The sequence below is a fragment of the Microchirus variegatus genome (genome assembly GCF_963457635.1).
Source record: "Microchirus variegatus genome assembly, chromosome: 20".
NCBI classification, from domain to species: Eukaryota; Metazoa; Chordata; class Actinopteri; order Pleuronectiformes; family Soleidae; genus Microchirus; species Microchirus variegatus.
Window position 1 is genome coordinate 2,013,972 of NC_139821.1, and position 72,089 is coordinate 2,086,060.

Consider the following 72,089-nt stretch of genomic DNA (forward strand, 5'->3'; position numbering starts at 1 on the left):
ATATATATATTTATATATATACTGAAAACACTGAAGATATACTGAAAACACTGAAAATATACTGAAAAACACTGCAAATATAAGGAAAACAGAAAATATACTGAAATCACTGAAAATATACTGAAAACACTGAAGTTATACTGTAAATATACTGAAAATACACTCTAAACACTGAAAATAATACTGAAAATATACTGAAATCACTGAAAATATGTGTGTATATATTACATATATACATGTATTACCCATTCATCTATTATTCAGTCTTCGGTATAAACACACTCTGGTGAATGAATGAATGAATTAATGAGTGAATGAATGAATGAGTGAATGAATGAATGCGTGAATGAATGAGTGAATGAATGAATGCGTGAATGAATGAATGCGTGAATGAATGAGTGAATGAATGAATGAGTGAATGAATGAATGAGTGAATGAATGAGTGAATGAGTGAATGAATGAGTGAATGAATGAGTGAGTGAATGAGTGAGTCGCTCCACAGACATTTCCTTCATCTGTTCACTTTCAAACTCTGATTCACATCCTGAGCTGTTTTTTTTCTCTTTTCACCACAAGAACCTCGAAGCGTTCCGGAACATTCCTGAACATCTCTGAACATCTCCGATCATTCCTGAACGTTCCCACGCTGAGGTGAGGACACGGACGTGTCTGTGGACGTCTGTGACTCACTGACAAACCACCGCCATCATCTGTCTGAAGAAAACGCAGAAAGACACAGTTCAGGTATTTGTACTGTGGTTTGGTGAGGAAGTGACTCAGCACGAGTGAATTCACAATTCACCCTGTCACAATTCAGCCTGATGCAAAACATCAAGCGTTTGGTGCAATCGTCCTTTTTTTTTTTAAGATAAAAATGTAAAAACTAATCTCTTTTTAAATCTCACAGCAAATTCAGGCTTCATTTAAATGAATTCAATAACATAGAGATGTTTCTGCAGCAGCTCATTGAAAACTCAGCCAAGGTGAAATGATTGTTAGTCGAGCTGCTGATGAATGAATGATGAACGAATGATGAATGAATGATGAACGAATGATGAACACCTGACAAAAGCCTGATCCACTTTGAGTTCATTAACGACGTGATGTCAATCAAAGTATTCATTTATTTCCTCCACAGGTGAAAAGAGACGAGGAAACTGGAACTGAAACACACAACGATCAATGAGAAGGTCTGAAGAATGAAAATATACTGTGAAAATATACTGTGAAAATATACTGAAAATACATTTAAATACACTGAAAACATACTGAAAATATAATGAAAATATTGAAATACACAGAGAATATACCAAAATCACTGAAAATACACTGAAAATACACTGTAAACACTGAAAATATACTGAAAATACACTGTAAACACTGAAAATATACTGAAAATACACTATAAACAATGAAAATACACTGAAAATATTCTGAAAACACTGAAAATATACTAAACTTCACTCAAAACACTGAAAACACTGAAAATATACTGAAAATACACTATAAACAATGAAAATATACTGAAAATACACTATAAACACTGAAAATATACTGAAAACACTGAAAATATAATGTAAATATAATGAAAACACTGAAAATATACTGAAAATACACTATAAACACTGAAAATACACTGAAAACACTGAAAATATAGTGAAAACACTGAAAATATACTGAAAATATACTGAAAATACACTGATAATATACTGAAAATATACTAAAATTCACTGAAAATACACTGAAAACACTGAATATACACTGACAATATACTGAAAACTCTGAAAATATACTATAAACACTGAAAATACACTGAAAATATACTAAAATTTACTGAAAACACTAAAAATACACTGTAAATATACTGAAAATACACTGAAAACACTGAAATTATACTTAATATGTAGTGAAAACACTGAAAATGTACTGAAAATTTACTGAAAACACTGAAATACACTGAAATATACGGAAAACACTATTATAATACAGTGTATTTTATTTAAGCTTAAACAATAAAAACTTTTGTTTATGTTTGCTTTTGTTTCTTTTCACATGAATAATCTGTATCATTGTTATTCCCCTGCCTATCTGCTCTTTAAACTCTTTAACAGGTCGCTCCAGGTCAAATATAAAACTCCTGTGGAACAACAGCGCCCTCTTGTGGCCGCATGATACTAAAGACACAATTCAAGTTTACACAGTAAAGTTTGAAGTGTTGAAGAAACACTTAAAGATTCAGTTTAACCGAAATTTAAATTTAGACATATCACACTTGATAACTTAATTGACTAAAGGTGTTTATTAATATTTATAATTTATTTTTAACTTTATTCTTGAGTGTTTTTGTGTTAAAATATCAATTTACTGTTTTCACACGACTCTGCACTGACGTCCAGTTTATGACTGACTCTGACATTAGAGATTAGATTAGAACATCTGAGATTTGAAAACGTTATGTTCATTTTAGTCTCATTTTCCCCGTGTTTGGCATAAATTAATGTAACTAACCTGGTAATCCAGCAGGTGGCAGTGTTGTGTCATAAACGACCAGTGGAAGATACTTCAGATAATACAGAAAAATTAGTTTGTTATAATCAGGAATGTTTAAAAATGAATTAATTTAAATTGAAAAATAACTGTTAAATATGAATGAGACATTTAAATATACATATATACATAAATATATATGCATATATACATACACACATATATACTTGCATATATTATGTATATACATATATAAATACATACATATATATGTATATACATATAAACATACATACATATATACATATATACACATATATGTATATACTGTATATATGTATACATATATATGTAAATATACTGAAAACACTGAAAATATACTGAAAATATAATGAAAACTGAAAAAATATACTGAAAACACTGAAAATATAAAGAAAACACTGATAATATACTGAAAATACACTATAAACAGTGAAAATACACTGAAAACACTGAAAATACAATAACAATATACTGAAAACACTGAAAGTATACTGAAAATACATTATAAACACTGAAAATATACTGAAAACACTGACAATATACTGAAAATACACTACAAACATATATATATATACATATAAACATACAAACATGCATATATTATGTATATACAGTATGTATATACATATATACATACATAAATATTTATGTATATACATATATACATACATGCACATATATGTATATACATACATACATTTATACATATATATTATACATACACATATATATACATATATTATACACATAAATGTATACGTATGGTTGTGAAATAGAAAAAATAAATATATAATAGCAGTTTTTTGCTCCTAAGGTGACGAACGTCATTCTTGTCAAGAATTTTTAATTTTTTTTTAAAGGCATGACGGTTAACTTTATCTGGTGATGATGTCACATGATTTATGCGACACGATTGGACAACAAATGTCCAGATGTCGTCACCGCGGGAAACAAACGACAGCTGCCGCGAGACTGTGGTCGCTTCATATCTGCGGGACGTCGTCATAGCTAACGTCACTCTGTCCACGAAACACTGTGGAAACACTGAGAGGAAAGAGTGTGTGTGTGTGTGTGTGTGTGTGTGTGTGTGTGTGTGTGTGTGTGCGTCTCAGCTGTATAAACGGAATGTCGGAGTCAAAGGTCGATCTCCTGGGACGGAGGCTCAGGTAGCTAACGGACAGGAAGCAGGAAAGCTGTTCCTCGCATTAGCCTCAGTCAGACGCTCCTATGATCCTGTCATAATTCAGCTTACAACACAAAAACAAACATATATATATATATATATATATATATGATGTTTTCATAGGTTTTACTCGTATATATAGTCACGGATATATTTGGTCTGTAAACACCAGACTGACCTCAAACAGAACATGGAGTCAAACTAAAGATCTGTGACCTGGAGGTTTTTCCCTCCTCCTCCTCCTCCTTCAGAATCTCAGTTTCCTAATCTCAACAGTTCCCGTCTACGTTGTTCCTGAGAGACGTGGATGAAAGGCCAGGAAATGACTGGGACTGGGAATCACCCTCATGAAATCCACCCACAACCATCCTGAACTTTTACAGTCTCACAGTAAAAAAAAAAAACTGACCTGGAGTGGAAACTTGTCTGGACCGGATCCACTATCAATCACAACTTTGCTTCTCGAGGTCTTTCCTGAGTGTGAGATCATCCGTTTCAGTCCTTTTGTGTCAAACATTTGTCAACCGCCATGCTTTTATTGTTATTTTTAATAAAAGAATAACTTTCGTCACCTTAGGGGCAAAAATGTGCACTCCCTAAAAACTGCTAAAAAACTATATTATTATGTTTTCAATTACAGTAGATTGATTTTATATATGTATATATATACGTATAGGGAATATCAACATAAGTCTACGCCACAGTTTGACTTCTGTATCAGAGTCAAAAACTGAACAAACAAAGCAAAAAGTCTCAAAAATTGAAATTTTTTGTTATTTTTAATAAAAGAATAACGTTCGTCACCTTAGGGGCAAAAATGTGCACTCCCTAAAAACTGCAAAAAAAACGACATTATTATGTTTTCAATTACAGTAGATGGATTTTATATACGTATATATGTATATGGAATATCAACATAAGAGATCTACGCCACAGTTGGACTTTTGTATCAGAGTCAAAAACAGAACAAACAAAGCAAAAAGTCCCAAAAATGGACATAAGGGAAAAACTTTTGTAAGGACATTCAAACTAAGATGAGAGTCTGCTTACCTTCGATTCCACTCCATTCCAGCAGGTGGCAGCGGTGGCGGAAAGAGTCATGTCGTCTGTGACATTGAATCGTGTGAAGGTTCTGGGCTCGTTGGTTCGTCTTCCCTCAAAACAAACAAAACCAGGCACCCAAGATCGTCCAAATCGTCTTCAGTCATCCTTTCACAAGTCATGCGCCACCATCTGGACAGGAAAGGAACAAGCAGTGTGGGCTATATGGTCAAAATAAATGTGCTCCACATGTAACACAGAACAGTTATTTACGAGACATCTGGTGCTTTAAGACATGACTGCACGACACCAGAGACAAATCTTGTGGGACAGATTGGTGATACGAGCATGGACACACACTCTTCTTCTTTATACGACATCTATACATCTATACGACATCGTCGGTAGCTTGTTATTAAATCCATTCGGCAGCCGTCGGCGGCTCGCGTTGCCTCCGAGACTAAGATCACCTGTTTCGCGTTACGGATTATGTTTCCCACATGTCGTCCTGCGCTGATCAATCCCATCCCCGTGTTTCAGGCTCTGGACGGGGTTTTCCGTCCCTCAGGAGGCAACGGACATTCTTCTACCAACAAGTCTTCATGGCGTCATCGCGAGATCTTCAGGAGCTGCTGGTTGATGGCTCCAGATGTTCTGGATCAGTATCTAACCCTAACCCTAACCCTAACGATCTGTATCGTATCTAACAGATCCAAACGTGTTCGCCGTTTCGTTTGGATCCGTTTTACTGGCCCATTTTCAGTCCTTTCAATCCGAGGAGTGAAGACGCCAAAGGCGGGATTCTTCTCAGCCAGACCTGGTCCAGGTGGACCTCAGTCTTGCGAAGGAGGCAATCCCTGGATTGGAACAAAGGGGACGGTGAAGAAGACAACTCCAGTCCAGTGAGTACATCGCAACGCAACCGACAAAAAACCAGCGATCAAGAGGAAAGGAATTGGGCCGGTTCAAATCCCAGGTCGGGTCCAGGCCTTGGGGTGGGGCCCTGAGGTAAAAGAATGGGTTAAATGTCACTCGGGGAAGGTTCTTAGAGGGTGCGATACGTCTTCTCTGCAGAGAAGCTGCAAATGGATACTCCCTAATGCACTTTAGGCTCGGGCCCTATGTCACAAACCCCAACAAAGACATCGCTAACCTATGATTACGATATAATATCCCTGATTAGTGAATTTACAGGTCCTGGTCGACCCACAGCTCAGATGCACCGTAAACATTTAGGCACCAGGTGAAACAGGAGGCTTCAAACGTCCGGTAATTCAGTTTAAACAGCAGGCCGATGTTTTCCTGCGGGACTAGAACTACGTAACTATCCAGTTACTCGGTACACGACCGTCAGTGTTTAAGGCCATAAAGACAGCGACTGTGGATCGAGCTTCTCTGTGGTCTTTGGCTGCACACGAAGTCCTGACGGCTGACCTCGTGCATGAGTGTATTTTCACAGGTGCATCTGTGAGCGCTAGTCGGATCTTTTATAAGATCTTTAGCCCGGGGCATTAAGAGACGTCTGTTCAGCCTCCACCCGACGTTGCCCCCCCCCCCCCCGGTTTCATTGGAGTGGTTCTGCCCACAGAAGGGTGGCTGAGGACGGACTTGGCACCGAGGCAAGTGGACTTTCTCAAGGACTCGATCTGCGCTCGGGTACGAGAGCAAACATTCCCGTCCTTGATCCTTCTAAAGTAAACCGGACCACCAGGTTGGACCAGGCCTTGGGTCGATGTGCGGCAGACAGGATGTCAACACAGAGACTCCGCCTACTTCCTGAGATAAGTCAGGGAGCGCTGATATCAGAGCCCTGGAGAGGTGAGCGAGATAAAGGTCATTCAGGGACCCTCGTAGACACTACCCTGGCACTTTCAAGCCTCAGGAAAGGCGATGTTTAAAAACACTGCCGGCTCTGTTTTCATTCATTTGAAATCTCCGACACAGTTACCCTCATTCATTTCCTGATTAGTTCTTGCCCGTCAGCCAACAGATTTTTAGCCTTGGCTTGAAATCCTATAGAGCTCCAGACGTCACATGTTGGCAGCCCAAGAGTGGATCAAAATGACCCCAGAGAATCCCTGAATGTTTACGTCGTGTTTCCACCGAGTAGAACAGTTCAGTTTGGTTCTGTAACGTATGCATCTTTTCACGTTTTCATCGGGAATAGTACCAAAACTACTCCATTCTTTGGCACCCTTCCAGAGTGAAAGGGTAGGGTACGGTCAAGGTTGGAGCTGACATTCAACTCTTAAGATTGTCCATTTTTGTCCCCAGAAGGCTAAGTCTTAGCTTTAGCATAACAACAGCATTAGCAATGGTCAGTGTATATATAAATAACAGCTGTGTAAAACGTTGCTGTAAAGACTATAGCTCTTGGTAAATCATGGACTCAGATTGGATTTACCAAGAGCTATAGTCTGCACAGCTCAACGTTAACAGACTATAGCTCATTGGTAAATCCAATCTGGGTCCATGATTTGCCAAGACTTATCCAGTCTGGATCGATGGGGGAGCCGGTACAATGTTCTCCTGTTAGCCCGTTAGCCTGTCTGTCCACCATCTTTACTTCTATGATTAAAACAGCCGAAAAAGAGATGATTATGGACTGATTTATGTGTTATCTATAGAGGAGAACCTGCCAGAGGGGGGCGCTACATTGGTAGTGTGACGACTAGATATCTCTTTCATACTACTCTGATATGTTATCATGTTTTTTTGTGACGCTTACTCTGATAAAACTGACTGAGAATCACAGGATTACCTCACCGTACGCGATGCGACAGCGTCAAAAACGACCACAGACAGTCGTGCGAGTGCGTGTTACAGTAGGGACTCGCTTCGTAATGCCACTGTTACCATTGGACCTGGATCCCGAGCGACTCCCGGGGAACTTGGGGAGTTTTTTTTGGCGCAAGCGCTGCAGCGTTGAGGCGGGAATGTTTTTCTAAAGCCCGACTGTGGAATGCACTGTTCAAACACGACGGAGCTGCCCACACACTGTACTGTGTTCTCCCTCTCAACACGCTGACTGAAAACACCAGCGCTGCCTGCGCCGCTCGACCCCGGCGCATATAAAATGTTTCGTTTCGTCCACCGGCTCAAACGTGTTCAGTGTCTGTAAAAAAGAAAAGGAAACGCATGCATGAGCATAAATATTCATGCAGCACTGTAAAAGTGTCAGAAAGTGAGCTGCACGCTCTGCTGCATCATCACAGAGCAGCGTTTTCCCTCATGCACGCTGCTGCTGCTGCTGCTGGTTTACTTTTAGGACTTCTAACTTATCCAGATTAAATGATTATTTTACAGCGTGTTTGTAAAAGGTACCGACTTTGCAGAGTGCACCGTTACCCCAAGAGAATCAGCCTGAGACACAAGGAAAAACAGATTTTAGCCACTTCACAAAAGAGTCAGCGAATAAAATCTACGTCACTTTAAGTCTACGACGTCTTAAGAACGCGTTCACGTCCTTATCTTCACCGTTAGACGGACTTTTCAAACAGGAAACTGAAGTTTGTAAACCACTCACTCTCCCTGCACCAAACCCCATAGAGAAAATCAGTGATTTTTAACTCACGGTGGACACAGGAGCTGCTGGTCTACTGCTGCCTCGTGTGGTCGCTTTGTGTCACTGAGGTCAATCTGAACAAAGGTTTTTAAAAGCCGAATTCTCTAAAATAAGACATTGTAAGTTAGTGATGGAGGCAGCAGTGGATCAACAACTCCTGTGAACTCCTGTGTCTCTGTGATGTTAAAATCACTGGTTTTCTCTATGGACTTTGGTGTAGGGAGAGTGAGTGGTTTACAAACTTCAGTTTCCTGTTGTAAAAGTCTGTCTAACAGTGAAATAAAGACATGAACTTGTTCCTAAGACATCATAGACTTAAACTGACACAGTCTCAATCAGAAATTCTCACTTAAAACACCTTTAACAATCGTTTTAAGATGTTTTCTGATGTGTAACCTTTTACCTCCATCCTCCAGTCAGTGTGTGTGTGTGTGTGTGAAAGTAGGTCATTTGATACTGAATGTGTAACATTTAAAATATGCAGGGTTTTTTCCTCTACATTCTTCTGGGGTTTTATTTTCAGTCTCAGGCTGAATCTTTTCCAAAAAAAATTCCCTGGAAAGAATCCACAAACCTTTTTTTGTGACTTCGCTCAGGATTTCTCTCCCTGACCTTTGACCTGCAGAGTAAAAAAAACAAAACTTTTAAGATTAGGGAAAAGGACATTTCCTGCTGAATTACAGGAATCCCAAGAGTCAACAGACCTCACATGTTTATTAAAGATGTTTAAGAACAATAAATCCACCGCTGTCGTCTTCATCTGTGCTTAATTATCTGTCAACTTCTGCCAAGAATTATGGGATATGTATTTTGAAACGCTGTAAACTACGCGTGTACATGAACTTTCTCACCGTATAGACGGCTCATATGTTTACGTCGACGTCATCGCGGCCCGCAGAGAAGCGTGGATCGGGTTCGTGTTTCTATATTTCACCGTCTTTGTTCGGCTGGTGCAGCATCTGCAGCGATGACTCACGCTCCACATGTGAAGCATTAAAACAAAGGTTATAATCAGCGTGACATAAATCAGCGATGGCCGATCAGAGGAATGTCGATGATGCGTGGAAATAACGACAATTAAAACACATAACTGAGGTCTTCAGAGATGTTTTTTTGTTGTGGTTTCGCTGGACAAAAACCGTCAGGTGTTTTTCTCAGTAACTCTGTTGGCACCAGGATCAAAAACCTGGGAGTGGTTCATCGATCGAGCGGCGTTCTTTCTTCTCCTCGTCTCTGTTTTCTAAAACAATGTGACGCAGGAATGTGCTGTTGAGTCTGAGGATGCAGATCAGCGCGCTGTGATCGTCCTTCACCACAAACATAAACCTCTGCAATGTCCTGCACCATCTATCTATCGTAAGAGTGAGCCAAATGTTAGCTAAAACATGCTAACAGCATATTATATGTATTATACAGCAAAAAAAAAAAGCTAAAAGTTAGCTAGAAGTTTCCTAAACACTGATATTGGTAACAGCATCCATCTAAAACACAGCTAAAAGTTGGCCAAATTTAGCTAAAAGATACTAACAGCTATATCTATCCATCTACACGTTTAAAAACACAGCTATCTATCCATCTACTGTATCTTGTAAAAGTTAGCCAAATGTTAGCTAAAAGTTGCTAGCAGCATTTATCTTTCTATCAAAAAATACAGCAGAAAGTTAACTTGAAGTAAGCTAAAAACATGCTAACATCATATATATGTATTATACAGCAAACAAGTTAGCTACAAAGATGACTATCTAAGCTAAAAGTTAGCTAGAAGTTTCCTAAACACCGACATTGGTAACAGCATCCATCTATCCATGTAAATTACAGCTAACAGTCTGCTTAAAGTTAAAGCTAATAGCATATATCTACCATCTACATATTAAAAAATACAACTATCTATCTATCTACTGTATCTTGTAAAAGTTAGCCAGATGTTAGCTAAAAGTTGCTAGCAGAAAGTTAGCTTAAAGTTAGCTAAAAACATGCTAACAGCATATGTCCATCCATCTATCTTTCTTTCTGTCTGTCAGTTTAAAGTTGTCTTAAAGTGAACCCTAAATTAGATTAGATTGGATATATAGATAGCATAGTTTGTGAAGTTAGCTTTATGTCAAAGTCTGTATGATGTTATGTCTCATGCCTCATGTTTAAAGAGTTAAATAAAGGACCAGAGCAGAAAAGTGGTGAATGGATTCTTCAGTGAAAGCGTTTGCTCAGCTAAGTAGCCTCTAAGTGTGTTCACCCGCTGATGTGAATGTGTGTGTATATGAGGCTGATTGTGTTCATGTGTTCATGCCTGGATTACAGCAGCGTGGTCATTCATCATGTCAGCATAGTGGGAGTCTTTGACAGACTGTGAGTGAGTCACAGAGTCCCTCACAGGGACCACAGCGCTACAGCTAATCACAGCAACATGTGGGACATGTTGAAAAATTAGACTTTAAAGCCTTTAACTGGCTCAATCACATGGTAACAGCCAGAAAAATCTCACTTACAAATATAATAACTTTTCTTTTAAGTTTGGAATCAAAGGTCTGTATGTGTGGCATCGAATATGAAGTGTTCAAATGTGTCCACTTTCCGTCTATAATACAGCAGGAAGTTAGCAAAAAGATGCTAACAGCATAAATCTATCATCCATGTATTTAAAAAAAATCAGCAAAGAGTTAGCTATAAAGTTGAAATTGCTATCTATCTATTGCTGCTAAAAGTTAGCTTAAAGTTAGCTTAGATATGACTAAAGGATAGCTTAGAGTTAGCCAAAAGTTTACTAAAAGTTGACACTGCTAATATCTAACTACCTAAAATACAGCAAAAAGTTAGCTTAGAAACAAAAATTTAGCTCAAAGTTGCACAGCATCTTTCCGTCTATAATAGCAAAAAGATGCTAACAGTATATATCTATCATCTATATATATATATTTTTTAAATCCTATCGAAGCTAAAAGTTAGCTTAAAGTTAGCTAACTTCTGGTAAAAGATGGGATAGTTTTCTTTGTTAATACACAGAGTTACTTCTTAGCCTCATTCCTGTAAAAATGGTTTTGAACGCGGTCTAAAGGAAGTCGTTAGCGCTTTAATCGTCTCATAAATACCTCGTTATTGCTACCTCGTGCTCGGTTCTTCATCTGTAATCGTTCTCCGATGTTAATTGTTGTCGTTTTTGCCAAATCACACGTACGTAACTAGCTAGCTAAACCCCTTTAGTCTTTGCTTTTTAAAAGAGAAAATAAAAGGTTTAAAATAGAACGCGTGTGAAGTCATGTTAGGTTAAAACAGACGAGGAAAGAACAAAAGAAGGTGACGTCTGTCTTTTATAAAGCCTGTTTCCTGCTGAGCTCGTCTAAACCAGGACACGTGAGAATCTCTGGGTTATTTTTGGGTTGGACGTGGTCAAAGAATCTGTTTTATTTTCCTTATTTTCGTCATGTTTCTCTCTCACTGAGCTGACGCTCGGCTGATGAAACAGAAGATGAGCTCAGGGGGGTCAAGGGTCAAAGGTCACGGTGTTTATGAACGCCGCTGCAGACTGGACGCACCATCGAGTCAACAACAAAAAACTCACCGGGGGTCAGGAGGTCACCGCCGTGTAAGACGACGACGACGTCCAAACAGCGTCTCGCTTTTCCCGCCGCGGCGACCTGCGGTCGAGACAAAAACAGAAATATGACGTCGTTATTGACGTTGTTTCTTGGATTGAAACACAATAACAGCGGCGTGAACATGTGGTCGTGTTTTTCGCCGTCATTCGTCCGCATGCCGCTGACTGTTTTACAGGACACTCAGGAATCATCGCGACCTTTTGAGCTTTAACTGTCACTTAAATCTCTGTCGGGGAAAAAGCCTTTGAACAGAACATGTGAGACACAGATGGTTCAGATGAAGAGACGATTCAACCCTGTTTCATGTTACACAGAGTACTTTTCTGTTTAATATACAAATTTTAAAGCATTCGCAAAACAACAAGTCCATGCTTCCCACATCAGGAAACATTTTCAAAGCGTCGCTAATCGTTTTATCACGGAATCATAAACTCAAATTCATCAAAACTGAGTCGTTTTACCAAGAAATTCTAACCTCAAAGAAAGAAAGAACTTGCTAACTTTTAGTTCATCTATTCAATGCTAACAAAAGCTAGTGCAGTGTAGTGCTAGAAACATCTACTTTTAGCAATACAACACTAACAGGGCTAGCTTGTCAATTGAATGCTAACAACTAGTTCATCGAGTTAATTACAGTTTGAGTCAATTAAAACAGCTGCTTTTGTCAAGTCAATGCTAACAAAAGCTAGTTTGTGATTTTTATGCTGGAAAAACAGCTTGTCAATTGAATGCTAACAGTTAGTTCATCTATTCAGCACTAACAACACAGCTAGTTCATAAAGTTGATTACAGTTTGAGTCAATTACAGCTACTTATGTCAAGTCAATGCTAACAAAAGCTAGTTTGTGAATTTAATGCCAGAAAAACAGCTCGTCAATTGAATGCTAACAGTTAGTTAATCTATTCAGCGCTAACAACAGCTATTTCATCGAGTCAATTACAACAGCTACTTTTGTCAAGTCAATGCTAACAAAAGCTAGTTTGTGAATTTGAATGCCAGAAAAACAGCTCGTTCATCAACTGAATGTTCACTGCTAACAACAGCTAGCTCGCCAAGTGCATCCAGGTTCAATTCAATACAATTCAGGTCAATGCTAACAACATCTAATTTGACAGTTGAATGCTAACAGTTAGTCCATCTATACAGCGCTAACAACGGCTAGTCCATCGAGTTAATTACAGTCAATTACAACAGCTGCTTTTGTCAAGTCAATGCTAACAAAGGCTAGTTTTTAATGCCAGAAAAACAGCTTGTTCATGAACTGAATGTTCACTGCTAACAACCGCTAGCTCGTCAAGTGCATCCATGTTCAATTCAAGTCAATGCTAACACTTTAACGTCACATTCTAATCCTGTCTTTTAATGTCATGCGTGTGTATTGTAATTTTGTTGTTTTGTTTCTTACGACGTCATCGCTCAGTGGTTTAATCCCAGTATAAATTAAGAGATTATTAGGATTATATTTCTGTGTGATTATTTCTTCATTTGTGGCTTCAGTGTCTTCTGTTTCTCGTAAACGGGGAGTTTTTGTTTCCGTCTCGCCGACATTTAATGTTTATTTTTAAATGTCTTACAGCTGGAACTGTGCCCCCCAGTGCATTGTGGGATGAAATCACGTTCGCTTTGATTCGCCTGTTTTCCATCGTTAGCTCGTCGCGTCGTTAAAACCCCGGCGACGGCTCGTCGTCATGTGTGACGGATCGGCAGCTGACGGCGGAAGGTCAGAGGTCGTTGTCGCTAACACGTGCTTCCCTCGCGCGTCGGAGGTGAATATCTCAGTTTATACGACTTTTGTTTGGTTCGGAGAGGACGTGAGTGGAGCTGCGAGGCTCTGATTCACTCTCTGGCTGCGTCAGTGGAAAAGTCAGCGCTGCGTGTCGTCGTGTGCGCGCTGATTTATTTTACAGATAGTCTAATTACAGGCAGCGTTTCTGCGATCGTCACGTGCCAGAACGTGACGCATGAAAACCAACCACTGAAGACGTACATTACGAAAAGTAACACAACTTATTTGCATGTTTACACATGAAAAATCACCTTAAAATAGCCTATAAACTAATGACATTCATTTGAATAACCTACATTAAAGTAATTTGTTCTGTTAGTTGACAAAACTCTACTAAATAACTATTAGACCGCTGTTTTCAAACTGGAAACTGACATTTACCTTGTTTTGTAAACCACTCACTCTCCCCACACCAAAGTCCATAGAGAAAACCAGTGATTTTAACATCACAGAGACACAGGAGTTCACAGGAGTTGTTGATCCACTGCTGCCTCCATCACTAAGTTCAAATGACTTATTCTGTAAAATTCGGGTTTTAAAATCTTTCATTTGGATGTACTATAGTGACACAGAGTGACCACACGAGGCAGCAGTAGACCAGCAGCTCCTGTGTCCACCGTGAGCACAAATCACTTGTTTTCTCTATGGGCTTTGGTGTGAGGAGAGTGAGTGGTTTACAAACATGTTCGCAGACTTAAACATTAAAACATGAACTTTCTCTTTAAATGTTTCAGATGAGGAAACTTCCCTGTGAAAAAGTCTGATTTTGTTTGCCAGAAGCCGACCAGGAATGTTTATTAATCCCAGCTGCGTCGATATCGAATTTGAATTTAGTGATTATTTCCACACAGAATCCACAGAATCCTCAGAATTCAGCAAGCAGTTTATTCTGAGCAGCTGTGGCTCAGACCCACGACTTCACTCCTCTTTACTTAGGATTTAATTACAAGCCTGAGACGACGAGAGGGAACGAGTCGTCGTAAAAGAGCGAAGACGCTGGCGGAGTTTCAGTCAAACACGGTTTCACTTTCCCCTGCAGACGGTAAACAAGTCTCTGTAAACAAAGAGGAGCTTTAAAGGTCCAGCGAGGGAGGGTTAGTGACATCTAATGGTGAGACGGCAGATTGCAACAAGAGTCGGCAAATCAGGGAACGACGGTGAAGAAATAGAGAAAATGTCATGTTTATTTAAACAAAAACTACGTCATGTTTTTGTTTTCTCTGCTTCTTAATCCTCTGGATTATCTGTGGTTACGGTCACTGGAAAAAAACTCAAACTAAATCTAACTTCAGTTATGAGACGTAATTCAAATTAAAAGTTTTAATTTAGCACATTTCATTAATTTGTTTAATTTAAGTTTTTCCAAGTTATTTCACTTTTTATCAGCTTGTTTTATTCAGACTTTAGCATCATGTGCTAATTATTTAAGTGTTAATCGACTTATTTCCTTAAGTCATTCAAACTTAAATTATTAAGTTTAAGTTTTATGAAGACAATTTGTTTACGTTTGACTGAAAAAAATCATTTTAAAACTTCAAATCTTTAATTGGTAACAGCTCAACAAATTAAGCTAATTCAAACTAAACTTAACAAGTTACATGAAGAAAAATAGCTTTTTCTTTTACAACATAATTTATGAACTTTAAGTGAAAATTTGGCAACTAAACGTAATTTTTTATTTTTCTCAATTCTGAGATTAAGAATGTGGAGATTAACTCTGACATTAAGTAGAATTCTGACTTCAATCTCAGGATAAAGGCCACATGTGATCATTAATATTGAAAACACACAATTTGGAAAAAAGACAGATTCAGAATTCTGAGATTAAATTCTGACATTAATCTCTGAATCTGAATATTCTGAGATTATAGTCAAATCTCAATATAATTACTTTTTGTCCACTCAGAATTGTGATTTCAATTTCAGAATTTTTTGGGAAAAAAAACTTTCTGAGCATGTTGAGATAAATCCTGAGATTAATCTCAGAATTCAGAGGGAATTCTGGGATCAATTTTAGAAGTAACAGCTAAACAAATTAAGTTAATTCAAACTAAACTTAACAAGTCATATGAAGAAAATTAGCTTTTTCTTTTTTACGACATAATTTGTGAACTTTAAGTGAATTTTCTTTCTTAATTCTAACTAAAAGTATTTTTTTATTATTATTTTTGTCACTGTTTCCTCAAAACTTCCAGATGTTTTTATAAATACACAATAATTTCAGGCCTTTTTCGTGATTTGTGTGAGATCAGGAGAGAACATGACGGTGGTCAGGAGGAGGAGGAGGAGGAGGAGGAGCCAGGGAGGAGGGTGTGTCTATTTGTGGGCGTGTCTGTGAACTTGACACTGAGCGTGATTGTGGTCATTCAGATTCCCGGCAGTGAAGCGAGGTTTGCAGGAGGCAGCAAAAGTTTAATCTGTTATTTATTTATTTATTTATTTAAAAGTAGTTTCACTGAACCACAGTCATGTTCTGCTCCTGAGGAAACAGATCCTGAGAGGAGGAGGAGGAGGAGGAGGAGGAGGAGGAGCAGCAGGAGGAGGAGGAGGAGGAGGAGGAGGAGGAGGAGCATTAGACTCACTGTGAGCTGACAGACTGTCAGACCCCGGGCAGCAGGTCCTGGAGTCCGGAGGCTGAGGATCGTGTGCGGACATTTCTGGGAAAAGCTCCAGCGCTGCAGAGTTTTGCCAAAGAGGAACCTGAAGAACCTGAAGAAGAAGAAGAAGAAGAAGAAGAAGAAGATCAGAATCTGCTCAGGTTTCAGTCTCACTCACATTCCAGGAGTTTTCCTCTTCTTCTTCTTTGTGTGTGTGTGCACGCTCACAGTTTTGTTGGGAATAAAACAAAAATCTCTGAGGATTATGAGGAGGGCTCTCGTTGTTGTTGTGTGGAGATGTGAAACCTTCAGAGATGATCTTCAGTCTCCTGGGATTTAACCTTCTGTTGAGTTCTGGATCTAACCCTGGTTTTAAAGAGGATTTCCTGAGCAGGAGAAAATGCTCTGAAGCTTCATCCTCATCTGGAATTAACTTTTGATTGATTGATTGAGCTCAAATGCGCTAAATCCACGCTCAGATCCTCTGGATCTTCTGGATCTTCTGTCTTTGTCCTGTTCCTCTCAGCAGAATGAAGCCCTTTGTTGTGTGTGTGCTCTTCATAAGCGTCCTGACGTGGACGGCGGACGCGGACAAACCCATGCGACTGCACCGACGCGCAAGGCTAGGACCTTTGGACAAAGACCGCGTCTCAAGACGGGTGCGACCCGGGTTCGGTTCCGCCATCGCGGTGCACAGTAGTCCCGGTAAGGACGCGGATGTACAGGCCGACGAGAGCGTTCCACGGGGTCAGGGCCCGGTGCCCGGCAGACGGATGGCCAGACGACCTGGGTTCCCCGTCCTGCAGCAGGACGAGGGAACGCCAGCCGGACCCAGAGCCAGGGTGAGCCGGATGCCCAGCAGCGCCGGCTCCCCGAACCTGCTGGCCACTTTTGCGGGGAAGAACCGGGTGCTGGTGATCTCGGCGCCTCACGACTCGGACGGGTACTACCGCCTCATGATGACGCTCCTCAAACCGGACGTGTACTGCGAGCTCGCCGAGAGACACGTCCACCAGATCGTGATGTTTCACCAGGAGGGCGAGATGGGCGGCAAGGTGAGGAGGATCACCGCGGAGGGCAAGGTGATGGAGGAGCCGCTGGACACAGCGCTCATCCCCAGACTCATGAGCTTCCTCAAACTGGAGAAAGGTAAGAAGTTCCGGGTTCTTGAAGGACGTGATGTTCCTCGGGTGACGAGGAACCGTGTCCATCCTGAGCTACTTGTAGGACATCACTCAAAAGCTCAGGATGGTCCAGATTCCTGGTCATAGAACCAACCTCTGTCCTAACCCTGATAATCCAAGTTCTCATGACCTTCAGGGAAATTTGGCATGGTGCTGCTGAGGAAGACCCTGCAGGTGGAGGAGAGGTATCCTTACCCCGTGAGGCTGGAGGCCGTGTACGAGGTCATCGACCAGTCGCCCATGAGGAGGCTGGAGAAGCTGCGGCAGAAGGGCTTCGTCCAGAAGTGCAAAGGAGCGGGAGTGGAAGGTCAAGTGGAGGAGGGGACGCTCGCAGGTGAGAAGGTTTTCCTTTTGCTAGTCTGCCCTCTAGTGGATAAACATTGAAATTCCTAGCTAATGTTTTGTTGTATTTGTGTCTGTAGAAACACCCGTACAACGAAAACCAGGGAAGAAGATCCCACGAAAGCCCACGCCTTCAACGACCACAACAACAACCACGACAACTACACGTCCAACCACGACAACCCGACCCACCACCACCACGACCAGAGCTACGACAACAACAAAAGCTACGACAACAACAACCAAAGCGACCACAACAACAACCAAAGCGACCACAACAACAACCAAAGCTACGACAACAACAACAAAAGCTACAACCACCACCACCAGACCCACCACTACCAGAAGAACCACCACCACCACGACAAGGAGACCCACCACCACCACCACGACCACCACCCAGAGACCAACCAGAGCCCACACCACAGCCGCCTGGCTCCCAGTCCCCAGAACCACCGTGGATCCGTACCACGACAGCAGCCACAGAGAGAGGGAACGTTCCCCGGCCAGAACCACGCCGGCCGGAGACAACCGCACCAACAAGGACAACAGCCGCAAGCTAGCTCCTGCTAAACCCTCCAAGGTCAAGCCGACCAAGAAGAAGAGCGGAGCAGAGAAGGTAAATCGGACTCACCGAGAAGACGAGAGCTGTTTCTCAATTCTCTGTGTCCGTTTTCTTTTCCCCTCACAATTCTGAGATTAAGATTATGGAGATTAAATCTGAGATTAAGCAGAATTCTGACATCAATCCCAGAATTAGGGCCACATGTGATCATTATTATTGAAAACATTTGGAAAAGAGACTGAGATTCAGAATTCTGATATTAAATTCTGACATGAATCTCTTCTGAGACTAATCTGAGATTATAGTCAGATTTCAATATAATAATTTTTTTGTCAGAATTGTGATATTAATCTCAGAATTTAGAGGGTGTCGAGATTAATTCTGGGATTCATTTTAGAAATCAGAGGTTGTTGAGATTAATTCTGAGATTAACTTTAGAATTTGGACAGTGTTGAGATGAATTCTGAGATTAATGTTAGAAATCGGAGTGTGTTGAGATTAATTCTGAGATTAATGTTAGAATTTGGAGGTTGTTGAGATGAATTCTCTGTGACTAAAACATCACTTTTTACTCCTTTATTCTCTTGGGATTAACCGACTTTACGTTACGTTTTAATCCGCGCAGGTGTTAAATAACGAGTACGAGGACCGGTACGAGCCGAGCAGGCCGACGGTGGTCGACCCCGAGGGGACGGAGGTCGTCCCTGACACCAGTCCCACCAAGAAGGTCAAGGTCAAGCAGAACAAGCCGGACAAGAAGAAGAAGAAGGCGGAGAAGGCCGTGAAAAAAGCCGAGAGGAGAGGGAAGGCCGGGAAGGAGGGGAAGAACGGAGCCAAGAAAAACGTCAAGAAGCCGCTCAAGTATCCGGAAACAGAGGAGTTCACCAAACCCACCAAGAGGCCGACGACGCCTCCTCCTCCTCCAAAGGGATCCCTGGAATCTTTCCTGGATTATTTTGAGAACAGGAGGCGGCTGCTGGTGAGGGCATGACATCACGCTTACCATCGCTCTGGTTCGGTTACGAGGAACAGTTAGATGAGAGCATTGGCAATGTTCCAGGCATCTCATTTAGCTCCTAGGAAAACAGCGAATAAACACCATTTCCAGTTTTATGCTAAGCTACATGAGATCAATGGTAATACTCCGATACGTCTGCTCAGTGTGAGACTCCAGCCAATTAGCAATTAGCATAAAACCAGGAACATTTTTAAATGAGATCATTGGTAATGCTCTTAATATACGTAAGGCTATCGCTAGTTAGCTTAGCGTAGCATATAACTGGAACGAGTATAATTTATTGGGTTTTTTGGTAGTAGTGAGATGATTTCATTTGTCATATGCTCACATGTGAAAGGCTACAGCTAGTTAGCATAGGTTAGCAGGGCTGTTATTATTATAATCAGGCGTTTTTTTTGCTCAGAGTTAAATGAATATATTTCTCATATATGTGACGCCACAGCTAGGTAGCGTAGCTTAGCATCAAACTGGAAACTTCTTTCTAGCTAAGCGTTTACAGCCAATTAGCCTAATTTAGCATGTATTATGCACATATATACACATATACGTATATATATTTTTAGATTGACGTGAGCTTTGAAGCAGCAGAATTCTGGACTTTACTGTGGTTTTCGTTATAATAATCAGTGTTTGTGATGAAAATCTGAGCAGCTGTGAGCTCCAGCTTCTCCTGCAGGTCAATGCAAACATCACCTCTGCACCTCACTGTGTGTATACGTGTGTGTGTGTATGTATACATGTGTGTGTATATGTGTGTTTAACCTGTGTGTGTGTGTCTGCAGCTGGTGACGTCTCTCAGTGAGGAGGACAGGATGTACGCTCAGCAGAGGGACGAGTATCTGGAGTCTGTGTGTGAAATGGCCATCAGGAAAGTGTCCATCATCACCATCTTTGGCTCGCTCACCAACTCCACCATGAAGATCGACCACTACCAACTGGGTGAGTGAGATGAGATGAGAGGGTTGAGAAGGTGTTGGTTTGTGGCTCACAGAGTCTGTAAAACAAGGAAAAAAGTCATGTAAAACCAGTGATTTTAGCTCACAGGGACACAGGAGCTGCTGGTCTACTGCTGCCTCGTGTGGTCACTTTGTGTCACTGAATTCAATCAGAACAAAGGATTTTTAAAGCCGAATTTTCCAAAATATGACATTGTAAGTTAGTGATGGAGGCAGCAGTGGATCAACAACTCCTGTGAACTCCTGTGTCTCTTTGATGTTAAAATCACTGGTTTACTCTATGGGGTTTGGTGTGGGAGAGTGAGTGGTTTTATGAAACAACACACACAGACTTGGTAGTGAACGTTATTTTACGCAGGTGTAGAGTTTATTTGGGAGTTTTTTGTTTGTCTTCCTGCCACGTCCTGTCCTCTGTCCTGGTTTCACCGTCCTCCCTCGGCCAAAGCCACAGGAAGACAGATGTTTGAAGACACACTCTGACTTCTGCTTCTTCTTCTTCTTCGTCATCATCACTTTTTCAAATTTGGCACAAACGTTCACTTGGACTCAAGGATGAAGTCAGTGTATGTGTGTGTGTGTGTGTGTGTGTACAGAGGGAGTGGTAATTAAAGGTTTTCTCTCTCTGGCTGGTGTATAAATGTCAGCTACAGTAAACGTCGTCGTCGTCACGTCACGTTCGAATAAAAGCTGCTCTTTGTGTGTGTTTTTATTCTGCTCTTGGCTGCACAGTCCGTCTTAAAGCTGTAGTCCAGGGTTTATTTTTGACACAAATAAAACACTGATGTCAACATGTGTGTGTGGAGACAGCGTTCTCACTCTCCCTGCACCAAAGTCCATAGAGAAAACCAGTGATTTTAACATAACAGAGACACAGGAGTTCACAGGAGTTGTTGATCCACTGCTGCCTCCACCACTAACTTATAATGACTTATTTTAATGAATTCGGCTTTTAAAATATTTAATTTAGACTTAAATCGGTGACACAAAGTGACCACACAAGGCAGCAGAGGACCAGCAGCTCCTGTGTCCTCCGTGAGCTAAAATCACTGATTCTCTCTATGGGGTTTGGTGTGGGAGAGTGAGTGGTTTACAGACTTCACTTATTTATATATATATATATATATTCAAAGTAATACTCACAGAATGTGACCTCTGTGTCTGCAGAGAACGACAAAGCGATGAAGGGTCTCCGTCAGGAGGACCTGGTGAACCAGGACCTGATCACGGAGCTGAGGAAAGAGTTCAGCATGACGCACGACGACTTCTACATGGTCCTCACCGACACCGACATGAAAGTCAAGGTAACCGACGCGTCCCGGACCACTTCCTGGACCACTTCCTGTCAGGATATACTGATATTAAATACACAGAAATGTAATATGTGGACAAAAGAGACGTTGATTAATGGAGAACAGAGAATAATCATAATGATGTGTGTGTGTGTGAGTTCTTGTACTTGTGGCATACTGAGGACCAGTGAGGGGTTTTTAACCAACAAAGTGAGGTCATTTTTACGAAGTGAGGACATTTTGGCCGGTCCTCACTTTGTTTTCATTAAGATCACTTCCTTAGGTTGTAAACATGCTATACTCTGTTTTTAAACAGTGGCCCTGGTGTTTCACACACTTTTTGCTCTGGGGCTCCACCTGCAGACATTTTATGGTACTGCACCCAGTAGTTCTTTATAGATGTCATTCATGATGGCGATATTTGTAATCGTGTTGATTTATAAAGCGGAAATGCTGGTCCTCACTTTGTCAGCACTTTTACCAGGTCCTCAGTATGCAGCAAGTACAAGAATGTGTGTGTTTGTGTGTGTGTGTGTGTGTGGACACTTTGGTCAAAGACCTCAGTGTTCTCGTCTCTGCAGAGGGCGGGACTCTCAGGGGGCGTGACAGGACTCTCAGGGGGCGTGGCCAAGAGACAGACGTGAGACGAGGGACAGATTCAGGAAAAACAACTTTACATTTAAATAGTTCCCGAGAAGCCGATTGTCGTTCTGACCTCTGAAAATACAACGGCAAAAAGAACAGAAGTGAAAACGAGGGAGAAAATAATAATAATTGCGTTAAAAACTTTCGCTTTTTCTGTTTGTTTGTTTGTTTGTTTGTTTGCTAGCAATCGTACGAAGTCCCGATCGCGATGAAGGCCGTCTTCGACTACGTGGACACGTTCTCGTCTCGGATCAGAGAGATGGAGCAGCAGAAGAGAGACGGCGTCGTCTGTAAGAAGGAGGACAAACCGCGATCGCTGGAGAACTTCCTGTCCAGGTGTCACATGAGGGGGCGGGGCCAAATGTTATTATCAGAATTGTATTTATTTAATTATTTAAAACTTAAGTAGGTTTGAGGAATCTGAGCTTGTTTAAAGTTCAGATGTAAATGGAACACAGCAAAAGATTCAAAAAGACGTTTAAAAAGACATAAAAACTAGCGCATCGGACTGATTTTAAGGGATTTATGAGGTAGATGCTACAAACACCACGGTACGATTTTATCACAATTTGCGAGTCGCGATGTTTAAGTCACGATATTCAAGTTGTGATATTTAAGTTGCAACGTTTAAGTTGCGATATTTAAGTCATGATGTTTAAGTTGCGATATTTAAGTCAACACTTAAGTTGCGATATTTAAGTCATGACATTTAAGTTGTGATATTTAAGTTGCGATATTTAAGTCATGATATTTTAGTCGCGATATTTAAGTCACGATATTTAAGTCGCAATATTGAAGTTGCAATATTTAAGTTGCGATATTTAAATCATGATAATTAAGTCGCGATATTTAAGTTGCGATATTTAAATCATGATATTTAGGTCGCGATATTTAAGTTGCCATATTTAAGTCATGATATTTCAGTTGTGATATTCAAGTCACGAAATTTAACTTGCGATATTTAAGTCACGACATTTAACTTGCGATATTTAAGTCACGACATTTAACTTGCGACATTTAAGTCACAACATTTAACTTGCGATATTTAAGTCACGACATTTAACTTGCGATATTTAAGTCATGATATTCCAGTTGCGATATTTAAGTCACGACATTTAACTTGCGACATTTAAGTCACGACATTTAAGTCGCGATGTTTCAGCCACGACATTTAAGTCTGAACGTTTCTGTGGTTGCAGGTTCCGATGGAGGCGTCGCCTGTTCATTATCTCCGCCCCCAACGACGAGGAGTGGGCCTATCAGCAGCAGCTCTACGGCCTGAGCAGCCAGGCCTGTAATATGGGTAAAGTCACATGACGTCACACATTTTTAAATTTGACATGGCTTTTCGTTAGTGTTTAATCACGATTTAATGTCAGATTAAATCAGATTTAATCATTTAAAATGTAAATAGTTCAGATTAGATTTTGTGTTCTGTGTTTTTCTCTATATGACTGGGTCACATGACTCAGACGAAGCTCTTGTTTTGTTTCCCCCTCATGTTGTTGTTGTTGGCTGATGAATCTGCTGACTGCAGAGGATTCATCCCGTCATTCTCAGCCACAGCAACCACAGACCATCATTTCTTAAACGACAAACAGCTGATCACAATCATTCACACACTCGCATGTTTGTTTGTTTGTTTCACCTCCTCCGCTGTTGCCACGACGACGCAGGACTGAGACACATCGCCATCCTGAAGCTCGTCGGCACGGAGACACTGGATATGGGCGGAGTCTTGGAGCTCTATCCAATCAATGGTGAGAACTTTTTTATTCATTTATTTATTTATTTTGAACACGTGGAAAAATCTGCTCTCACTCTGAACACCATGGCAAACGGCGACAAAGCAACTTCAAATGAGGCTGAAAAACAGATAAAATCTCAGTCATATTTAGTGTAAGATATCTTAATGATGCGTTTAGGACTTTATGTTGACATTTTGAGACTTTTATGACTGTAAACATGAGACTTTTTCACTTCGAAAATCAGCTCACTCTCCCACACCAAAGCCCATAGAGAAAACCAGTGATTTTAACATCACAGAGACACAGGAGTTCACAGGAGTTGTTGATCCACTGCTGCCTCCATCACTAACTTACAATGACTGATTTTGTTAATTCGGCTTTTGAAATATTTAATTTAGACTTAAACCAGTGACACAAAGTGACCACACGAGGCAGCAGTAGACCAGCAGCTCCTGTGTCCACCGTGAGCTAAAATCACTGATTTTCTCTATGGAGTTTGGTGCAGAGGATTACAAAGCAACACAAAGCTCAGTTTCTGGTCATAAAATCATGTATAAAAGTGAGTCAAAGGGGTTCACTTGTTCTAAAGATATTGTAGATGAATGTTTGTTAATTATTTGTAAAAAAATATATATAAATAAAAATCACACCAAACCCCATAGAGAAAAGTAGTGATTTTAGCTCACAGGGACACAGGAGCTGCTGGTCTGCTGCTGCCTCGTGTGGTCACTTTGTGTCACTATAGTACATCCAAATGAATTGACTAAAATAATACATTTGAAGTTAGTGATGGAGGCAGCAGTGGATCAACAACTCCTGTGAACTCCTGTGTGCTGTGATGTTAAAATCACTGGTTTTCTCTATGGGGTTTGGTGTGGGAGAGTGAGTGGTTTCCAAACTTAAATTTACTATGAGATAAAGATGTAAACATGTTCTGTAGATGTCGTAGTTGTGTCTCAAATACCTGCTTCCTCCTCTGGTTTTATTCCAGGCAGTGCCACCGTGGATCGCGAGGGTCTGTCGGCGACGCTGGTGAAGGACATGAGGAACTACTTCCAGATCAGCCCCGAGTACTTCTCCATGCTGCTGGTGGGGAAGGACGGCAACGTCAAGTCGTGGTACCCGTCGCCCATGTGGTCCATGGCCATCATCTACGACCTGGTGGACTCCATGCAGCTGCGCAGGCAGGAGATGGCCATACAGCAGTCGCTGGGCATGCGCTGCCCCGAGGACGAGTACGGCGGCTACGGCTACCACCAACACGGCTACGAGCACGGCTACCAGGAGGGCTACCACCAGGGCTACGGCTACTAACTGGTGTGTGTGTGTGTGTGTGAAAGGAGTCCTTTATCGTTTGCTAGCACTTAGTGGAAGCTTCGCGACTGACTGATGCTTTCACGCGTTCATACGGCGCGAAATATGCTGTAATTCCAATCACTTTAAAGGGCCGGTTTTTGGATTATGTTTAAGTGGGTTTGTATGAGGTAACAGAAGGAAAGTGACACTGATTTTAGCCACTTAAAGGTCCACTATGTCACATTTACAAGGGTTTAATGGCAGAAAATATACAAAAAACATAAGCCTTTTATACGAGGAATATCACTTACTGCAGCTTTAACATGAGACTCACCGGATTAAAATCTATAGCAGTTTACTTTAAGAGTGTGTTCATGCTTTTACTGAGCCGTTTAATCATCTCTTTCAACAGGAAACTGATGTTTAGGACACTTTATAAAATCGCTCATTCTCCCTGCACCAAACCCCATAGAGAAAACCAGTGATTTTAACATCACAGCACACAGGAGTTCACAGTTGTTGTTGATCCACTGCTGGATCCCGTCAGACAACGTCGTTTAAAATGTTGATAAAGTGATAAAAACATGTTCTAAAGATATCGTCGACCTAAAGCGCCTCATAAATCCTGAACTGTCCCTTTAAGTGGCTTTAATCACGGTCGCTCGGTGATGACGTGGACGAGCCTGGACGTTCAGGGATCGGATGTTTACTTCCTGTTTTGCACGTTGTTGTTGTTGTTGTTGTTTTTTTTTAATGTTTTATTTCTGTAAATCTTCCAGGTCAAACTCAACATAATCCTACTCCACGTTCAGGCACAGACTTTTATTTTGTAGAGAACAGGCTGAAATTGGACAGTTATCAACCATTATTATTATTGTTGTTGTTTTATTTTGAAGGGGGAAAAAAGCTGTCATATTATTTTGTAAAGTTTCCATTGCTATAACTATTATTTATACTCTTTATTTTTTTTGTCCCAGTATGGAAATAAACGTTTGTTTGCTGCCACGCATGGTCTCTGAATTGTTTGCCGTGTAGCAACAGCTCCCCCTTGTGGTCAAATAAGGGTATATACTCACCAGTTCATGCTCTATTTTGAACATTACAGGATGTTGATTTGCATATTTCTTGACATAAACACATTCATTTCGATGTAAAGTAACTTTCTCATGTGTGAATATATGAAGTTAAAGTAAAGTAAAGATATTTTTTTTTCTTTTTGACTTTAAATAAAAGCTAAATTCATCTTAAATATGTACAAAAACACTATTTTGTCCATATACTTTACCTCTTTCTTCACTTCACTTCTCTTCAGTATAACTTTAATTTCCTCTCTTGTTATTCACTGTTATTTAAAAAGAAGAAATATATACATTCATTCATTTATTTATTTACAGTTTTATCTTTAAAAAACAAACAAACAAACAAACATTCACACATGTTTTTATGGCACAAAACAATCCATGAATCCACGATTGAAATGTTTAAGGTGCTTTGATGAATTCACATTTTGGAGGTCAATAATGAAAAATTCATGGTCCTGGGTTCAGACTGCATGGATTCATTATTATTATTATTCTAATCACCTCCTTCACTTAAATCTTAGAATTCTGGAGTAAACACCAGCGACATTTACAAAAATAAGAGTCTGAAATTCACCTGCGTTCAAAGAGCTGCGCCTTCAACAGGAAGTGACACCGAGGCTCCTCCCACTGGACCCATGACGGCAGCTACACACACACACACACACACACACACAAACAAACAGCAGCCTTCAGAGTGAGACAGGAGTCATCGCTGGACTCCGTCAGACTCCATTTGTCCACCGATCGTCCCGTACAGGACACAGTGGACAGAGTGGACATGTAACATGAGGACGTTCAGTTCAGAGAGGACGCTCGTCCTCCGTCCTCCGTCCTCCGTCCCTACAGAGACTCTTCCTCGGACTCGCTGTCCGAGTTCGGCTTCGTCAGCAGCTCCAGCTCCTCGCCGTCCTGCAACAACACGACATCATCGTGTTTATGATGTCGTAATAACATGTTCACGTCTTTATCTCACTGATAAACAGACTTTTCCCTGTGTAAACTGAGCTTTGTAAACCACTCACTCTCCCACACCAAACCCCATAGAGAAAACAAGTGATTTTAGCTCACAGGACACACAGGAGTTGCTGGTCTACTGCTGCCTCGTGTGGTCACTTTGTGTCACTAAAGTAAGTTGAAATTAAGCCGAATTCATTTAAATAAGTCATTATAAGTTAGTGATGGAGGCAGCAGTGGATCAATAACTCCTGTGAACTCCTGTGTCTCTGTGATGTTAAAATCACTGGTTTTCTCTATGGGGTTTGGTGTGGGAGAGTGAGTGGGTTACAAAGAAGGACATTTATATGCTAACGTGCTAATATGGTATTAAAAATAATGCCGAATGATAGTATAAATAATTGGGCATGGATGCTTACATTAGCAGCTAGCACCAGAGGTGACACAGCAGCTCCTGTGTCCCTGTGATGTTAAAATCACTGATTTTCTCTATGGGGTTTGGTGTGGTGAGAGTGAGTGGTTTACAAACTTGAGTTTCCTGTTGTTAAAGTCTGTCTAACAGTGAAATAAAGACGCGAAAGTGTTCTTTAGACGTCGAAGACTTAAAAACCGACGTAGATTTTATTAGATGATTCTTTTGTTAAGTGGCTAAAATCAGTTTTTCTTCACTCGGTAGAACCCTGCACCAAAGCCCATAGAGAAAACAGATGATTTTAACATCACAGAGACACAGGAGTTCACTGGAGTTGTTGATCCACTGCTGCCTCCATCACTAACTTATAATGTCTTATTTTAGTCAATTCGGCTTTTGAAAATCTTCATTCAAATTGACCTCAGTGACACAAAGTGACCACACGAGGCAGCAGTAGACCAGCAGCTCCTGTCCCTGTGAGCTAAAATCACTGATTTTCTCTTTGGGGTTTGGTGTGGTTTAAAAACAGTGAAATAAAGACGTGAACATGTTCTTACGATATCATAGACTTAAACTGACATATATTTTATTTGTGTGTGTGTCCTCTCACCCCTCTGGAGCGCTCAAACACCTCCACGTTGATGACCCTCAGCTTCTCCTGCTGCAGACTGTACTCGGGGTCCTTGGGTCGGCTGGCGTTGTAGATGAAGATGGCCAGCAGGACGACGGGCGCCTGCAGGAAGAAGTCCAGCGAGGGCCGGAAGTCGAAGAGGAAGTAGGAGAGCGCGGCGACGAGGACGGTGGTCAGCTGACCCGTCAGCACGTGGAACATGTTGTCTCTGAACTTCAGGATGAACGCCACAGACAGACCCAGAGCGGCTGGAATAAGAGCGATAAACTTTAATTAAACCGCAAATCAACAGGAAGTCAGCCATCTTGGATTTGGCATACATCTTGTTATTATTATTTTTAGCTCCACGGAAACTCGAATTCAGGCGCCTATGGAGCGGGCGGAAATTAAGCTGCGCTGAAATTCGCTGGGAACACCGTGCGGGCCGAGGCGAACAAAAAATCCTCTGGACACAATGACCGCAAATCAACAGGAAGTCAGCCATCTTGGATCTGGCGTATATCTTGTTATAATTATTTTTAGCATCACGGGAACTCGATTTTGAAGCCGCTAAACGTGCGTAAAAAAACGGACGAAAATCGCCACGCACATCAGAACTGGCGACAAATTCGATAAAATGAGGGACTTGCGAAAAACCAATGCAAAATGGCTCAGTGGCGCCCCCACAGGTCAGGCGCCTATGGACCGGGTAGAAATTTAATTGCTCCGAATTTCACAAAATTTGGTGGAAAAACCGCGCGGCCCGAGACGAACAAAAATCCTCTTGACACCATGACCGCAAATCAACAGGAAGTCAGCCATCTTGGATTTGGCGTACATTTTGGCGTTTCGTAACTGAGCTTGCTCGTCTGACGGCGTTTATCCTCGGAAGATGAAAAAACGTGTCAAATTGTACGAGGCCCATCCAAGATCAAATGTCACCAGAATGTTTCGCAGATTCAAAAGGGGCGTGGCCACAGCAGCCATCGGAATTTTGGCGAATTTGATGACTCTTTCTACTCATATTTCATACTATTAAATTGTTATTAGAAGCTTATTTTGTTGCTTTTTGCATTGTTTTATAGCTGTGGGATTAATAATCTAATCTAAAGATGACTCACCAGTGACCAGAACCAGAGCCAGAGAGAAGACGTTGTGTCCGTGCAGGAGGCCGCAGTGAGCCGTGAGGCCTCGAGCCTCGCTGCCGAGGCCCAGCGTCAGAGCGTTAAAGACCACGCCGAAGCCGTATCTATGGCAACCAGGAGGAGGAGGGGTTACACAGAGACACAAAGAGAGTGTGTGTGTGCGTGTGTGTGCGTGTGTGTGTGTCTTACAGTTTACTGTTCTGGATGAAGATGCTCTCCGTCAGCTGCTCGCCCTCTTTGAGGATCTTCTCGTTGTAGATGTTGGCCATGGACGCCACGAGGCACTGGAGGAGGATCAGAGCGTAGCCCACGCCGAAGGAGCGCAGCTTGCCCGCGACGCTCTCGCTCCAGGCGTGGACGGACGCGGACGACGACGACGACCACGACCACGGCTCGCTGACGAGACAGAGTCAGCGCGAAATGAATATTTAAATCGGATTATTTCAGTGAAAGCATCAGCGCCGTCGCGTGGCGTCACCTGCTGCTGTTCCTCATCTGCTCCAGCAGCTGAGTGTAGAGGACACACGAGTTGGACGGCGAGGACAGAGGGTTGAGGTGGACGCGGTGGACGGCAGCGCTGGCGGTGGCGTTCTGGCTGCTCCCCGATCCCGTCGTCAGGGACGCGATGGACAGGAAGAGGACCAGCAACGCTGCCCACTGCACCCAGGACAGACGCCGCCTGCAGGTCAAGACCAGAACATTTATAATTTAATCTCATCCTGTGGATTAAAATAATCCATAATAACGATGCGTAAGGTCACTTACTTCAACACGACTCTGAAGAGCACGGCCGTCGTGAGGATGACAAAGTTAGAGAACAACACCGCCATCGCCTGGAGAGAAGAGGAATTACAGGAGCAGTTTAAGTCTAAGATCTCTTTAAGAACATGTTCACGTCTTTATCTTCACTGTGAGACAGACTTTAACAACAGGAAACTCAAGTTTGTGGACCACTCACTCTCCCACAAAATCACTGGTTTTCTCTATGGGGTTTGGTGCAGGGAGAGTGAGTGGTTTACAAACTTCAGTTTCCTTTTGGAAAAGTCTGTCTAATGATGAGATCAATTGACAAACAATGTTTTTAAGACATTTAAGAACATACAAATTTGTTTTTTTAACTGAAAACTGAAGTTTGTAAACCACTCACTCTCCCACACCAAACCCCATAGAGAAAATCAGCAATTTTAACATCACAGAACACAGGAGTTCACAGGAGTTGTTGATCCACTGCTGCCTCCATCACTAACCTCAAATGTCTTATTTTGTAAAATTCGGCTTTTAAAATATGTTGCTCAGATTGACCGCAGTGACACAAAGCGGCCACACGAGGCAGCAGTAGACCAGCAGCTCCTGTGTCCCTGTGAGCTTAAAATCACTGGTTTTCTCTATGGGCTTTGGTGTGGGAGAGTGAGTGGTTTACAACACTTCAGGCGTTTTACTCACAGGCTGAATGTAGGTGAGCACAAAGAAGATGATGAGGTTGTCGAGAAAGTAGAGGAAAGCCGGGACGGCCCACTTCAGCGAGCTGAGGAAGGACGAGAGCGAGGAAAAGCCCAGGTCTCTGCAGGATCGTCCCTCTGTCCAAACACACACACACACACACAGCACGAGTTAACACACACACACACACACACCTGAAGGACAACACAACAGCTGCGACACCTGACGCTCACCTCGCACGATGACCCTGAGCGACATCACCAGGCAGAAGAGGAGTTTGACGGCCTCAGCGAACAGATTGACAGACGCGGGCAGGAAGTCGTATTTGTTCTCTGTAAAAAAAAAAGAAAAAAAAAGAGGAAAAACGCGACGTGAGGTGCTTTTTTTTTTAAATGTCCGAAGAGAAATTGTGTTCAATGTTGCGGGGATAAACGTCGCCATTTACCTGCGTTGGCAGAGAACCTGAGCAACAGGATGCGACTGGTTCCCATGGTGACGAAGCCCAGGCCCAGGGCCAGGGTGTAGGCCGACGAGCGCGAGCACAGCGTGGGGCAGGAGCGACAGCAGCGCTGCATGGCTGAGGCCGGGACTGAGGCTCAGAGCTGCAGGGACACCATCGTCAGCACAAACAGTGACATTTTTAAACCGAATCCATTCAAAATACTCCACCAGACGATCTGGATTCAAGTTTAAAGGATGGCAATGAAGGATTATTTTCATAATTAATGAGTATTTCTGTCATTTTCTTAATTAATGACATTTAAGATGCTGAAAAATCACATAAACATTCAAAAATGCACTAGGATTTATTCATGTATTATCAAAATAGTGACACTTAATGATGGACGGAGGTAATCTGTGCATTTGTTGGGACTCAGACGACAGGTGAAGGAGCTAATTCTGACAAAAACGCATTAAATTAACAAAGATTTTATGTTTTTCACACAAATATGTATGTAACTGATGATTCATTTCATCATATGTTTTTGAATTCTGTTGAATCACGTTTTAAAACCTAGTTTTCCTCATCTTTATAATGATCACAAAGACAATTTTCTCCCCTTTAAAAATGGATATTCATATAAATATAAATGTTTTAAACGTCATGTCAATAAAAGTAAAGACAGTCATATATGAGAAGACAATACAAATGTATGGGTTGTACAAGTTAATGTAAATTAAAAATAACGAAATGTGTCTTTAAAAGTTCATCACAGCAACACTGAGTCATTTTAAATGGAGACTGAAGACATAATCCGATTATTACCCAGATTCATCGATAACTGCTGCCTCACAGGTGATTTTAATCTGTGTTTTTGTTCATATTATATCATTTTTTTTACCTTTATTTCATCAGTGTTTACACACGAGCTGTTGACGTGTGTTAGCCGAGTGTTAGCGCAGTTAGCTTCAACAAAGTCCTCCTCCGCTGAAAACAACACGCGTTATCCGTCACGCGTTCGCGTTAACGTAAACGTAAACGTTCAGAGAACGAGTTAAAAGCGTAAAAACGAACGCAGACTCACGTGTTTTTCTCCGTTTTCAGCGACAAAACACCTGAAGCATCCTAATGTTTTTACTGTTACAGCTGCGACAGCTGCTGCGATTGTTCTTCCGGGTTCTTCTGCGCAGGCGCAGTGACGCAGTCTGCTTTCAGGTTTACCGCCTCTGATTGGTGAAAAGTGAGAAAAATAGACAATAAATGTAAATATATTGACGACAAAAATGCAAAATTATGGACAAATACTAACACGAAGAGAGAATTGATAAAAAATTAACATAAAAATCACAAAATATAGCCAAAAATAACTTAAAATTCAATATATTTCACAACATTTCATAATAATTTACAGTAATGACACTTTAAATTCTCAAAATGAACTCAAAATTGCAATAATATAACATACAGATGCAAAATTAACCACTAAATGATCACAAAAATACAAAATTAGCCACTAAATGATCCCAAAAATACAAAATTAACCACTAAACGATAACAAAAATACAAAATTAACCACTAAATGATCACAAAAATACAAAATTAACCACTTAATGGTCACAAAAATACAAAATTAACCATTAAATGGTCACAAAAATACAAAATTAACCACTAAATGATCACAAAAATACAAAATGAACCACTAAATGTTCACAAAAATACAAAATTATGCAATAAATGGTCACAAAAATACTAAATTAACCACTAAATGGTCACAAAAATACAAAATTAACCACTAAATGATCACAAAAATACAAAATTAACCACTAAATGATCACAAATATACAAAATTAACCACTAAACGATAACACAAATACAAAATTAACCACTAAATGGTCACAAAAATACAAAATGAACCCATTAGATACACAAAATAACAAAAAATAACAATAACATTTCCATAAAGATGCAAAACAAACCACAAAAAATGGTTTCCAAAGAGATTGAAATCATATAGGAGACACAAAATGTCAATTAAAAGAGTAAAGGTGACAATAAAATCACCATTAAAATGACAAATAACCACATAAATATTTCAAAATACCATATAGGAGATGCAAAATGTCAATGAAATGACCACAAAAATGCAAGATAACCACAAAATAATCACAACACCCATTTATTAAACCACCACAGCGCTCTCTGCAGGACTGTAGCTGTAACTGCAGATGAGAAAGGCAACATAACACTTTTAAAAGAACGTAAACACAGTTTACAGCGGGCGTTTTTGCACTTTAATTGTGACGTATATCGGTCTTGGGACTTTCTGAGGTCTCGTAAAATCTGCAGAGAAATTTTCAACAACATCTTTTTAAGGGAAGAAGAAATAAACACACGTTTGATGGAGATGATTCACGAGACATGAGTTTTCCATCTGAGGAGAGGAAGAAAAAAAAAGAAAAAGAGCCCACACACAGGTCACTGCCCTGGGACATGATGTTTAAACGTGTGTGTGTGAGTGTGTGTCTGTTTGTGTGTGTGTGTCAGTGACAGATAAAGCAGAGTCGACCTCCTCATCTGTTCAGATCACAGTTCCTCCACTGCCTCCCTCACTCCCTCGCTGACAGAACCCAGCCATGAGGCTCCTGTGCTGGGCTGCAGCTCAGCGTCTGCTCCTGCTCGTCCTGGTTCTTGTGACTTTTCTTCTTCACGTCCGAGCAGAGCAGCATCAAACCAAAGAGAGACGTTACTACATAGCTGCTGTGGAGGTGGACTGGAAATACTGGGACAGCGACGCACATAGGTGACAACATATTATAGTATTATTCTGACCTTTTTTTATTGTTTATTGTTATTTATCCTGCATTTTAAGATGTTTCTACACTGAAAAAAATGCTTTAACTGGTTTGACACAAGTTTATTTACTTTATTTTGAATTAATTTAATTAAAATCACAAGTTATACAACTAATATATATATTTATTTATTTATTAATATCATTTATATATTTAAACAGATATGACACGTGTAATAATAAATGTAATGTCACATGTAATGTGCTGTTTATTTCCCTTTAGTTAATACTAATAATATTCCGTGTTTTTCCACCTCTCTGTAGACTTGGTCCGTCCTATAAGAAAGTGGTTTTTCGGGAGTATGACGAAGGCTTCAGGCAGCCCAAGACTCATCCCACCTGGTTAGGTAAATGAACGTTTGCTATCTATCTATCTATCTATCTATCTATCTATCTATCTATCTATCTATCTATCTATCTATCTATCTATCTATCTATCTATCTATCTATCTATCTATCTATCAACCTAGCTAGCTATCTATAATACAAAATACTAAAAAGTAGCTTAATGTTAGCCAAAAGTTTGCTAAAAGACTAACTCCTAGCTAAAACAAATGCTTAAATTCAGCCAAACATTAGCTAAAGATGACATCACTGATGTCGGTCTGCCTTTCTGTGAACATTGCGACGTTTGTGACGGTACTTTTAAAGAGAAGTACGCTTTTGTAAATAAAAGGTTTGCTGTTCATCTATCTATCTATCTATCTATCTATCTATCTATCTATCTATCTATCTATCTATCTATCTATCTATCTATCTATCTATCTATCTATCTATCTATCTATCTATCTATCAGCCTGCCTAGCTAGCTAGCTAGCTATCTATCTATCTATAATACAGCTAAAGAAGATAGCTTAAGGTTAGCCAAAAGTTAGCTAAAACAAATGCTTAACTTCAGCCAAACATTAGCTGAAGATGACATCACTGTATGTCTGTCTTTCTATGAACATTGCGACACGTGCGCTATCAAGCTAACGATGACGACGTCATGTTTAGTGTTTAAAAATCTCAGTCAGTCAATCAACAACAATCGTGAAACAGAAACACAGGAATGTTTATGATGGTTTCTTAAAAGTACTTTTGATCTATCTATCTAGCTGGCTATCTATCTATAATACAGCTAAGAAAATAGCTTAATGTTAGCCATGTTTAGTCATGTTAAGTGTTTAAAAATCAGTCAGTGACTCAACAACAATGGCGATGAGTCATCATGCAAAGAAACCTGACAAAAAAGTGTCATCTACCTACCTACCTACCTAGCTAGCTATCAATAATACAGCTAAGAAATAGCTTACAGTTAGCTAAACGTTAGCTAAAAGACTAACTCCAACTAAAACAAATGTTTAACTTCAGCCAAACCTTAGCTGAAGCTGACATCACTGATCTTTCTAAGAACATTGTGACACGTGCGCTATCAAGCTAACGATGATGACGTCATGTTTAGTGTTTAAAAATCTCAGTCAGTGACTCAACAACAATAGCGCTGAGTCATCATGCAAAGAAACCTAAAATCGGGCAAAAACAAGTGTCATCTATCTATCTATTTACCTACCTACATAGCTAGCTAGCTATCAATAATACAGCTAAAAAATAGCTTACAGTTAGCTAAAAGACTAACTCCAGCTAAAACAAATGCTTAACTTCAGCCAAACCTTAGCTGAAGATGACATCACTGATGTCTGTCTGTCTTTCTATGAACATTGCGACACTTGCGCTATCAAGCTAACGGTGATGACGTCGTGTTTAGTGTTTAAAAAGCTCAGTCAGTGACTCGACAACAATAGCGACGAGTCATCATGGGCCTGTTCTGGCAGGTTAGAACGCCCAGAAACGCACGTGCGAGTAAAGCCGAGTGAGGGTTAAGTGTAAGTGTAAGTTTTAAGAGTTTATTTTTCTTCTCTCTGCAGGTCTTCTGGGGCCCACGCTGAGGGCCGAGGAGGGCGAGTCCATCGTGGTCACTTTCAGGAACATGGCCACCGGCGCTCACAGCCTCCACCCACACGGGGTCGCTTACGGGAAACAGTCAGAGGGTGTGTGTGTCCGTCTGTCTGTGTCTGTGTCTGTCTGTGTCTGTCTGTCTGTTAATGCAGCTGTGATGCTGACTGGAACAGCTGCCACAAACCCACAATATCTCTGCATGATGTTACACAACATTGGCCCACACAACAAACAAACGTGTGTTTGTCTTTGTCTAACATATTAACCAGAGTGGACAGTACTGAAGTCCAACAGGGCGCTGTGTCAGGAACCTCAGGAAATCACCGTCTGAGTCATCAGGAAATTAACCATAAGCTTTTCTTTAATTCTCCCTCAAGTCATTATTGGGGTTTAGAATTTAATTAAGAAAGAAGCTAAAACATCGTTAAATGCCTACGATTATTCGATGATTTCCTCATTATTATGTATGTATTATTTTTACGTATTATGTAAAATCAAAACGTGTATTGTATTTTATAAAAACAGAACTCCTAAGAACGGAATATCACGCTATTTAAATGAAAACAAACGGGTCATGACAATGCTAATGTTTTGTTGTGGAGGCTCCTCCCACCATCCGTCCATCTCTGAAAGGCCCCACCCACATTGACGCATGTCTTTTCGTATAAATCCGTAATCTGGATTAGATCCATATGAAACTTGGTACGATGGTAGAGTGTCTGATCCTGCACATATATACCAAACTTCGTTCAGATCCAATAAGTTTTGATAGAGTTATGATTGGTTATTTTTACAGGGTTAGGGTTTTCCCATTTTAAGAAACGTTTGATTTGCCGCCAAATCCGTAATCTGGATTAGATCCATATGAAACTTGGTATGATGGTAGAGTGTCTGATCCTGCACATATATACCAAACTTCGTTCAAATCCAATAAGTTTTGACAGAGTTATGATTGGTTATTTTTACAGGGTTAGGGTTTTCCCATTTTAAGAAACGTTCGATTTGCCACCAAATCCGTAATCTGGATTAGATGCATATGAAACTTGGTACAATGGTAGAGTGTCTGATTCTGCACATATATACCAAACTTCCTTCAAATCCAATAAGTTTTGACAGAGTTATGATTGGTTATTTTTACAGGGTTAGGGTTAGGGTTAGGGTTTTCCCATTTTAAGAAACGTTCGATTTGCCACCAAATCCGTAATCTGGATTAGATACATATGAAACTTGGTACAATGGTAGAGTGTCTGATTCTGCACATATATACCAAACTTCGTTCAAATCCAATAAGTTTTGACAGAGTTATGATTGGTTATTTTTACAGGGTTAGGGTTAGGGTTTTCCCATTTTAAGAAACGTTCGATTTTCCACCAAATCCGTAATCTGGTTTAGATACATATGAAACTTGGTACAATGGTAGAGTGTCTGATTCTGCACATATATACCAAACTTCGTTCAAATCCAATAAGTTTTGACAGAGTTGCGATTGGTTATTTTTACAGGGTTAGGGTTAGGGTTTTCCCATTATAAGAAATGTTCGATTTGCCACCAAATCCGTAATCTGGATTAGATACATATGAAACTTGGTTTGATGGTAGAGTGTCTAATCCTGCACATATATACCAAACTTCGTTCAAATCCAATAAGTTTTGACAGAGTTATGATTGGTTATTTTTACAGGGTTCCATTTGCCGCCAAATACGAAATCTGGATTAGATCCATATGAAACTTGGTACGATGGTGGAGTGTCTGATCCTGCACATATATACCAAACTTCGTTCAAATCCAATAAGTTTTGACAGAGTTATGATTGGTTATTTTTACAGGGTTAGGGCCATTATAAAAAAACATAGAGTGTGCGATCCCGCATACACATACCAAATTCCATTAAATTCCTATGAGTTTACCGCGTTATTATTGTTGCTGTTAGTGCAGCCAGCGTAGTACTGCTACATGTGTAGTTGCTCAGTAGAGCAGCCAAAAGTAGGCATACCCCGAGCATTCATAGGGGGGCGTAGTTCGGAAATTTGTCGTTAAAATTGCACGCAAATGTTCCGTTTTCTTCCGTAGACTTGTTTAAACTCGCTGCCGTTTCTTCGCAGGCGCTCACTACTTTGACAACACGTCGCAGAAGGAGAAGGAGGACGACATCGTGCAGCCGAACGGCGAACACGTGTATTACTGGGAGGTGACGGCGGCCGTCGCGCCGCAGGCAAGCGACCCCGCCTGCCTGACCTACACCTACGCCTCGCACCAGGACGTCGTCGTGGACTACAACTCGGGCCTCATCGGTGCCTTGCTCATCTGCAAGCGCGGTAAGAAACGTCCACGTCGTCCACGTCCTCGGTTTAGTTCGTTGTTGTTGACGTTTGCTGACCGGTTGTCCCCCGTGTGTCCTCTCCGTCCCTCTGTCCCCGCAGGCAGCCTGGACGAGGACGGCAAGCAGATCGGCGTCCACCACGAGTACGTCTTCCTCTTCGGGATCTTCGACGAGAAGGAGAGCAGATACAAGGCGAGCGGACACGCAGCGGACGACCACGTCAAACACACCATCAACGGATACACACACGGGTCACTTCCTGGTCAGTGCCGCTGTCCGTTGTGTCAGGTTGCCATGGTAACAAATTAATGTAAAGTTGATAAACCATCAACAATCATCAATCATTCCTGGTTAAAACATGGACCTGTGACCTCTGTCAGTGCAGCCGTAACCATAGCAACAGTGTTTTTTAATGGGTTCACCCAAGTACAACGACACTGAAACAGCCGTTTAACCGTTTAACCTCTAACTTACTTTCATTTTACCTCTAATTTTTAACTTTCTGTTGATTTCTTCATCACATTATTGTCCCAGAGTTTGACTCAGTTATCTCTAAATGAAACAAACAAACTGAGCTGATACAGAAAATACTGATAATCTGTGTTTCCAGATTGCTGCTCAGTGTATTCTCATGCTTCAGAACACAGCGTTCTGTGCGTTCTCACTCCTCAAATCTATCAAAACTCAACACGGCCTCATCATAATGGCACATACTTTTACATCTGTGTTTCAAAAATACCTTTAAGAGCTTTATTTGAACAGTTTTAAACTGGTAAATCAGACATTTCATCGAGAATTATTTGATAAATGACAACTTACAACCTCCGCAGACGTCAGCGTGTGCGCTCATGCCTCCGTCAGCGTCCACCTGGTGGGCATGAGCTCGGAGGCCGAGGTGTTCTCGGTGCACGTCAACGGTCAGGTTCTGCAGCAGAACGGACACAAGATGTCCTCCGTGGGCCTCATCAGCGGCTCCACCGCCACCGCCAGCATGGTGGCCGTTCACCCGGGACGCTGGATGATGTCCTCGCACACCAGCAAACACATCGAAGGTAAAGACGCCCAACGATCCACTGGATCCAGAAGATATAAACGTCACATTTAAATTGCAACCTAACCTGTAATCTGGATTAGATCCATATGAAACTTGGTATAATGGTAGAGTGTCTGATCCTGCACATATATACCAAACTTCGTTCAAATCCAATAAGTTTTGACAGAGTTATGATTGGTTATTTTTACAGGGTTAGGGTTTTCCCATTTTAAGAAACATGTTCCATTTGCCGCCAAATCCGTAATCTGGATTAAATCCATATGAAACTTGGTATGATGGTAGAGTGTCTGATCCTGCACATATATACCAAACTTCGTTCAAATCCAATAAGTTTTGACAGAGTTATGATTGGTTATTTTTACAGGGTTAAGGTTAGGGTTTTCCCATTATAAGAATCATGTTCCATTTGCCGCCAAATCCGTAATCTAGATTCGATCCATATGAAACTTGGTAGGATGGTAGAGTGTATTATCCTGCACGTACATAAATACCAAACTTCGTTCAAATCCAATAAGTTTTGACAGAGTTATGATTGGTTATTTTTACAGGGTTCCATTTGCCGCCAAATACGTAATCTGGATTAGATCCATATGAAACTTGGTACGATGGCAGAATGTCAGATCCTGCACATATATACTAAATTTCGTTCAAATCCAATAAGTTTTGACAGAGTCATGATTGGTTATCTTTACAGGATTCCATTTGCTGCCAAATCCGTAATCTGAATTAGATCCATATGAAACTTGGTATGATGGTAGAGTGTCTGATCCTGCACATATATACCAAACTTCGTTCAAATCCGATAAGATTTGACAGAGTTATGATTGGTTATTTTTACAGGGTTAGGGCCATTATAAAAAAAACATACATTTAAATCCGTAATCTGGATCAGATCCATATGAAACTTGGTCTGATAGTAGAGAGGTCGATATTTCCGCACACACATACCCAATTCCATTAAAATCCGATGAGTTTAGCGCATTTTTAGTTTAGTGCATTTCAGGGCAGCCACAATGCCATGTAGCCAATATGCTAAAAGTCATTTTTGTGTGGACAGTCCCAGAACAGTTGGAAAAAATTTATTTGGGAGAGGGCCACAAAAAAATCTCCCACGACCCACCTGTGGGTCCCAACCCAGACTTTGAGAACCCCTGCTTTTGTGTCACTAAATATAAAATGGCTGCCGTTGCAGCTGGTATGCACGGCTTCGTGGACGTGAAGTCGTGCGACGCCTTCGAAGCGCCGCGGCGACGCATGACGTTGGCGCAGAAGCGGGAAAGCAGGCAGTGGAAGTTTTTCATCGCTGCGGAGGAGATAATCTGGGATTACGCTCCAAATATGCCTGAACACATTGATGAGTAAGCTGCGTTTTTTATTGTAACTGATAAGAACACTGAATTTCTACTCACTTTGTGTTTGTAAATGTCTTCTTTATCCGTTTTGGTGTGATTAAATAACAACGTCTTATCTCCTCGTGCAGGGACTTCAAGAACCTCTACTTGAAACAGTCGCCCACGCGGATAGGACAGCGCTACAAGAAGGTCGTGTACACGATGTACAAGAACGAGTTCTTCACCGAGAGGACGGAGACCAAGCAGAGGAAGAACGAGCTCGGGATCCTGGGCCCGGTGATCCGAGCGCAAATCAGAGACGTCATCACGGTGAGGTCACGCTCGTCTGTAGAGTCTGTAGAGCAGCGAAAGTCAACACCCAAACTATTATTCTTTATTTAAGATGTTTGTGTTTTCAAATTAAGAATAAAATTACTTTTATCAATGTAGAGATTCAAATAGAGATATTTATTTAAAATATTGTTGATAAAATGTCTTTGATTATTTAAAAGTTATTTAAAAGAAGCAGACACAGTCCATTGGAAATAGCAAAAATAATGATCTGGTATCTATATCCACCAACAGACTGACTGCAAAATACTGAGCTATTCTGTACATCCACCAATGGACTGACTGCCAGATAGTGAGCTGTTATCTATCACAAGCTGACTGCTAAATATTGAACCATACCATACATCCACCAACACTGACTGCCAAATAAAGAGATGTTATATATATATATCCACCAACAGACTGCCAAATACTGAGCTATTATCTATATCCACCAATCGACTGACTGCCAAATAAAGAGCTGTTATCTATCACAAACTGACTGCCAAATAATGAACCATACTATACATCCACCAACACTGACTGCCAAATAGAGATGTTATCCACCAACAGACTGCCAAATAATGAGCTGTTATCTATATCCACCATTATAGATGACCATTATTATTACATCATTATACAAAAAGTAAACATAGCTTCTTTTTGTCAAAAACGACCCCTCAAACACAATATACTACATTATTTCCTTCCTCTTGTCCTTCCACAGATTGTTTTTAAAAACATGGCGTCGCGGCCTTACAGCATCTACCCCCATGGCCTCACGATAGAGAAATCAGAGGAGGGAGTCAACTACCCAGAAGGAGGTACGTACTGATCGGTGTCTCCTGTCCTCACTGTCCTCACAAAACAACTGTCCTTGATTCTAATGAGGTACTCTACTACTACGACGTGGTTTCCAGGCAACCAGTCTCACGGCGTTCAGCCGGGCGAGACGCACACGTACGTGTGGAGAGTGGTGGAGGAGGACGAGCCTTTGGACGGAGACTCGCGGTGTCTGACCAGGATGTACCACAGCGCTGTGGACGCGCCGCGAGACATCGCGTCGGGACTGATCGGACCCATCCTCATCTGCAAGAGTCAGTCTCTGAACGTCAGGAACGTGCAGGTAATGTGTGTCGGCAAGCTAGCAAACGCCTTTAAAGCTCACACAGGGTGGTCCTGTTGCACATACATGTTAGTTATAGAGGTCTACTTACATACATTAACTTGTTTTTATGCTCAAAAACCTCCGAGTTGCTGTAAACGAGCCGATAGAAATCCTCTTTTCTGACGCTGTTGCCCAGCCGCGATATTTCAGACATAAATCTCACCCCCAGAAGACAGAGTGTGTTGTGATTGGCCAGCCAGCGTAGAGCCTTCCCAACTGTCTTGTGATTGGCCAGTACCCGGAAGTGACATATTCAGCAAACCCACTCTCAGAAGCGCAGCTCCCCCCTCTGGAACGGTGGATGCACTGCTCCTCATTATCAAAACATTGTTTTAACAGTGTTTAAAAATAGCTTCTTCACGACTCCCCGCCACAGTCCCTTTGACGACCTTTGACCCGGAGTCAGACCCAGAGTCAGAAGACACTGTCGCTCGTGAAACACCTCCACAACGGACGTTATTCTTCTTCTGCGGTTCAATGTACGCAACCGGATGTGCCCGGACTAGTGCCCGGAGCAGGAGGATCGGCTGTTCAGGAGAACCGCTGTTTACGTAACCGGACCAGGTTTTTTCAGAGATCTCGCTGAGCCCGAGATTACAATAAAACACAGCGTTCTCAGCAATGGCTGAACTGTTTGTTTAGAACCTTCAGGGCTTCGTAAACAAGGTAATGACGCAGATACACACTAAAAAAAACAGCGTTAATTGGAACTTCCGGTCTAGGTCCGCTTTAAACGTTCCTTGACCTTCAGGAGGGTGGACATATCTCGAATAACTTGTGAGTGATCATCATCTGACTTTTCGTATCATTGTGGTTTGTGATTCGACAGCTGAAAGCAGACAAAGAGCAGCACGCCATGTTTGCCGTGTTTGACGAAAACAAGAGCTGGTACCTGGATTACAACATTCGCCACTTTAGCGATCCGAACAGAGTCAACAAGGCAAACCCAGACTTCTACAAGTCCAACGTCATGCACAGTAAGGTCTTCCTTAAACTTAAAGTAAATGACAACATTATTTCTTCATTTATCCAATCACCTTCATGTTTGTGTCCTAACCTAGCGATTAACGGTTACACTTTCGAGAGTGGCGAACTCTTGGGTTTCTGCAACGGTGAGGTAGCGACGTGGCACTTGTCGAGCATTGGAGCGCAGGACTACATCCAGACGGCAACGTTCTATGGCCATCCGTTTGAGCTGCACGATCGGACCGAGGACTTCCTAAGCCTCTACCCGATGACCGGAGAAACCATCACCATGAACATGGACAACGTCGGTTAGTGAGAACTTTTTGTACCAACACATTGAGTGCAATGTAGAGGTCTTTTGTTGATGTTTTTGTTGGTTTTCTTCACTTAGATTAGATCCATATGAAACTTGGTATGATGATAGAGTGTCTGATCCTGCACATATATACCAAACTTCGTTCAAATCCAATAAGTTTTGACAGAGTTATGATTGGTTATTTTTACAGAATTCCATTTTCCGCCAAATCCGTAATCTGGATTCGATCCATATGAAACTTGGTATGATGGTAGAGTGTCTGATCCTGCACATATATACCAAACTTCGTTCAAATCCAATAAGTTTTGACAGAGTTATGATTGGTTGTTTTTACAGAATTCCATTTGCCGCCAAATCCGTAATCTGGATTCGATCCATATGAAACTTGGTATGATGGTAGAGTGTCTGATCCTGCAAATATATACCAACCTTCGTTCAAATCCAATACGTTTTGACAGAGTTATGATTGGTTATTTTTACAGGGTTAGGGTTTGGCCATTATAAAAAAAAACATACATTTAAATTGCCGCCAAATCCGTAATCTGGATCAGATCCATATGAAACTTGGTCTGATAGTAGGGGGTTTGATCCCGCATACCCATACCAAATTCCATTAAAATCCGATGAGTTTACCGCGTTTTTTAGAGAGAGTAGTGAGAACTGCCCATGCCTTTTTGTACCAACACATTGAGTGCAATGTAGAGGTCTTTTGTTGATGTTTTTGTTGGTTTTCTTCACAAAAGGTGTCTGGCTCATGGCTTCCCTGAATTCCCATGAAACGACCAAAGGGATGCGTTTGAAGTTTCAGGACGTCGAGTGTTTCCGTGACTCGCAGTACGAGTACAACGACTTCGAAGACCCAGCAGCAGTCAAAGAATTTACAGTGTGGAAGCCGCCGACCTGGGAAGACATCAAGAAGGAAGAGGAAGCCACTCCGAAACCTGAAACTGGATCAAATGGATCACCAGCAGAGACGGATTATTACACGGACAAGTGGGCAGATCAATGGGGCATCAGGTCCCTGAAGAACCAATCTGGGGTCTCAGACATGGAGAAGCTGGACCTGTCTTTTCTCGACTATGATGCTGTGGACGTGCCAGATGGAGATACAAATGTTCATTTAAACAGGACAAGGACAGGTAAAAATCAGACTTTTGTTATTACAAAGCTAAAAACACAAAACCAGACGTCATTTTCCGATTTGATGGAGGTCGACAGTATAAACGTCACCGGGGTAAAATCGCCGCACCAAAACGTGAGTGAGAACACAACTACGGCTAGCAATTCTTCCGTGATCAAAGCAGAGAACACAACTGACTTTAACAAAACGTTTGATACAAAGAACACAACAGCCCACAATGCTACGGTTTCATCAACCGCTGGAAATGTATCTCGAGAGATGACCAATTTTACGCTACCAAAAAGACAAGAGGGCACCAATGTTACGCTAGCAAAAAGACAAGAAGCCACCAATGTCACGCTACCAAAACAAGAGGCCACCAATGTTACGCTAGCAAAACAAGAAGCCACCAATGTTACGCTATCAAAACAAAAAGCCACCAATGTTACGCTACCAAAACAAGAAGCCACCAATGTTACGCTACCAAAACAAGAAGCCACCAATGTCACGCTATCAAAACAAGAAGCCACCAATGTTACTCTAGCAAAACAAGAGGCCACCAATGTCACGCTACCAAATAATACAGGAACCACCAATGTCACGCTATCAAAACAAGAAGCCACCAATGTTACGCTAGCAAAACAAGAAGCCACCAATGTCACGCTACCAAATAATACAGAAACCACCAATGTCACGCTATCAAAACAAGAAGCCACCAATGTCACGCTACCAAATAATACAGAAACCACCAATGTTACGCTACCAAAACTAAAAGCCGCCAATGTTACGCTACCAAATAAAACAGAATCCACCAATGTTACGCTTCCAAATAAAATAGAAGTCACCAATTTTATGCTACCAAAACAAGCAGCCACCAATGTTACGCTATCAAAACAAGAAGCCGCCAATGTTACGCGACCAAATAATACAGAAGCCGCCAATGTTACGATACCAAATAATACAGAAGCCGCCAATAGTACGCTACCAAAACAAGAGGCCATCAATGTTACAATAGCAAATGATACAGAAGCCACCAATGTTACGCTAGCAAATAACACAGAAGCCACCAATGTTACGCTAGCAAAAAGACAAGAGGCCCCCAATGTCACGCTATCAAAACAAGAGGCCACCAATGTTACGCTAGCAAAACAAGAAGCCACCAATGTCACACTACCAAATAATACAGAAACCACCAATGTTACGCTACCAAAAAGACAAGAGGCCACCAATGTCACGCTAACAAAACTACAAGCCGCCAATGTTACACTTCCAAAACAAGAAGCCACCAATGTTACGGTATGGTTACCCGGCAATGCAACTTCCCACTTGGAGACTGAGAAAATCAAGGTAACCGTGACTGGAGACAACGAGACAGAGCAAAGACTCACCAGAGGAGATGTGTTCTCCTACAGCACCGTCAGTCCCAACAATAGAACTGAGAACCATTCGTTGCCCATGCCAGAGGTTAGCGGGGTTAACAGAACAAGCAGATACAACGTAACCATGCTGGAGGTGGAGAAGAAAGACAACATAACCAGTGATACTGATACTCTAGGCATTGTAGCAGAGCGGGAGAACATCACAGCTCCTACAGAAAGCTTCTCCAATACCACTCTGGATTCGTCTAACCTGACCGTGTCCAGCAGTGGCGTAAACACAGGAAGTTCTGTGGAGCTCAGTTCCTTGGAGAGCAGTGAAGAAGTGTTCATCTACCTCAAAGAGAACAACACAGAAATGATCAAAACCACTTCGGTCAAAACACAAGGTCACAACTGGACTTATGATGGAACTCACCAAACGGCGCCCAGGGAGATTCCTGACCACATGGTGAAATACTTTGAGGATCAAGCCCCTCAAACAACACCGGCTCCAAAACGGAAGACCAAGACGGTGAACCTGCGACACAAGCCCCCGAAGGGCGAAGGCATGAAAACGAGGAGGAGGAAGGTTTACAGGCCTCAGGTCAGGAGCGGCTTACCGTTCTCCCCTCGTGGATTCAACCCTATGACACCACGTGGGGCTCGACCCAACATCCCTCAGCCCGTATCCGACGAGGAAGAGCTCATCAACATGCCCGTGGTCATCGGCGTTCCCCGGCAGGGCTTCAGCGACTATGAGCTGTATGTTCCCGGGGATGAACCAGGTCATCTAGGGCTGGACGAGGAAGACCTGAAAGCAAACGAATACGAATACGTGTCCTACAAAGATCCCTACAGCAGTCGCGAGGACTTACAGAGTCTCACTCTGGACGAGACGACAAAATACTACCTTAAGAATTTAGGCCCAAACGTGAAGATTTATTACATCACAGCAGAAGAGGTCGAGTGGGATTACGCCGGCTACGGACAAAAGTAAGCTATGGAATGACGTTTAAGAACGAATGTTGTACTTTACTTAACATGTATCCATAAACGTTGTTGTGTTATCACCACAGGAGGCAGGACAAGATCCAACAACACACCCAAAAAACATCGTTCACCAAAGTGGTTTTCCGTGGCTACACTGACAGCAGCTTCAGGACGCCGGACATCCGCGGAGAGATGAACGAGCATCTCGGCATCCTGGGACCAGTCATCAGGGCGGAGGTTGGACAAAGCATCATGGTAAGACTGCGCTAGCATGAATTCTAGCGTGAAACGTGAAAACAAGCTAGGTCCAAATGAAGTAGAGTGTTAGCAAGAACATCTCTGAATGAACGGGTCTTTTAAAGGTGGTGTTCAGGAACAACGCCAACAGGCCGTACTCCATTCACCCGAACGGCGTCGCCTACACCAAGCGCACGGAAGGCCTCGCTTACGAGGACGGATCCACGTACTGGTACAAATTTGATGATCAGGTTCAACCAAATACCACCTTCACATACGTGTGGAAGGCAGATTCAAACGTCGGGCCATCGGCAGATGAGTCCGACTGTCGGACCTGGGCTTACTACTCGGGCGTTAACCCCGTGAGTACTAGAGAATTTCAAAATACAGACTACTGTCTGGGTACTGTGTACAGTTTAAATCCAAAGACACCCCCGTCTCTTAGGAAAAGGACATCCACTCCGGTTTGATCGGGCCTCTGCTGGTGTGTCGGAAAGGAACCCTGGACAAGAACTTGGAAGATGTGCGGGAGTTCATGCTGCTCTTCATGACCTTCGACGAGTCGCAGAGCTGGTACTACGAGCAGAACATCGAGATCATGCAGAGGAAAAGCCGGCGAAGGATCATGGAGCCGCGTTCCAAGGACGACTACAAGTTCCACTGTAATGCACCTGGCTTTACTTTGAACAAATCAACCTAAAAAGTCAAATGTTTTTTAAATAATGACTGTAAATAACTAATGTCTTGACTGTTCTTACTTACAGCCATCAACGGCATCATATACAACCTCAAGGGCCTGAGGATGTACACTGACCAGCTGGCGCGCTGGCACCTGATCAACATGGGCGGTCCCAAGGACTTCCACAGTGTCCACTTCCACGGACAGACGTTCCTCCACAAGAAGACCACGAGCTACCGAGAAGCCGTGTTCCCACTGTTGCCTGGTGAGTTCAATTTCGTCACAAAACATTGTCCAATTTGAGCTAGATTACGGATTACTTTTTTTTTTTTTAATGGTCCAAACCCTAACCCTAACCTTGTAAAAAAAACAAAAAAACACTCATAACTCTGTCAAATCTGATCGGATTTAAACAAAATGTGGTATATATATGCAGGATCAGACACTCTACCATCATACCAAGTTTCATATGGATCCAATCCAGATTACGGATTTGGCGGCAAATGGAACATGTTTCTTATAATGGGCAAACCCTAACCTTGTAAAAGATAACCAATCATAACTCTGTAAAAACTCATCGGATTTGAACAAAATGTGGTATATATATGCAGCATCAGACACTCTACCATCATACCAAGTTTCATCCAGATCACAGATTTGGCGGGTTCTACACAGATCCAGAAATTTATTCTAGATCCAGTAAAAAGCTACCGCTAACAACAACAACTTTCACATGCACATTGTAAAAATCAATATAAATAAAGTAAATGAGTAGAAAAGATTGTAAATATATAAAAGCTCAGACATTATGAAAATACATAATGTTAGCATTTTTAGCTTTTAAAAACATTAATTCACCACAACTTATCATCAACATGTACAATAAAATGTTAATTTAGCGAATTAAGAGATGTTTTATAGATTACTAGCAATATTATTCCCTTATATCTTGATATAAATTGTATTAAACTGTATATTCACAGTGTTTTTTTTTAATGTTTTTTTTGTGTTTCTCTGCACCAAAACAACAGCAAACTTAAAAAATAAATAGATTTACTGTCATATGATGTAAATATAGACATTTTTTAACATATAAATGTATATAAATGGTTAGAAACATGCTTTTTATACGTGGAAACACAACAATGGTGTACATCACATTTTACCCGATATCGACTAAAAACTCATCTCTGCAGGGACCTTTGCTACTCTGGAGATGTACCCGTCCAGACCAGGCCTCTGGCAACTGGAGACAGAGGTCGGTTCCCACCAGAAGAAGGGCATGCAGACACTCTTCCTGGTTCTGGATAACGGTACAGACACACAAAAACCTTTCTAGAACGACATTATGTTGTGTTTTTTATGCTTGATACGACTTTCTCGTGTCCTCGTAGACTGTTACCATCCACTGGGTCTGCAGTCGGGCAGCGTGAAAGACGACCAGATCACAGCCATCAACACCAGAGGTAAACGTTTCTCCTCCATAAAAATAATGATTCCATGACTACGGCATCTCAGAGGTCACAAAGGTATCTCCGTCTTTAAAGGGTACTGGGAGCCGCATCTTGCCAGACTGAACAATCTGGGTAAATACAACGCATGGAGCACGGAGCAGAAGAACAGCTGGATTCAGGTATGTTGTATTGGTAATATGTAGTAGTGTGTGGTGGGTTTTTTTGGGGCTGTGAAAACAAACTACTTCCTGTGTGCAGGTGGACTTCCAGCGGCCGGTGGTGATCAGTCACGTGGAGACGCAGGGAGCCAAGCAGATGTTCAGTCACCAGTACGTGGTCCAGTACCTGGTCTCCTACAGCACGGACCGCCGCAAGTGGATCTTCTACAAGGGCGACAGCAAGGACCTCAGGAAGGTGGGAGAGTGGGCGGGGTTTGATCGCCACAGTGACGATCGGTCTGGCATAAAATCGGCATGAATTTGTGTCGTCTGATCCCGGCGTGAATGTCTCACTCTACCAGGTGTTCGCTGGGAACGTGGAAGCCTACGGGACCAAGAGAAACACCTTCTTTCCTCCAATTATCGCACGCTTTGTCAGGCTCCACCCCCTCCAGTGGTACAACAAAGCCACCGTTCGCATGGAGTTCTACGGCTGCGAGCTCGATGGTGAGTTCAATTTTGTCACTAAACATTGTTCAATTCTCTTGTAATGGGCAAACCCTAACCTTGTAAAAAATAACCACTCATAACTCTGTCAAATCTTATCGGATTTGAACAAAATGTGGTATATATGTGCAGGATAAGACATTCTACCTTCGTACCAAGTTTCATATGGATCTAATCCAGATTACAGATTTGGCGGCAAATGGAACCCTGTGAAAAAAAGCAATCATAACTCTGTCAAAACTTATTGGATTTGAACAAAGTTTGGTATATATGTGCAGGATAAGACATTCTACCATCGTACCAAGTTTCATATGGATCTAATCCAGATTACGGATTTGGCGGCAAATGGAACCCTGTGAAAAAAAGCAATCATAACTCTGTCAAAACTTATTGGATTTGAACAAAGTTTGGTATATATGTGCAGGATAAGACATTCTACCATCGTACCAAGTTTCATATGGATCTAATCCAGATTACGGATTTGGCGGCAAATGGAACCCTGTAAAAATAAGCAATCATAACTCTGTCAAAACTTATTGGATTTGAACAAAGTTTGGTATATATGTGCAGAATCAGACATTCTACCATCATACCAAGTTTCATATGGATCTAATCCAGATTGCGGATTTGGCGGCAAATGGAACCCTGTAAAAATAAGCAATCATAACTCTGTCAAAATTTATTGGATTTGAACAAAGTTTGGTATATATGTGCAGGATAAGACATTCTACCATCATACCAAGTTTCATATGGATCTAATCCAGATTACGGATTTGGCGGCAAATGGAACCCTGTAAAAATAAGCAATCATAACTCTGTCAAAACTTATTGGATTTGAACAAAGTTTGGTATATATGTGCAGGATCAGACACTTTACCATCATACCAAGTTTCATATGGATCTAATCCAGATTACGGATTTGGCGGCAAATGGAACCCTGTAAAAATAAGCAATCATAACTCTGTCAAAATGTATTGGATTTGAACAAAGTTTGGTATATATGTGCAGGATCAGACATTCTACCATCATACCAAGTTTCATATGGATCTAATCCAGATTATGGATTTGGCGGCAAATGGAACCCTGTAAAAATAAGCAATCATAACTCTGTCAAAACTTATCGGATTTTAACAAAGTTTGGTATATATGTGCAGGATCAGACATTCTACCAGCATACCAAGTTTCATATGGATCTAATCCAGATTACGGATTTGGCGGCAAATGGAACCCTGTAAAAATAAGCAATCATAACTCTGTCAAAATGTATTGGATTTGAACAAAGTTTGGTATATATGTGCAGGATCAGACATTCTACCATCATACCAAGTTTCATATGGATCTAATCCAGATTACGGATTTGGCGGCAAATGGAACCCTGTAAAAATAAGCAATCATAACTCTGTCAAATTTCATCGGATTTGAACAAAATGTGGTATATACATGCAGGATCAGACACTCTACCATCAGACCAAGTTTCATCCAGATTACAGATTTGGCGGGTTCTATACAGTTCCAGAAAGTTCTTCTGGATCCAGTAAAAAGCTACCGCTAACAACTTTCTCGTGCACATTGGATTCTGTAAATGTGACGTTTGCGATCTCCGTTCCTCAGGATGTTCGGTTCCTCTGGGGATCGAGAGCGGACTCATCGAAGACCATCGTATCACGGCGAGCTCGGCGGCCTCCAGCTGGTTCCCGTCTGGACTTTGGAAACCGTCGCTGGCGCGGCTCAACTCACAGGGCTCCCTCAACGCGTGGCAAGCTAAGGTAGCGACGCTAGCGCGTCCGCGCTTACCGACCTGAGCTTTAAAAGCTAATTTATGCTGAATATTAAATAGATTTCCTCATCTTACAGTGTGTGGGGGTGGGATCTATCAGTTCCATACCAAGCGCTGCCTGCTATTGCTAGCTCTTATACATTTACTGACTGTATAGATCGGGAAAGAACGTATTATGACATTTACAAATACTTTTGTCTGTTTTTCTGTCCACATTCACTGGAAATTTGATTCTGTCATGTTAGCTTAGCATTAGCTTGTGTGTTTATTTGATTTAATATGGTACAATAAATTGAATCTGGCAAAAGTGTGAGTAAATAAACCAATATTTTCAAGTTTATAAGTCATTATTTTTAACCATTTTTAGCCATGAAGTGAATGTAAGCTAACAGTGCTAACAGCTAACACTGATTTAATGTCCACAGCACAGCGACAGGAGCCAGTGGCTGCAGGTGGAGCTGCCTCACGTCAAGAAGATCACGGGTATAATAACGCAGGGCGCTAAGTCTATGGGCAAAGAGATGTACGTCATGTCGTACTCGCTGCAGTACAGCGACAACGGCGTCCACTGGAGCCAGTACACGGACGACCACGAGCTCCCGTTCAAGGTCAAACGATCACTTTATATTCACGTTTTAAACGTCCGTGTTGGGGTTGAAAGGGTTTCAGTTTAGTTAACGTGTTAACAACGTTTTCTTTCCCTCCAGACGTTCCCTGGAAACACGGACAACAACAACCACGTCAAGAACTACATCTACCCGCCCATTTTCTCTCGCTTCGTACGCGTCGTCCCCGTCACCTGGATGAACTCCATCACCATGAGGATAGAACTGCTGGGCTGTGAATTTGAGTGACACACACACACACACACACACACACACACACACTAACCAAATAGAATTAGAAAAATATTTTTTTAATATATCTTAAAGGACTATTTTAGAGACAGGTGTTGATTCCTGCCATAAACGATAAATATTACAGTGATAATTCACATTATCGGCTAGGATTGACTAAAAATCTATGTCAGATTAAGTCTACCACGTCTTAAGAACGTATTTTCACGTCTTTATCTCACTGTTAGACAGAGTTTAACAACAATAAACTGAAGTTTGTAAACCACTCACTCTCCCACACCAAACCCCATAGAGAAAACCAGTGATTTTAACATCACAGAGACACAGGAGTTCACAGGAGTTGTTGATCCACCTCCATCACTAACTTACAGTGTCTTATTTTAATAATTCGGCTTTTAAAAATCTTCATTCAGATTTACTTTAGTGACACAAAGTGACCACACGAGGCAGCAGTAGACCAGCAGCTCCTGTGTCCACCGTGAGCTAAAATCACTGGTTTTCTCTATGGGGTTTGGTGTGAGATTGTCTGTTTTATGCTTGTTCTCAGCAGCAGGGGGCGCTGTTGACCTCTGTGTGTCAACAACCTGAAACGTCACACATATTTATGGTGGAGTCCGAATTTTTCTCTTCGCTGAGTTTATTTTTTAAAGATGTTTTACTTTGTGTCTGAAATAAAGTAAATGAGTAGAAAAGATTGTAAATATATAAAAGTAGAGTTTTATGTAATTTATTTTGCAATAAACATGAATCCTATATTCTTACGTCTGTGTTTTGTTTTTATTTAATCAGCGTGACTGGAAACACGGTCACATGATGGTGTAATGGTGACGTTCCACCACCAGATGGCGCTGCAACTTTTATAATCCAAACATAGATCATCTCAAGTGATTTTTCATATGAAAAATGAATCATTATATGAGACAAATTACATTTTAAATACAATATAAGGTTTTTATTTCATGGAAAAATATCATCAAAATGAACAATAAAATGTTAATTTAGCAAATTAACAGATGTTTTATAGATTATTTACACTAAAAGTTAAATAAGAGTTATACTATTCACTTATATCTTGATATAAATTGTTTTAAACTGTATTCACAGTGTTTTAATGTCTTTTAATGTTTTTTATGTTTTTAACAACAGCAAATTAAAAAAATAAATACATCTACTGTCATATGATGATGTAAATATAGACATTTTTTAACACACAAAAGTATTTGAGTGACTCATGATCTGCCCGGCAACAAAATAACTGAATTAAAAATAATCACCACATCATAGTGATGACGTCACACAAACAGGCTGTTTACAAACAGGAGTCATCACACACACACACACGCACAGAGAGAGAGAGGGAGGACCGGCCACGCCCCCTCCTCCCCAGGCCACGCCCCCCCAGGGCAGAGCTCCTTAAAAAGCTGCGGAAGCTGAAAGAGTTCAGTTGAGGAGCTGCGCGAAATTATAGAGAGAGAGAGAGCGCGCGAGGGACTTTACACACACACTGACACGCGCGCGCACACACACGTGTGTATCTGGATAGTCGTGGATTAATCTGACCTCAGGAAACATGAAATCTCCAAAACTTAAACCTCAAGGTAAATTCATATTTTTAATATTTAATATTAAAGTTATTAAATGTTTAAATTTAAATATTCTAATATTTGTATCTTTTAAATTTCATAATAATTTGACAATTTAATCATATTTTATTTATAATATTATTGACTTATATAATGAGACTTTTTCATCACATCATGTAAATGTCACATTTATTTATATATTTATAAAAAGTTAAAACGTATATATTAAACATTTAATATATGTGACATATATATATATTTATATATACAAAATTTGTATTAAGTTACATATATGTATGAAATTGATTATATTGATATTTCCGGTGCATATACGTATATAAAAAGTTTATATATGTATGACTTTTAACATATACTGTATATATATATATATACAGTATATGTTAAAAGTCATACATATATATATAACTTAATACACATTTTGTATATATATGTCACATATAAAAAATGTATATATGTATGACTTTTAACATATACTGTATATATATATAGTATATGTATACATATGTGTATACATATACATATATATATAACTTAATACAAATTTTGTATATATATGTCACATATAAAAAGTGTATATATGTATGACTTTTTGCATATATTGTGTATATATATATACAGTATATGTAAACAGTACATGTGTACATATGTGTGTATATATATATACGTATACATATATACAGTATATGTTAAAAGTCATACATATATACATTTTTTATATGTGACATATATATACAAAATTTGTATTAAGTTATATATATATGTATGAAATTGGATATATATAATTGCATATATGTATATAACAAGTTTACGTATATATATACGCATATGCATATATATGTATGTATATATATACATATATATATATATATAACATATCCTGTATATAAATGTGATTTATTATCATATATGTTTAAGTGTGTGAATTACCTCTATATACATATTTACAGGTGACTTTGTATAACTTTATTAATAATTAAGTGTATAAACATTTCCTTGCTGCAGCTAAAGCGAAGCTCGTAATCTCTGAGGATTTGAGCGACGCTCTGTGTGAGTTTGACGCCGTGATGGAAGATTTCAAATCTCCGCTGGAGAAAAACCACTTCAGGTACGACGAGCACCTGAAGACCATGAAGAGGAGGAGCAGCGCCAGCGTGAGCGACAGCGGCATCAGCGACTCTGAGAGTGAGTCACCGTAATCTGTAATCTGTAATCTGTAATCTGTAATCTGTAATCTGAGATTATGACGTTTATTCAGTTTGGCCTTCCATACACAGACTCTAAAAGTGACAGTTTGGACCTCGTTTCTTAGACTCTGTGTGAGATACATAGATGTGACGTTCTGGTCTAATCTTAATCTCAATCTTAATCTGTGTGTCACAGGTGCAGACTCTCTGAACAGAAACAGCTTCAGCTTCAGCGATGAACGACTGAATTCTCCCACCGTTTTCTCCCCGATCTCTAACTCACCTCCTCTGATGTCACCCAAACGTGAGCGTCGTCATCTCAGAGATCTGCAAAACAAACAAACAAACAAACATGTTTATCAATAACAAACATTAGAATTACAACAAATAACTGTTGTTTATTTTGACACATTCATGTTTTAATGTCAGTAAATATAAATGGTCTGTTAAAGACTCCTCATAACAATATTTTTTGGAACCTTTCAAAACAAATAAATATGTATTTAATTTAAATAATATATATAAGTGTGTGTACAAACTAAAACACATGGTTTAAAACTTAAAATGTAAACATTTGTTCTCACAATAAAGTTCTTCATTTTTATTTTCAGCCAAACTTGGAGACACCAAAGATCTGGAGGACTTCATCGCCGACCTGGACAGAACGTTAGAGAGTGAGTGCTAATGTTAGCTTAGATGTCGTAATGTAGCTTAGCCTTCATATTATAGCTTAGCTTTCATATTATGCGAAAGATGTCGTAATGTAGCATAGGTTTCATATTGTAGCTTAGATGTCATAATGTAGCTTAGCTTTCATATTGTAGCTTAGATGTCATAATATAGCTTAGCTTTTATATTGTAGCTTAGATGTCGTAATGTAGCTTAGCTTTCATAATATAGCTTAGCTTTCATATTGGTGATTACATGTGGTAATGTAGCATAGCTTTCATATTGTAGCTTAGATGTCGTAATGTAGCTTAGCTTTCATAATATAGCTTAGTTTTCATATTGGTGATTACATGTGGTAATATAGCATAGCTTTCATATTGTAGCTTAGATGTCGTAATGTAGCTTAGCTTTCATATTGTAGCTTAGATGTCATAATGTAGCTTAGCTTTCATAATGTAGCTTAGATGTCGTAATGTAGCTTAGCTTTCATAATATAGCTTAGCTTCCATATTGTAGCTTAGATGTCGTAATGTAGCTTAGCTTTCATATTGTAGCTTAGATGACGTAATGTAGCTTAGCATAGCTTAGCTGTCTGGGGTTTCACTGCGTCACAAAAGAGGAGGTTTTCAGTGGTTGACTGTCCTCTTCCTCCTCTTCCTCCTCTTCCTCCTCGTCTTCCTCACTCTTTCACTCTTTCACTCTTTCACTCTGTAACTGTTCAAACTTGCATCAGCGCAGCAGGAATGTGACAAAAGAAGAAGAAAAACAGAGCTGAAAATGTGGATCGAGAAGCAGTAAAACACTCACTCTCCCTGCACCAAACCTCATAGAGTAAACCAGTGATTTTAACATCACAGAGACACAGGAGTTCACAGGAGTTGTTGATCCACTGCTGCCTCCATCACTAACTTAAAACGTCTTTTTTTGTCAAATTCGGCTTTGAAAATATTTAATTTAGACTTAAATCAGTGACACAAAGTGACCACACGAGGCAGCAGTAGACCAGCAGCTCCTGTGTCCACCGTGAGCTAAAATCAGTGGTTTTCTCTATGGGGTTTGGTGTGGGAGAGTTAGTGGTTTTACAAAAACGTCAGTTTCCTGTCGTTAAAGTCAGTCTAACAGCGAAATAAAGACGTGAACGCGTTCTTTAGACGTCGTAGACTTAATCGGACGTAGATTTTATTCGCTCGGTGACATAACGACACCATTATAGTGATGTTTGGATGCAGCTCGGCCCCTTTTTTATTCCCACCTGCTCTGACTTTGAGCGTCTGAATGTGAGTCTTTCACAGCTGGACGGTGGAGTCAGACAGGCTCCGCCCCAAAGCCCCCCCCCCCCAGCTCCGCCCCCCCCCCCCCGGTTAGCCCGGGGAGAGGCGGCGTGTTTATTAGCGCCACCAGTGTTTACGACGAGCCGCTCTTTAAACGTGTGAACGTCCTCCAGAGCCAGAGAGTCCTGCTCTAATCTGGTGTGTGTGCGTGTGTGTGTGTGTGTGTGTGTGTGTGTGTGTGTGTGTGTGTGTGTGTGTGTGTGTGTGTGTGTGTGTGTGTGTGTGTGTGTGTGCGTGTGTGTTCCCAGGCATGTAACACAGACACTCACACTGTTGGAGTTGGATGTCTGCTCCGCCCCTCCCTCACCGGAGGATCCAGCTGGACGCCATGGCAACGGCCGAGTGACTCCGCCCCCACGACATCATCATCATCATCATCATCCTCATCTGGAGCCAACAACAACAACAACAACAACAACAACAACAACAACAACAACAACAACAACAACAACAACAAACCAGGGTCAAAATTAGCACCAAACGTCACTGGAACGCGAGTCCTCCCCGCCACACGGGGGCAGTACCTGAGTATTTAAAACCGTATATAAAAGGTGGATTTTCTTTTTTAAATAATAATAATAATATTAATAATAATAGAAATATATTTGTAATTTTATAGAGCTTCTTATTGTACATTGCAATTTTTGTTTTGTTTTTGTTGTGAGCTATATTTTTGTAACTTTAATGTAAATAATAATAATAATAATTATAATAATAATAATTGATGATTCTCACGCTCAGATTAAGGTTTGACTCTGGAATAAAGTCCAAACTTTATAATCCACTCGGGGAAGAAAAAAACTGGAAAAATGAGAATGTGAATTTAATTTACAACGACATTAAAATATGGAAATGTTCTTCTTTAGTGACACACTCTTTGTGATTGTTGGACGTGTGTGTGTGTGTGTGTGTGTGTGTGTGTGTGTGTGTGTGTGTGTGTGTGTGTGTGTGTGTGTGTGTGTTTGTGTTTGTCTGGGCTTTAACGCTCATTTAAAGGGACATTTATCAGGTTAATATACACAGAAACAAACAGATTTGTCTGCATAATCTGACGTTTGCGTCTCTTTGTAAACCACTCACTCTCCCACACCAAAGTCCATAGAGTAAACCAGTGATTTTAACATCACGGAGACACAGGAGTTCACAGGAGTTGTTGATCCACTGCTGCCTCCATCACTAACTTATAATGACTGATTTTTCTCTATGGGGTTTGGTGTGGGAGAGTGAGTGGTTTACAAACTTCAGTTTCCTGTTGTCTAACAGTGAAGATAAAGACGTGATCATGTGAAATGGATGTTGTGGACTTACCCAACAACAACAACAACAACAACAACAACAACAGCTGATCCAGGACCGAGGTCGACTCAGCTCCGCGTTCACAGACGAACACACACATTTATTTCAGACGTACACTTCCTCCCAAGAATGTAACCACACACAGTGACACACACACACACACACACACACACTTAAATAGATGTCACCTCCTGTCACTGATGTAACTTCTGTGGCGACGGCGTCTATTTGCAGAGGGAGACGCTCGGCCGAACGTCTGCTGACCACCAGGGGTCAGAGGTCACCGGTGGTGGTCAGATATACTGAGCAACAGCAGGTGAAGCAGAGAAACTATGATGAAAAAAAACACATAGAAACAGAGAAATGTCAATAAAACAGCATGAATACTGAGATTAAAGTCAGAATTCTGAGATTAAAGTCAGAATTCAATTCTGAGATTAAAGTCAGAAATCAATTCTGAGATTAAAGTCAGAATTCTGAGATTAAAGTTAGAATTCAATTCTGAGATTAAAGTCAGAATTCTGAGATTAAAGTCAGAAATCAATTCTGAGATTAAAGTCAGAATTCAATTCTGAGATTAAAGTCAGAATTCTGAGATTAAAGTCCGAAATCAATTCTGACATTAAAGTCAGAATTCAATTCTGAGATTAAAGTCAGAATTCTGAGATTAAAGTCAGAATTCAATTCTGAGATTAAAGTCAGAAATCAATTCTGAGATTAAAGTCAGAATTCTGAGATTAAAGTTAGAATTCAATTCTGAGATTAAAGTTAGAATTCAATTCTGAGATTAAAGTCAGAATTCTGAGATTAAAGTCAGAATTCAATTCTGAGATTAAAGTCAGAATTCAACTATGATATTAAAGTCAGAATTCTGAGATTAAAGTTAGAATTCAATTCTGAGATTAAAGTTAGAATTCAATTCTGAGATTAAAGTTAGAATTCAATTCTGAGATTAAAGTCAGAATTCTGAGATTTAAAGTTAGAATTCTGAGATTAAAGGTATAATTCAATTCTGAAATGGAAGAATTCAATGCTGAGATTAAAGTCAGAATTTAATTCTGACTCTAATCTCAGAATTCATGCTGTTATATTTTTGTTGTACTTTTCACACGTGGCACTAATCGTCCTCCATACTCTTGACTCCTGTGGTCAGTGACACATCTTTGTGTTACAGTTGTGTCGTTGACTTCAGAGAAGTTTTTCTGACTTCAACGAAAGTCAGAAAAACCAATAAAGAATCCTGTGAACAGTAATAATTTAGGACAGAACACAGAACTCTGGAGATTATCTTTGGCTCAGAAACTGCTGAATTCTCCCAGAACCAAACAGATTCTGAATGTTCTGGCAGATTTTTAAATTCCAGACTGAGAGTGAGAGTGAACTGAGAGTGAGAGTGAACTGTTTCTCCGAAGCTATGTTTTGTTTTGACATTTCACCAAAAAATCCTGCCTGTTCCTGCTCTTCGCGATGGTGTCTTTTTGCTAACTTCTTGCCATTACCAATGTTGTCTTTTGGCTAACTTCCTGCCTGTTGCTGCTGTTAGCAATGTTGTCTTTTGGCTAACTTCCTGCCTGTTGCTGCTGTTAGCAATGTTGTCTTTTGGCTAACTTCCTGCACGTTCCTGCTGTTAGCAATGTTGTCTTGTTCCTGCGGTTAGCAATGTTGTCTTTTGGCTAACTTCCTGCTTGGCTAACTTCCTGCCTGTTGCCGCTGTTAGCAATGTTGTTTTTTTTACTTCCTGTCTGTATTTCGCTAACTTTATGCTAACCTTCCGCCTGCTGCTATTAGCACTAAAATCAGCAACAAGTACAAAAACAACCAATTAAATTTGAAGAAAAAGTATTAAATCCTGATATTTTTTAAATATACAATAATATAATTCACTATATAAAATAATACGATGATATGACGACAGATTTCTCATGACGGTGACGTAGCTGTTTTGTTTTGAACGCGTTTACAGTTACGTGAACTGTCACTCTGGGGGCGTGGCCACAGCTTCAGCTGTCGTGAAGGTCGTTACCGCGGCGACTGACCGACGACGAGCGTCCGTCAGTCGCTGTCACACGACTCATCTCTGACCTCAGCTGCTGCTTCTGTCGACGCCTGAGATCGTATCTCGATGCTAATCGCTAAAGCTAACATAGAAACAACGGCCTATATTTAATCTGGACGGTGAGAGAGAGAGCGACGAAACCTGGTCTCATGTCCAGCTCAGGAATGAGGTCACACACTGTTCACACTTCCCACAGTGTGTGTGTGTGTGTGTGTGTGTGTTCTTGTACTTGCAGCATACTGAGGACCAGTGAGGGTTTTTAACCAACAAAGTGAGGTCATTTTTACGGAGTGAGGACATTTTGGCCGGTCCTCACCTTGTATTCATCAAAATCACTTCCTTAGGTTGCTATAACATGCTATGCTCAATTTTTGGTAATTTTGGACCAAAAATTTTGGGTCAAATTTGTAATTTTTTTATTTTGGACAACATAGTATAGTATGACGTTTTTGTAAAATTTTGTACAAACATTTTTGGGTCAATTTTTTTTTTCAAAATTTTGGACGACAGTATAGTATGATTGTAAAATTTTAGACCAAACATTTTGGTCAATTTAAAACAAAAAAATGTTGGTTGACATAGTAGAGTATGATGTTTTTATAAAATTTTGGACCAAAAAATCTAAAAAATCTAAAAAGTTTTCCAGCCCTTTTTGCTCTGGGGCTCCACCTGCAGACACGTTATGGTACTGCAACCAGTAGTTCTTTGTAGATGTCATTCATGAAGTAGATATTTGTAATTGTGTTGCTTTATAAAGTGGAAATGCTGGTCCTCAGTATGCAGCAAGTACAAGAATGTGTGTGTGTGTGTGTGTGTGTGTGTGTGTGTCAGCGCTGACAGAGCAGGGAATTTACTGCTGTGGAAGTTCATGTAGCTCATGAGCAGGTGCTAGATGTTTCTCTAAAGACTCACTTAAGGGAAAACTCACACTCACTCACACACTCACTCTCCCACACCAAAGCCCACAGAGAAAACCAGTGATTTTAACATCACAGAGACACAGGAGTTCACAGGAGTTGTTGATCCACTGCTGCCTCCATCACTAACTTACAATGACTGTATTTAGTGAATTCGGCTTAAAAAATATTTAATTTAGACTTAAATCAGTGACACAAAGTGACCACACGAGGCAGCAGAGGACCAGCAGCTCCTGTGTCCACTGTGAGCTAAAATCACTGGTTTTCTCTATGGGCTTTGGTGTGGGAGAGTGAGTGGTTTACAAACGTCAGTTTCCTATTATAAGAGAGAGAGATTATAAGATTATAAACAGATTTTTATTAATCACAGACGTATGTGGACGTGGCAGAGACTGAGTCACATGACGTGAAGGAGACGATGAAGTCAGAGGAGAAAGTGAATCATGTTTTTATTCTGTATTTGTTAGTTTCTCTGGAGTTAGTGACTTCCTCTGTGCGTGTGTGTGTGTGTGTGTGTGTGTGCGTGTGTGTGTGTAGATCAGATTAAAAACGAGGGTCACGTCTTAATCTCGGGGTCAAACACAGGAGTCTGTCATTAGAGTCTTCATGAGCCTGAGGCAGAACTTTCTCTCTTCTCAACATGTTCATCTGATCCTGATCTTCATTCACGCCTGAAGCTAAACCACAGATTATACTCTCTCCGTCACTGTTACTGTCATTTAAAGGGAGATTATGCAGCATTTTCCCGCCGATGAATCCATTTTCAACAGAGATTCAGGATTATTTTTAATCCCTGCAAAGCTTCTGTTTTCTTTGGTTTATTTCATGGATTTATTTAAACTGTTTCCATTTCAAAAACTAAGTTAATCCAGCACTCTAATCTGTATTTATTAATATAAATCTCCAGTAATCTGTATTTTTAATCCAATTTCTTAACTTAATTACTGTAAAAATCTCATTCACAGTTTCTTCTGATCAGAGGAATTATTAGATTATTGGGATTACGGGGATTACACTCACAATCATGCTGAGATGGTGAAGAATAATCCTCCTCTTCTTCTTCTTCTTCTTCTACTGACAAACCTGTGAATGAAAGAATGAAAAATCTTAATTTCAGAGGAGATTATTTTTTATTCCCTGTGTATTTTAGAGTTTTTTTTCCTGAGATTAAACAGTAAAGTAAAGTAAAGTAAAGTCGTGCAGCTCGTGCTGAACGTGATGAATGTGTGTTGAGTGAACTCTTGAGAAAGTGTCATGTCAGCACAGGTTTGATTGACAGCAGTGATTTCACGCGTCAGCACTTTTTCTGTTTAATCTCTGAAAAATCGTCTCCAGGGAAGAAAAAAAAAGACGAAGAAAAACGTCTCTGTTTCGTCTTCAGGGTAAAAAAAAACGGCTTCTTTAGTTCACTCTTCAAACACTCAGAGACCTTTAGTTCATGTTATTTATGCACAAAGAGATGAAAATAAATAAATAATATGAAGTTTAAGACGTTTCTTTACACTCATTATTTGCCAAGTAAAGTTAGAAAGTTTGTAAAGTAAGTTTGTAAAGTAAGGGAGTAAACAGACAAAATTAAGTAAGTATATAAACTTTGTAAGTTTGTAAACCGAGTACACTTAGTAAAGTAAGGAAGTAAATTAAGTAAGTTCATAAAGTAAGTTTGTAAAGTAAGTCAATTAAGTTTAGAAAGTAAGTATGTAAAGTTAGGAAGTAAATTAAGTGAGTTTGTAAAGTAAGTTTGTAAAGTAAGTGTAAAATAAGGAAGTAAATTACGTAAATTTGTAAAATAAGTTTGTAAAATAAGGAAGTAAATTACGTAAATTTGTAAAGTAAGTTTGTAAAATAAGGAAGAAAATCACGTAAATTTGTAAACTTACTTTACAAAGTAAGTTTGTAAAGTAAGTTTGTAAAGTAAGGAAGTGAATTAAGTAATGGAGAGGAGAGCTCATTATTTGGCAGGTCAGAGGCAGCGCTTGGATGTAAAGGGGAGCTCATTATTTGGCAGGTCAGAGGCAGTTATGATACAGAAAATCAAATATTCACTAATGTTCAGTATTTAAACTCTTAAAAATACAACTTAATTCACATTAAAGCTGGATTTTAATCTCCTGTTTTTAAACAATGTCACTAAATAAAGTGAAAACCTGATGATGATGATGATTTTTACTGAGGACTTAGTTTATGATTCAGTTTTGATTTCATTAAAAATGTGAGAAAATAAGCAGATAGTTGTGTTTTTCCCTCTCTTTCAAATCAAAACAAGTATAAAAACTTAATTGTGTCTTTTGTAAATGTACCTTTAGTTGGTCAGATGTTAGGAAGATAAATGAGCATCAGATTAAAAAAAACAAAAACCTTTAATCTGCTTCTGCTTCTGTTACAGCTGATCTTAATCTCAGAGAAAAGAGCAGCAGGTTTGAGACAAGACTCTACACGTCCTCTGTCCTCTGTCAACTCTGTGTTACATACAGTTAAACTGTAAACCACTCACTCTCCCACACCAAAGCCCATAGAGAAAACCAGTGATTTTAGCTCACAGGGACACAGGAGCTGCTGGTCCTCTGCTGCCTCATGTGGTCACTTTGTGTCACTGATTTAAGTCAAAATGAAATATTTCAAAAGCCGAATTCCCTAAATCAGTCATTGTAAGTTAGTGATGGAGGCAGCAGTGGATCAACAACTCCTGTGAACTCCTGTGTCTCTGTGATGTTAAAATCACTGGTTTACTCTATGGACTTTGGTGTGGGAGAGTGAGTGACTTTGGTGTGGGAGAGTGAGTGACTGGTGTGAGAAGACGAGAGAGAGAGAGAGAGAGAGACAGGAAGGAAAGAATGAGAGAGGAGGAGAGAAATCTGCTAAACTAATCAGGAAAACATCTGTGGAACACACACACACACACACACACACACACACACACACACACACACACACACACACACAGATGAGCGACAGAAGCAACGACAAAAAAAACAAACAACAAAACTAAACAAAAACTCACTCATTTTGCTTGTTTACATATAAAATGATATATTTTTTGCGTGTTGATAATAAATGAGCTTCATATTTCTTTAATATTTACACAAAAATGATTTAAAAAAAAGATTTTATTGGTGAAATTATGATTATATTTAATTATTCGAGGTTAAAAAAATGCTTAAATGTCAATTATTTGGGATTAAATATGTTCAAATGTTTGAGTGAAACCGTCGTCAGTGACAACAGCGACAACAGTGGCCACGCCCTCTGATGATGTCATCACACTGGCCACACCCTCTGATGATGTCACCACAGGGACGTTTGAGTCACTGTTTTGTTCTTTTAATGATTTCTCTGTGGAAATAAAAGAAAACAAAACATTTATTGAACACTATTAAAATATATATATATTATAACATATGTGTGTATGTAGATATGATCATTTTTGACTGTGACACACACACACACACACACACACACACACATTCTTGTACTGGCTGCATACTGAGGACCGGGAAAAAAGTGCTGGCAAAGTGAGGACCAGTATTTCCACTTTATAAATCAACACAATTACAAATATCTACTAAACTATAAATAACTACTGGGTGCAATATCATGAAATGTCTGCAGGTGGAGCCCCAGAGCAAAAAGTGAGTGAAACACCAAGGGCTGAAAAACAAGGACCTGTGTTAAAAACAGAGTATAGCATGTTTACAACCTCAGGAAGTGATTTCAATGAAAACAAAGTGAGGACCGGCCAGAATGTCCCCACTTTGTAAAAATGTCCTCACTGTGTTGGTTAAAAACCCCCTCACTGGTCCTCAGTATGACGCAAGTACAAGAACACACACACACACACACAGATCGTATCAGTTCACTTTGTCCTGAGTTACTGAACAACTAAAATGAGAGTTTAACGTGATGAAGCTTTAACTGAGAGGTAATGAGTGACGGGAACACACACACACACACACACACACACACACACACACAGTGGTGTACTCGCCTGACCTCCACAGCTTCACATTCACATGGATGTGTTGATCCAGACCTGGTTTCTCCTCAGTCTGGATCCTGATCTTCCTCCAGCAGCTTCAGTCCCAGCAGACGAGGACTTCCTGTTTCCTCCAGATGTTTCAGATCACGTCCACGAGGAGGTTTTTGGACGTGATCTCGTTCTCCTGTGAGTCGACGGTGAGCGAGGAGCAAAAACAAGATGGCTGCCTCCCAAAAAGGCAACGCCACTGTCTTTAGTTCATGTTTGTAAACTCGCTCACTCTCCCTGCACCAAAGTCCATAGAGTAAACCAGTGATTTTAACATCACAGAGACACAGGAGTTCACAGGAGTTGTTGATCCACTGCTGCCTCCATCACTAACTTATAATGACTGATTTTAGTGAATTCGGCTTTTGAAATATTTAATTTAGACTTAAATCAGTGACACAAAGTGACCACACGAGGCAGCAGTAGACCAGCAGCTCCTGTGTCCACTGTGAGCTAAAATCACTGGTTTTCTCTATGGGGTTTGGTGTGGCAGAGTGAGTGGTTTACAAACTTCACACACACTCCTTTTTTTGAACACATTACTGACAAACGGGTGTGAGAATAAGTGTGTGTGTGTGTGTGTGTGTGCGTGTGTGTGTCCAGACTGAAACATGACATCATCACTTTGACTAAGTGAGTTTTTTTTCCACAGAGTGAAGAAAAACTCAGTCACCATCAGTGACTCACACATGAACACATGACTGTCCAGACACTTAATCTGTGTGTGTGTGTGTGTGTGTGTGTGTGTGTGTGTGTGTGTGTGTGTGTGTCTCCAGGATGTGAAGAAACAGTGGAAACACGTCAACAAAATAAAGTGACTACGTAAGTAAGAGTATTAATAGAGGAAAGTAAGGAAGTAAAGTTAGAAAGTATGTGAAGTACAGAAGTAAACTGACGAAATCAAGTAAGTTTGTAAAGTAAGGATGTAAATTAAGTAAGTTCGTAAGTAAGTTTGTAAAGTAAGTACACTTAGTAAAGTAAGTACACTTAGTAAAGTACGTTTGTAAAGTAAGTTTGTAAACCAAGTAGACTCAGTAAAGTAAGTTTGTAAAGTAAGTACACTTAGTAAAGTAAGTTTGTAAAGTAAGTACACTTAGTAAAGTAAGTTTGTAAAGTAAGTTTGTAAACCAAGTAGACTCAGTAAAGTAAGTTTGTAAAGTAAGTACACTTAGTAAAGTAAGTTTGTAAAGTAAGTACACTCAGTAAAGTAAGTTTGTAAAGTAAGTACACTTAGTAAAGTAAGTTTGTAAAGTAAGTACACTTAGTAAAGTAAGTTTGTAAAGTAAGTACACTTAGTAAAGTAAGTTTGTAAACCAAGTAGACTCAGTAAAGTCAGTTTGTAAAGTAAGTACACTTAGTAAAGTAAGTTTGTAAAGTAAGTACACTTAGTAAAGTAAGTTTGTAAACCAAGTAGACTCAGTAAAGTAAGTTTGTAAAGTAAGTACACTTAGTAAAGTAAGTTTGTAAAGTAAGAACACTTAGTAAAGTAAGTTTGTAAAGTAAGTACACTTAGTAAAGTAAGTTTGTAAAGTAAGGGTGTAAATTAAGTAAGTTCGTAAGTAAGTTTGTAAAGTAAGTACTCTTAGTAAAGTAAGTTTGTAAAGTAAGTTTGTAAAGTACACTTAGTAAAGTAAGTTTGTAAAGTAAGTTTGTATAGTATGTACACTTAGTAAAGTAAGTTTGTAAAGTTAGTAATTTTGTAAAGTAAGTATGTAAAGTAAGGAAGTCAATTAAGTAATTTCATAAACCAAGTTTGTAAAGTAAGTAAGTAAAGTGAGTAAGTTAGTAAAATAAGTATGTGAACAGAATAAAGTAAAGCAAATAAGTAAAGTTCCAGATTAGGTTCAGTTCATATCTAAATAAAGTATACTTAAGTAAGTATAAGTAAACATAAGTAAGTAAATTGTCAGTAGTTAAGTTAGTTAGTTGAGTTCAGTGAAGTCAATTAAGCAAATAATTTTTGAAATTTATTAAAAGTTAGTATTTTACATAAATTACAATAAAAATACTTAAATAACTCAGGATTAACTTCACAAACACGTCTCCATGGAAACATGAGTCATGTGATCAATAATCTAAACAAACATCATTTCGTTCAAATCATAAGTTCATTATTGTTCTTCTAAGTTCTTTCATATCGTTATTAATTTGCTCGTTAATTATAAAACATTATTATAAGAGGCTCCGCCCACAGTCACATGATTCTCCTTCTTCTTCTGCAGATTATAAGTTTATATTTTAGTGATAAAAGAGCGATAATCTCTTTGTTTACGTCGTTATTTAACCCGAACCTTAACTGTTTCCTCAGGAATGAGCTTGTGCCTCATTAGGACCAGGTTCAGGTCTGTCAGTCTGAGGGAAAACATTCTCAGAGTCCGGACAGTGGTTTAACCTAAACGTCTTCTTCTTCTTCTTCTTCTTCTTCTTCTTCCCGTGTACGGAAGACAACAAATAAGCAGGAAGTCCAAAATAAGTCTTGACGTCTCAAGTTCACGACCTGAAGTCGTCGTCCTGAGACAAAACAGGAAACTCCAGGAAAAACCCTGGAGCAGCAGCAGAGGGACGACTTTACCAGAGGACACTGATCAGGAAACGTCTACGATATCTACGTCACATGTTTCACGTCTTTATCTCACTGTTAGACGGACCGCTCACTCTCCCGCACCAAAGTCCATAGAGAAAACCAGTGATTTTAACATCACAGAGACACAGGAGTTCACAGGAGTTGTTGATCCACTGCTGCCTCCATCACTAACTTACAATGACTTATTTTGTAAAATTCGGCTTTAAAAATATTTCATTTGGATGTACTGTAGTGACACAAAGTGACCACACGAGGCAGCAGTAGACCAGCAGCTCCTGTCAGCTAAAATCACTGATTTTTTCTATGGGGTTTGGTGTGGGAGAGATTATCATAGAGTTAAGGTGATGTAGATTTTACTATCTTGAGTGTGTGAGGTAAGGAGAAATAGTGTGTGTGTGTGTGTGTGTGTGTGTGTGTGTGTGTGTGTGTGTGTGTGTGTGTGTGCGTCTCAGGCACTGGACAACATGGTGGACGTGAAGATCTGCTGCAGTATTTGTGGGATCTGCTTGGTATCCATGGCAACGAAGGATCTCCCTGCAGGAAGAGTCTTTTGGAGCCTTAAAAAACAAAGATATAAAAACATTTTTTTTAAAAAACAACAAATAAACACTTGTTTTCTTTGTGAATTTTGTCAAAAACCTTCATATTTAAATGGACACGATGGAGAGAAAAAGAGGTGTTTTTGTGTGAAGCTGCGTCTCTCATTGTCCTTTCATTCCTCATTTGTGATGCATTCCTCTTTTTTAAAGTAGCACACACACACACACACACACACACACACACACACACACATTCTTGTACTTGCTGCATACTGAGGACCAGCATTTCCACTTTATAAATCAACACAATTACAAATATCTACTTCATGAATGACATCTACAAAGAACTACTGGTTGCAGTACCATAAAATGTCTGCAGGTGGAGCCCCAGAGCAAAAAGGGCTGGAAAACTTTTTCGATTTTATTTTATTTTTTAAATTTTGGTCCAACATTTTACAAAAACGTCATACTATACTAGGTCGAACACAATTTGAAATAAAAATTTGACCCAAAATTAAAAAAAAAAATTGGACCCAAATTTTGAACAAAAATGTTGACCCAAATTTTGAACAAAAATGTTGACCCAAATTCTGAAAAAAAATTGAAAAAAAAAATTGACCCAGAATTTGAAAAAAAAAATTGACCCAAAAAATGTGGTCCAAAATTTGAAAAAAAAAATTTGTTCCAAAATTGGAAAAAAAAAATTTGTTCCAAAATTAAAAAAAAAAAATTTGGTCCAAAATTTGAAAAAAAAAATTTGGTCCAAAATTTGAAAAAAAAAATTTGGTCCAAAATTTGAAAAAAAAAATTTGGTCCAAAATTTGAAAAAAAAAAATTATGGTCCAAAATTTGAGAAAAAGTCGTTTTCAATGAAAACAAAGTGAGGACCGACCAAAATGTCCTCACTCCGTAAAAATTACCTCACTTTGTTGGTTTAAAACCCTCACTGGTCCTCAGTATGCCGCAAGTACAAGAACACACACACACACACACACACCCACACACACACACACACACACCGTCTCACAACAAGGACACAGCGTGGACGCCTGACCCTCTGTGGGCGGAGCCACACTCCGTGTTTTAGCTTAGTTTAGCTAATCTGTGATAATCTACGATATGGTAATAATGTGGTTGTCTCTTAATCTCACACGGAGACGTTAGTTTACACCTGGTTAACTCAAGTTTCTAAACCACCACCACTCACTCTCCCACACCAAAGCCCATAGAGAAAAACAGCGATTTTATCTCACGGGGGACACAGGAGCTGCTGGTCTACTGCTGCCTCGTGTGGCCACTTTGTGTCACTGATTTAAGTCTAAATTGAATATTTTAAAAGCCGAATTCATTAAAATAAGACTTTGTAAGTTAGTGATGGAGGCAGCAGTGGATCAACAACTCCTGTGAACTCCTGTGTCTCTGTGACTCCTATGGGCTTTGGTTTGGGAGAGTGAGTGAGTTTCCTGACTCCGCCCCCTCCCTCCTCACCTCTCAGCCTGATCGCCCAGCGATCCGATGAAGATGGCGAAGGCGTTGACCTGCGGGTCAGAGGTCAGGACCTGGGCGAAGCGCTCAGGTCTGATGCCGTATCGCTCCAGGTTAGCGTCGCTGAGAACGACCACGAAGTGCTCGTCGGCGTCCTCTAGTGACAGCGCCCTGATGCTGGCGTCGGTGCCTTCCAGAGTGAAGTCGCCACTCATGCAGAACTGGGCGTGCGCGTGCATCGTCTGTGGGCGGAGTCACGCGGTGAGGTTACATGAAAGACGACTCAGGTTAAAGGTCAACGTGACAGAGTGAACTTTGACCTTGAGGACTTTGAGTCGCTCTTTGTCGTTCTTCGGGACTTTGTCGACTCTGACGAGCTCGATGTCGTGTCCGTCGCCCGAGTGTCCGACGATGTCGTACTGCAGACAGGAAGTGATGGTGACAAGGTACACAAGCCCCGCCCCCACAACCAGATCACCACTCTGACACTTTTTATAGAACTCTAAATAAACATTTTATAGAATACAAAATCAAATTTTTCAGAATTCCATATAAAAAAAAATTTAGATTTCAAAATAAAAATTTGATAGAATTCCATATAAAAATGTATAGATTTCAAAATAAAATTTTACAGAATTTAAAATAAAAAAAATTAGAATTCAAAATAAAATTTTAGATTTCAAAATAAAATTTTATAAAATTCAAAATAAAATGTTATAGATTTCAAAATAAAATTTTATAGAAATCAAAATGAATTGTATGGAATTGAAGAATTCAAAATATTTTTTTTACAGAATTCAAAATAACATTTTATAGATTTCAAAATAAAATTATATAAAATTAAAATTAACATTTTATAGATTTCAAAAAAACATTTTATAGATTTCAAAATAAAATGTATATAATTTGAAATGAAATGTTATAGATTTCAAAATAAAAGTGTATAGAATTGAATGTTTATAAAATGTTATATACCATATATTTAAGAAATAGGTTTTATAACATTTAAGATTTTTGAATGTCATTTAATAGCATTCAATATAAGATATAAATATATAAATATATAAATATATCTTATATTTAATTAATTGACTTTTTATGATATAAGATACAAGATTAAAGATTAATGTACAAGTTGAAAATGTCAAATTAATTTCAAGATTTTTTTTAGGTTATTCATTAATGTCGAGTTATTCAGACGTAAGAAATGTAACGCAACCAAAATAGTGACACTGACATGTGTGTGTGTGTTATATGATCAGTATCAGTGTGTCTTCAGGTTCCAGGACGTCTGTCTCCTCCTCCTCCTCCTCCTCCTCCTCCTCCTCCTCGTACCTTAAACTTGTGCTCGTAGTTCTCCAGCGCCTCCATCACCATGCACACGGCCTCCATTGAACGCTCCAGCCGCCCGTCCACGCCGTTGAAGCGATACATGCTGCCCGACACGTCTGCGAGGACACGGAGACGCTTGGGCTTCTGCTGAGGACTGCCCAGCTACACACACACACACACACACACACACACAGAACACGTTCACGTCTTTATCTCATTGTTAGACCGACTTTT

General features: G+C 40.2%; 5 protein-coding genes across 6 annotated transcripts in view; 3 read left to right on the forward strand and 2 right to left on the reverse strand.

Annotated features, from left to right (window-relative positions):
• The first annotated feature begins 16,515 nt into the window (after nt 1–16,515).
• ccdc80 (coiled-coil domain containing 80) lies at nt 16,516–26,307 on the forward strand. Its single transcript, XM_083906580.1, has 10 exons — nt 16,516–17,444; nt 17,616–17,813; nt 17,902–18,440; nt 19,012–19,365; nt 20,187–20,343; nt 21,525–21,661; nt 22,479–22,630; nt 23,494–23,597; nt 23,971–24,054; nt 25,034–26,307. The coding sequence occupies exons 1-10, from the start codon at nt 16,826–16,828 to the stop codon at nt 25,354–25,356; spliced, it is 2,667 nt and encodes an 888-aa protein (XP_083762706.1). The 5' UTR covers nt 16,516–16,825; the 3' UTR covers nt 25,357–26,307.
• A 481-nt stretch (nt 26,308–26,788) lies between these two features.
• Nucleotides 26,789–32,584, reverse strand: slc35a5 (solute carrier family 35 member A5). The gene is made up of 10 exons (XM_083907352.1): nt 32,508–32,584; nt 31,427–31,583; nt 31,215–31,313; nt 30,985–31,118; nt 30,307–30,374; nt 30,020–30,220; nt 29,731–29,937; nt 29,518–29,645; nt 28,397–28,665; nt 26,789–27,329 (listed from the first exon to the last, which is right to left on the reverse strand). The coding sequence occupies exons 2-10, from the start codon at nt 31,554–31,556 to the stop codon at nt 27,261–27,263; spliced, it is 1,305 nt and encodes a 434-aa protein (XP_083763478.1). The 5' UTR covers nt 31,557–31,583; nt 32,508–32,584; the 3' UTR covers nt 26,789–27,260.
• Nucleotides 32,585–34,056: 1,472 nt separating this feature from the next.
• Nucleotides 34,057–52,831, forward strand: f5 (coagulation factor V; the record flags this gene model as incomplete). Its single annotated transcript, XM_083906720.1, has 25 exons — nt 34,057–34,223; nt 34,539–34,621; nt 36,182–36,304; nt 38,315–38,527; nt 38,633–38,794; nt 39,363–39,584; nt 40,779–40,944; nt 41,067–41,247; nt 41,975–42,071; nt 42,168–42,373; nt 43,245–43,392; nt 43,477–43,689; nt 44,441–47,168; nt 47,252–47,420; nt 47,528–47,764; nt 47,848–48,064; nt 48,167–48,346; nt 49,278–49,394; nt 49,476–49,547; nt 49,629–49,714; nt 49,794–49,949; nt 50,056–50,200; nt 51,812–51,966; nt 52,403–52,585; nt 52,685–52,831. The coding sequence occupies 25 exons, from the start codon at nt 34,057–34,059 to the stop codon at nt 52,829–52,831; spliced, it is 6,573 nt and encodes a 2,190-aa protein (XP_083762846.1).
• Nucleotides 52,832–54,287: 1,456 nt separating this feature from the next.
• rgcc (regulator of cell cycle) lies at nt 54,288–58,479 on the forward strand (the record flags this gene model as incomplete). Of its 2 annotated transcripts, XM_083907378.1 has the most annotated exons (5): nt 54,288–54,432; nt 55,441–55,620; nt 55,819–55,926; nt 56,234–56,296; nt 57,871–58,479. In XM_083907378.1, the coding sequence occupies exons 1-5, from the start codon at nt 54,405–54,407 to the stop codon at nt 57,876–57,878; spliced, it is 387 nt and encodes a 128-aa protein (XP_083763504.1). In that variant the 5' UTR covers nt 54,288–54,404. The 2 variants fall into 2 exon arrangements, with proteins under 2 accessions (XP_083763504.1, XP_083763503.1); XM_083907377.1 differs by lacking the exon at nt 57,871–58,479 and having other exon boundaries at nt 56,234–56,307.
• A 9,422-nt stretch (nt 58,480–67,901) lies between these two features.
• The window catches only part of vwa8 (von Willebrand factor A domain containing 8), a 47,612-nt gene continuing 43,424 nt past the window's right edge, over nt 67,902–72,089 (reverse strand). Inside the window, exons 41-44 of the mRNA XM_083907184.1 lie at nt 71,859–72,017; nt 70,844–70,942; nt 70,527–70,765; nt 67,902–69,056 (exon numbers count right to left, since the gene is read on the reverse strand). Coding sequence (XP_083763310.1) covers nt 68,948–69,056; nt 70,527–70,765; nt 70,844–70,942; nt 71,859–72,017 — 606 coding nt within the window. The 3' untranslated portion in view covers nt 67,902–68,947. The remainder of the gene's footprint in view (nt 69,057–70,526; nt 70,766–70,843; nt 70,943–71,858; nt 72,018–72,089) is intronic.

Bases quoted from the DNA above. Each gene is read 5' to 3' on its own strand.
- ccdc80 (XM_083906580.1), top strand. From the start codon at position 16,826: ATGAAGCCCTTTGTTGTGTGTGTGCTCTTCATAAGCGTCCTGACGTGG. The intron at 17,814-17,901 runs GTGAGAAGGTTT...TTGTGTCTGTAG, and splicing joins GGAGGAGGGGACGCTCGCAG to AAACACCCGTACAACGAAAA. The intron at 18,441-19,011 runs GTAAATCGGACT...TAATCCGCGCAG, and splicing joins AGAAGAGCGGAGCAGAGAAG to GTGTTAAATAACGAGTACGA.
- slc35a5 (XM_083907352.1), bottom strand. From the start codon at position 31,556: ATGCAGCGCTGCTGTCGCTCCTGCCCCACGCTGTGCTCGCGCTCGTCG. The intron at 29,938-30,019 runs GTGACGCCACGC...CTGTCTCGTCAG, and splicing joins CAGATGAGGAACAGCAGCAG to CGAGCCGTGGTCGTGGTCGT. The intron at 29,646-29,730 runs GTAAGACACACA...TGGTTGCCATAG, and splicing joins TTCATCCAGAACAGTAAACT to ATACGGCTTCGGCGTGGTCT.